This window comes from Dioscorea cayenensis, unplaced genomic scaffold (assembly GCF_009730915.1).
Source record: "Dioscorea cayenensis subsp. rotundata cultivar TDr96_F1 unplaced genomic scaffold, TDr96_F1_v2_PseudoChromosome.rev07_lg8_w22 25.fasta BLBR01001412.1, whole genome shotgun sequence".
In the NCBI taxonomy this organism is placed as follows: Eukaryota; Viridiplantae; Streptophyta; class Magnoliopsida; order Dioscoreales; family Dioscoreaceae; genus Dioscorea; species Dioscorea cayenensis.
The window spans coordinates 28338-97288 of NW_024087803.1; the positions used below are offsets into that span (position 1 = coordinate 28338).

At 34.3% G+C, this 68951-nt stretch overlaps 6 protein-coding genes across 6 annotated transcripts; all 6 read right to left on the bottom strand.

The window, feature by feature from the left end:
* Nucleotides 1-11256: 11256 nt before the first annotated feature.
* LOC120256371 (dirigent protein 22-like) lies at nucleotides 11257-12985 on the bottom strand. Its single transcript, XM_039264069.1, has 2 exons — nucleotides 12753-12985; nucleotides 11257-11758 (listed from the first exon to the last, which is right to left on the bottom strand). Exons 1-2 carry the CDS (start codon nucleotides 12983-12985, stop codon nucleotides 11287-11289), a joined length of 705 nt encoding a protein of 234 aa, XP_039120003.1. The 3' UTR covers nucleotides 11257-11286.
* Nucleotides 12986-19265: 6280 nt separating this feature from the next.
* On the bottom strand, nucleotides 19266-20246 carry LOC120256372. Its single transcript, XM_039264071.1, has 3 exons — nucleotides 20186-20246; nucleotides 19884-20077; nucleotides 19266-19796 (listed from the first exon to the last, which is right to left on the bottom strand). Exons 1-3 carry the CDS (start codon nucleotides 20244-20246, stop codon nucleotides 19266-19268), a joined length of 786 nt encoding a protein of 261 aa, XP_039120005.1.
* A 10335-nt stretch (nucleotides 20247-30581) lies between these two features.
* LOC120256366 lies at nucleotides 30582-38253 on the bottom strand. The gene is made up of 5 exons (XM_039264065.1): nucleotides 38119-38253; nucleotides 37610-37682; nucleotides 31438-31819; nucleotides 30734-31362; nucleotides 30582-30647 (listed from the first exon to the last, which is right to left on the bottom strand). Exons 3-4 carry the CDS (start codon nucleotides 31618-31620, stop codon nucleotides 30829-30831), a joined length of 717 nt encoding a protein of 238 aa, XP_039119999.1. The 5' UTR covers nucleotides 31621-31819; nucleotides 37610-37682; nucleotides 38119-38253; the 3' UTR covers nucleotides 30582-30647; nucleotides 30734-30828.
* Nucleotides 32113-33096, bottom strand: LOC120256373. The gene is made up of 4 exons (XM_039264072.1): nucleotides 32896-33096; nucleotides 32601-32826; nucleotides 32331-32505; nucleotides 32113-32221 (listed from the first exon to the last, which is right to left on the bottom strand). The coding sequence occupies exons 1-4, from the start codon at nucleotides 33094-33096 to the stop codon at nucleotides 32113-32115; spliced, it is 711 nt and encodes a 236-aa protein (XP_039120006.1).
* Nucleotides 38254-58911: 20658 nt separating the features above from the next.
* On the bottom strand, nucleotides 58912-59724 carry LOC120256375 (dirigent protein 20-like). The gene has a single exon (XM_039264074.1). The coding sequence runs from the start codon at nucleotides 59521-59523 to the stop codon at nucleotides 58951-58953; it is 573 nt and encodes a 190-aa protein (XP_039120008.1). The 5' UTR covers nucleotides 59524-59724; the 3' UTR covers nucleotides 58912-58950.
* Nucleotides 59725-67222: 7498 nt separating this feature from the next.
* On the bottom strand, nucleotides 67223-67830 carry LOC120256378 (dirigent protein 19-like). The gene has a single exon (XM_039264075.1). It carries the CDS (start codon nucleotides 67782-67784, stop codon nucleotides 67326-67328), a length of 459 nt encoding a protein of 152 aa, XP_039120009.1. The 5' UTR covers nucleotides 67785-67830; the 3' UTR covers nucleotides 67223-67325.
* Between the last annotated feature and the right edge of the window lie 1121 nt (nucleotides 67831-68951).

Genomic DNA, 68951 nt, shown 5'->3' on the forward strand with positions numbered 1-68951 from the left:
ACGATTATCCCTCATTTTCATCTTATCTTGTCCTTATCATCCTTAGCTTTTCTCTTTTTCTGGTAATGGCGTTCCTGAGAGGAGGAAATGAAAAACATGCATATGCTCTTGTTTATGTGCATGACTTAAAACAAAAATATGCACAGAGGGCCAGGTTCCACCAGAGACTAACATTATGAATGATTTATAACATGGGCATAGGGTGTACAACGAATACATCTTATATATTTTGCATAAGTTTCATCTACCTCATTAAGATGAAGATCTATGGCATTTTGCATGGATTAAACCAAACTAGAACATGTTTATATATATATATATATATATTTGTATGAGATTTATAAGATCATCTACCTCCTTGAAGTGGCGAACTTCTCGAAAGCATGCCCTCGAGATTCATGCCGGGGCTTATGAACATTTTGCTTGGCTTTGTGTGTAAGGGGTCATCACCATCGTCAGAGCATCTACGGCGAGTTCTTCTTCACCTTTATCTTCACAATAGGGCTTTCTCGTTTGGGGCCTTAGATGGAAGATGATGGCCAGCAGACGATTCTTGGTGAGGGATCCGCTACCTTGCAAGCCTTCAAAAGCATGGCAGAGGCTCTTGATGTTGTTGTAGTACATAGGAGCTAAGGTTGTTGATCATGTATAGAAGTCCGGCTCTTGTGACCGAGATTGCATCATGTGAGAAATGGCATGGCGTCGGCACGGAGCTTCACAAGGAGTTTTGCATCATCATCCGTCCACCATGCACATATAACATCGGATATATTACATTCTTGCCTTCTATCGTCTCTCTTTTTATTCCCCCACTGGGACTTTGATCCATACTCACTCTCTTCTTCCTCATACTTATACGATTATACATTGATGGAATATCAAAAGAATATATAAAGTCTAATTGTTTATATTTAGATTGCATATATACCCTCTAATCTTAGGAAACTTTTTATTAGACTATATATTGTGATTAAAAATTAATTTATAGATATATTTGGCACTTGTTTATGGGCACAAAAAGGTTTTTGTGGGAGAATATTCTTGTCCCACACTTCAACTCATGTAAAAATAAAACACAAATATATTGAGGATTAAGTTGTATACACTTGAACAATTTGTCTATTTAGTATATATATATATATATAAATAACAATTGGTTCTTAATTTTTGTTTTAAATTTCAAGGAGAGGGAGAGGCACAAGGTTTATAAAAAGAAATAAAAAATAATCGAGTGGAGTGATTATAAAAATAACAATTGGTTCTTAATTTTTGTTCTTAAATTTCAAGAGAGAGAAGAGAGAGAGAGAGAGAGAGAGAGAGGCACAAGGGTATATAAATATAATCAGTGGAGTGGCACTTGCCATATCTAGACAATGCAAGCAAAAGTGCCCACATTTTAATATTTTATGCCATGAGCAAAGAACATCAACCATTCGTTTGGATTAGGTGAGTGTTCACGAGGCATGGGGATCACTCTCACTTTTGGTGTATACCTATGTTTGGGTATGCACCAGAAGTGAGACCAGGTTTGTGGAGGGTTTCATCCCCACAACTGAACCGACAAACCCCCAATTTTTGGGAATGCTAAATCTTGATAACAAAATTACAAATATACCCTCATCATTACATCTTTTCATTATATATATATATTATTTATAGCCTTAATTGCTCCTTTCACCTCTTGCCCTCATCGATACCTACCGGTCGATCCAGATCAGTGGCTCGAAATCCGGAAATGCAGCCTACATTGTCGCATTAAAGACTAGTGGTGGAATTCTTTCTCCCGAGAGAAGCTAATATAAAGGCGAGATTTTGTTCTCTTTCTTTGATTTCATCATGGAATATCTATTTTATGCATGGTTCTTGATGAGTTGGATCTTGGACTCCCATCCTGAGTCACACTCACACAGAAACCCATCTACCACATACTCCTCCTTCTCTTTTTTCTTTTCATCTTCTAGTGTTTGACAATTAAGGGCCAAAAATTGGAATGGTTCAAAGTGGGAGGGAATCAGGAGGAGGGAGAAAAAGAAGAGGCGTGGATTGGAAAAGAAAGATGGGATTGAGAAGGAAGAAGAAATGAAGATGAAGAGAGATAGAGGAGCGGAAGATGAGGTTCTGGCCAAAAGATACCATATCTCATTTCATTATCATTTACTATATAGGGATTATCACATAGGTGTAACAAACTTATCGGAGAAAATAACAAACTACTCATTTGGCATTTCATGACTTCAATTAATTACAAACATCCATGAACTTGCATGATTATTAATTATCTTATTTTGGTCATAAAAGTACGCTAATGAATTTAATTGAGTGTGTGTATATAACTAAATAAATATTCATAACTATTTGGTTTTTTAATATTTACTTCCATCTTTCTTTGGAGTTTGCTCCTCATAAAAAAAATGAAAGGTTACAAACATAGTATGGTAAGGTTAGATGTCAGTACTAATTAATTTTGGCTTGTTAGTCAAATACATAAATGGTGCAATCATGATGAGGTTAAATTGCTTTAAAAAAACCGTATGCTACTTGTTTTCTCTTAATATTTGTGTGTATATTCAAGGAGAAAGTTTGGCGCATTACTGTTTGTTTATTAAATATAATTGGTAAATTGTCTTTATTTGTTTTGTTTTCTTTGGTTATTTTATATGGCACAATAATTTCTTGAAAAAAAAGAAGTATATTTGAATTATTATATTTCTATCTTCTAGTTGTTGTCATGGAGGAATAAAATGAAAATAGAAAAACAAAAGGCCTAAATACATGTTTACTAAGTCTGTTTAATAACTATAATAGAAATTACATATATATATAGAATATGACCCTTTTATGTAATAAAATTAACATACTTTTAATTCCTATTTGAGATGGACTTGACAATATGGATGAATTTGAAGAACTACATTCTGTCACATGCATGTGCTTCCTCTTAGTAGTAAACATCATAATCATTGCATGAGTAATAAAGCAACGCTCTTAGAAACAGCGGATTGAACAGGCGAGTCTCCATCATTAGGCGTCGCAAACAATATGACTACCTACATAAAGGTGGTTCTGATGATATTACGTCATTGATAATGCGCCTATGGATGGTCTTAGTTTTCATAGACTATGCCAACTACTAACCCGATGGTGGGCTACGAGGCATAAAAATGTTATGATTGAAGATAATTGCAATGTTCTTGAATATCATGCATAGCATGTGAAAAAGGATAATTAAATTTGATTTAAATGCAGTGCGGAGAAGCAGTTAGTAGACATTTTCATGCAGTTTTGAGGTTAGTTTTCTTTGTCATGGCGTCTCTCAAGAAAGCGAGACCAATCCCTAAAAATTCACCTGACTTTACATGGGAAGTAGTTTATGATAAATATTTCAATTTCCATATGGTTTTTATATTTTTGTTCTTTTTAATTTTATTTATTAAAGTTGTTTTCAAATAAGGTTCATCTTTATTTAATGTAGAATTGTCTTGGAGCATTAGATAGGACTCCTTACAAGAGTGAATGTTCCTAAAGTTGATCGACCAAGAATAGATTAAGAAATCTAAAAATCACTACTAATGTTCTTATTTAGCTAAATCAAGACATGCAATTTATATACGTCTTCTTGGTACGAGGAGGCTCATCTCATGATGGCGTTTCTTAGAGATCTTATAACAAAAGCTAGCAATAGATTAAAGGTTCCCAATGGTAAAATTAATTCTCCTGCAGTTGGTTTCAAAATCTCAACAGAAATCTACCCCAGACATCATTTAACACTAAGAAATCTTTAGTTGTTAGGTTTTCTACTACTTCAGTGGATGCTAGACATGCAAATTGCCCTACGGTTTTCCTTACACTCGAGGACAACTATACCACTTGAGTTCTTGGAATGATGGATGCAGCCACGTAAGACACCGAGGAAGTGACATGAAAACACGCTTAAAGCGCTAGATATAATCGAGACACATTCGGTCTCCTAAAAAGTCGTTGGGAGTACTCTATCAATTCAAGTTTTTATAATATTGTTACCAACGGTGAATCATTAATGCGTGTTGTTTGTTACACAACTTTTATTAGAAAAAGAGATGGCTGAAGATCCTATAGAAAGAAATAAACTTAAAAATTTAACTCTAGAAGAGACACATGCAAAATGAGGACCAACAACATTATGATCAAACTAATCCAATGGATAAGGGATCTCCGCTAGGCATGATATGGCTATAAATATGTTTTGACGTGTAGAAGTCAAAGTTAATTTTGTTATTTGATACTATGTAATGTGTGTTGCTTATCAAACTTCTTTATTTTATGTAACTTACGTGTGTTACTTTTTATTTGGATACTCACCGTACTCTTTTGTTTTTGTTTATGTAATCTTGTGGGTAATGTTTTACATTCTCGTGTCTTTTCATTGAGGTTTGCGTGTGTGTTTATCTAAAATTGGTACATATCTATTACATCAAATTAATTAAATAATTCAATGGAAAAAGTATGCTTTGGATGAATATTATGTTGACTCGTTTGAAGAAAATGATAGACTTTGACATGCAAAAATTATACATGGTTAGGAATGATTTGTTCACAGTAGCATTAACTTATTTAGTTCTATTTAAATATATGTATGTAGATTTGTTTACATGGTTAGTAAGGTATGTTTTCATGCTCTTATTATAGGAATGTATGAATTCAAATAATGTATTGTCTTTCTATCTTTGTTTAGCATGGATCTGATTCACAAAGTAGGACGGCTGGGGACAAAAATAAACACTCTGAGGACGGATGAAGACAAATCTCTCATTGAAGCCTTAGTGGAACTATCAACAAATTTATGTGTGAGCTAAGAATGGGTTTTCACGATGGTTATCTTGTTCAAATAGAGAGAATGATAAAAGATAAGCTTCCACAAAGCACTTTAAAAGCCTCGCCTAATATGGGCTGGTTCAAAAACTGGTCAATAATTATTCTAAAACCAGACCAGGCTATGGGCCGGTTCCCAGTTTTTTTTGTCCGAACGGCCGGTCCAGTATGGTTTTAAAAACATTGGTAAAGCATCAAATAAAGCAATGATTCGCAAAACCAAAAAGAACAAGGGAAAAAGACAAGATTCTTATGAATATTATAAATGGATGCTACTTTAACAATACCACTCCTGTATCATCAGCCAGTACTGTTACTATTCCAACTACTGTATTTTTGAACCGTCGAATCAGATCGATCCCTGACTCATTCATTCAACTCTCGTAGCCTTATAAATATCCCTACCTATTTGTATACTATTGTATAGAAGAGAAGAAGAAAAGAAGAGATAAGAGGAAGAAATAAGAAGTAAATTATCAAGGTGTTTTGGTAAATATTCTGGCTTTTATTCTTATTATTCTCTTTATATTCATAAAATATTCATAAATTATCAAGGTGTTTTGGTAAATATTTACAATATGGTTTTAATTTTCTTTGGCTCATCTAATGTATATCTTATATATGGAATCTATTTTTAACACTGAATGAAGGAAGGTTCAACAAGTAAGCGTAAGTAATATTGCTAGAAAACCATACATTTTATTTAATACATGATTTCAGTCAACCATACATAGGATTTTCTTAGAAGCATACATAAAAAACATGCAGTACAAAAGCCACTAAGCTAATAATACAAGTACATCTAAAATAAACATGAAAAACAATAATAATAATATTACAGCGAGTTTTTCCATCAAATCCAAATCATCTGGTATGATATTCCCCAAGTTTGCCATGGCGAACCTCCGATCTCGGCAATCGTTGACAAAATCAAGTAAAAGCTCCACCGGCAAACCTCCGATCTCTTTTTCTCTTCTCCGTCGGTCCTTTTCTCTTCTCCATCGGCCTTCTCTCCCTTATCTTTCCTTCCACTTCCCTCTATAACTCATCTCCTCATTTTCAAATAAAATTTCATTCCCGATGCTTCAATAATTGCAGCATATGAGCAATACTGTATATATGAACGGTACATATAAATGAACAGTATTTAGGATTTATATTTTATTTTGTAGAGTTTATTCTAATTACCTGCTATATTATTATTTTGAAGAAAATAAAAAATATCGCAAAAAGAGAATTCAAGGCTCATCAAATTTCAAGAAGCAATTATATATCCTGGAGCCTCGATATCAAGCTCCATTTGAAAGCAAGGAACCTAAGCAAAACTATTGAGGCTAATAACAATGAGCCTAATGATAATAAAGCGAAAGCCTTAATATTTATAAGGCATCATATTGATGATGGCTTAAAGAATGAATATTTGACCTTGAGGATCCACGGAATTGTGGTTATCAAAGAAAGAATGACGTTGAATATCTCGTAATGTTTTTACTTGCCCAAAGCACGAATGATCGATCGCTGCTTAGGTTTCAAGACTTTAAAAATGTGTAAGAATATAATTCTGAGCTATTTAAAATTGTTTCAGTGCTACGCCTCTATAGAGAAACAGTGATGGAAGGTAGCGATGCTCGAGAAAAACATTTACAATATTTCACTCGAAATGTTATATTACAACAACAATATAGATAAAAAGAATTTCACAAAATTTCTCTCGAATTAATTTCTTGTCTTCGTGGTAGAGCAAAACAATGAATTGTTGATGCTAAATCATCAATCTCGACCATCTGGACCAAGCACCACCGCTGAAATTAATTTTGAGGGCAAAGAAGCATGGCGTGAAGTTGCGATCATCGGCTTTGAAAAACCGCATGTGGATGAGTGGACATTATGATGGTCGAGACGACGAGGTCGTGATGGGGCCGAAATAATATCGGACCACGCGGATAGCAGAAATTGATGTGCATCAACAAAAGCAACAAAGCTACAAGACGGGGTCGTAGACAAAGAAAGATACACTACTATCATTGTGTCTTGGAAAAATCATTGGTCCAGAATTCTATGGACCCCTAAATATTTTTGTCCATCTTACCAGAGAATCATCGAAAAATAAGAAAGGTAAAAATATTGAGACAAATTTTGCTAACAACCCCATGGTTGATCCAATTGAGAATAATTCTACAAATAATTTTTAATGTAATCGAAAAATACATATTTAGATATGTCGATTTTATACACTCAATTTTGTAATATGTTTTTATGTTTTATTAAATTATCTTCTGCTTTTAGTTAGAATATGGTACGATGATGAATCGATTATTGATCATGGACAACGCACACTATTTTTGACAAGAAAACTATATTTTATATCCTTATCAATGAGAAAGGCATGTATAGTCACAATAAGCAGTCTATACCGACCTCGATTGAGGGTTCGGAGAAGCAGTGATTGATGTTGCCAAATGGGACATTCTTGCATATAAAAACTGCTCTCTATTCCCCCTAAGTCTAAGAGGAACCTTTCTAAGCTTTTGAAAGATATACGCCTCAAATGGATATCATTTAGAGACAATTTATAAGGAACCTTCTAAGCTTTAAAGATATCCTTGTATATCCTCGGGATTATAGTTCATAGCGTGACAGCGACTGGAATCAGCATATAGTATTAACTCCGGAAGGTTAATGAGCGCAGATATTTAAAATATGGCATGAAGACTAGGGACATCCCAGTGCTATTATGTTGCGCAAGATATTAGTTCTCATGGACACCCACTAAAGGATTATAAAATCCTAACACATAATAAATATGTACTGTTCAAGATGCTCATAGGAAAGCTAATAACCGCATCTTCTATAACTAAGTCGATTTAGTCGAATCTCCCTAAATTATTAGAAAGAATACAAAGAGACATATGTAGACCAATACATCCATTATGTGGACCATTTATGTATTTTATAGTTTTAATCGATGCATCTGACTAGATGGTCCCTATGTTTCACTTTTGTTTACAAGGAATGTAGCATTTATAGGTAGTTGCACAAATTATCGTGCTTAGAGCACAATTTTCAGATTATCCCATAAAGACAATCTGTCTTGATAATGCTGGTGAATTTTCATCAAAATCATGTTATGACTATTATATGGCAAGCTCAAATACATGTTGAGCATCCAAGAGCTCATGTACATACCAAAAATGGGTCAAGAGTCATTAATTAAAAGACTGTGTTATCGCTCATCCAATGTTATTAAGGATGAAACTGCCTACAAGTGCATAGGGTCATGCTATTTTGCATGTTGCAGCTTTAATAGGAATCCAACCTACTGCATGTAATTCATATTCACCACACCAACTTGCTATGGGTAAAGAGCCCTCGATATTTCATATATAAAAAAATATTTGGTTGTGCAAGATATGTGTCAATACCACTCACCAAATCATGCAAAAATGGGTCCACAACGTAGACTTGGTATATATATATTGGTTATTATTCCCCTTCAATTATACGATATTTAGAACCATTAATGAGAGGATGTATTTACTGCAAGATTTGCAGATTGTCATTTTGATGAATCTATCTTCCCTTTATTGGAGAGAGAAATGATTACTCAAAATGAGCCAAAAGAAATTGATTGAATGCATCACGATTACATACATATGATCCCTCGCACTCAATGAATGTGAACTTGAAGTTCAAAGGATCATTAAATTGCAAAATATTGCAAATGAAATACCTGATGCATTTGCTGATACTAAAATGATTTTAAATCATATATACTAGCTGCCAATGCTCCTGTAAGAATTGAGAATCCTGAGAATCCATTGAAAGAAAATCATGTACTAAAATAAACCACGACAGAAACATGGAAGACCAATTGGTGCCAAAGATTCAGCTCCTAGAAAGAGGAATCATAAAACTAAAGAGGAGGATCTCCCATGTAAAAAGGGAGAGGAAATTATAAAACCCTCAGAACAAATTAATGAAGAATTAATGGGGAATGATATTTCTGAATATATTGAAAATTGAATTTGCTATGTAGATAAGGGTCAAAGAATAAATCAACATGAGACCGAAATAAATGATATATTCATCTACAATGTGGCTACAGATGATGATCCAAAGCCACGATCTATTAATGAATGTCGACAAAGAAATGATTGGCCAAAATGGAAAGAACCTATCTAGGCTGAGCTAAATTCCTTATCAAAATGAGAGGTGTTTGGGCATCGTGCCAACACCAGAAGGGATAAAACCAGTCAGTTATAAATGGGTGTTCTTGAGAAAAAGAAATAAAAATATTGAAATTGTAAGGCACAAAGCAAGACTGGTTGCTCAAGGTTCCTCTCAAATGCCTAGTATTGATTATGAAGAAACATATTCACCTGTAATTGATGAAATTACTTTTTGATTTTTAATTAACATAGCAGCTAGATATGCAAATGATGGATGTTGTCACATCATATCTATATGGATTACTTGAAAATGACATATATATGAAAATCCCTAAAGTTTATAAGATAACATACATTACAAATCAACAACATTTATATTCTATTAAATTACAAAGACCTCTCTATGAATTAAAACAATTTGGACGGATATGGTATAACCGTCTCAGTGAATATCTTATAAAAGAAAGGTACCAAAATGATAGTATATGTCCATGTGTGTTTATTAAAAGTTATACTAACGGTTTTGTTGTGATAGTAGTATATGCAGATGATTTAAATCTTGTAGGCACTCCTTCTGAAATTACAATTGCAACATCATATCTGAGGAAAGAATTTGAAATGAAAGATTTGGGAAAGACCAAATTCTGTCTAGGTATACAAATTGAGCAATTATTCTCGGGAATATTTGTGCATCAACCAACCTATATAGAAAAGGTGCTGAAAGGATTCAATATATAGAAGATTTATCCACTGAGTACGCCAATGGTCATCCGAACTCTTGATGTTCAGAAAGATTCATTTTGTCTACCTGAAGAAGGTGAAATCATTCTTGTTCCAGAAACTCCATATCTAAGTGCAATTGGTGCATTAATGTATCTTGCAAATAATACAAGACCAGATATAACTTTTGCAGTAAATCTTCTAGCAAGATACAGCTCTACACCGACACAAAGATACTAGAAAGGAGTAAAAGATGTGCTACGTTATTTATGAAAAACTACAGATCTGGGCTTATTCTATTCATAAGAATCTTCATCCAACCTCACAAGCTTTGCTGATGCTGGGTATCTGTATGATACTCACAAAGGGTGATCTTAGACTGGATACATATTTTCTTATAATGGTACTGCTATCTCATGGCGTTCCGCAAAACAAAGTCTTGTAGCTACTTCATCAAATCATGCTGAAATTCTAGCTCTCCATGAAACAAGTCATGAATGCCAATGGTTACAATCTATGATTGGGCATATACAGTCATCATGCAAATTACCATCAGTAACAACAAATGCTACAGTAATTTATGAAGACAACAGTACTTGTATTTCTCAAATACAAGGAGGTTATATTAAAGGTGACAGAACGAAGCATATATCACCAAAATTTTTCTACACTCATGATCTCCAAAAAGAAGGCGTTATAGAAGTTCAGAAGATTTAATCCAATGAGTATCAAGCTAATCTATTCACAAAATCACTTCCTAAGTGCATTCACCAAAGACTTATATACAAAATCGGGATGAGAAGACTTAAGGATGTGAATACTTTTGATATAAGTTAAAGGTTATTTATTTGATGGGGAGACTGTACTCTTTTTCCCTTTGCCTCGCCAAGGATTTTGTCCCAATGGGTTTTTCCGAGGCAAGGTTATTAATAAGGCAATAACCCTCAAATATACCAAGGATAGTGTACTCTTTTTACTTAGCCAGGTTTTTATCCCACCGGGTTTTCTCTAGCAAGATTTTAACAAGGTATATCCTTTGGGTGTAGGCATCCAAGGGGAGTGTTATGAATATTATAAATGGATGCTACTGTAGCAATATTATTGTAACAGTCGGCATTAATGTAGCAACTTCTAGATGTCAATGTAGCAGCCGCCAGTCCTGTTACTATTCAAACTACCATGGTATTTTGAACCGTCAGATCAAATCAATTCTGACCGTTCATTCAACTCTTGTAACACTATAAATACCCCAACTCATTTGTATATTTTGTATATAGAAGAGAAGAAAAAAAAAGAGGTAAGAGGAATAAAGAATAAGTAAATTATTAAGGTGTTTCGATAAATATTCTGACTCTTTATTCTTATTGTTACTTTTTATATTCATAAAATATTTACAATAAAGATCATTATTTTATATATATGGCCCAAAGATATAATCAATGAGCCAAACACAAACCTACTCAAAAAGAAAAAAATATATATATACATAATAATTAAATAAATTAAAAAAAGGCCACAAATTAAGATGAAATTATTAAAATGAAGTAAATTAATAATGCATTACATGCACATCATACTTGACAACAACATCACCAGTAGTCATATTAGCCATGCTAGTCCTGGCCTGAGCATAACCCTGAGACCACCGGAAAAGGCCACTGCCGCCGATGACCGACATCTCACGGACGTCAGCTGAGACCTCATTCCTGCTAAGAATGGTGACAGTGCTGCCATTATACTTACCAGAAGTGAAAGCAAAGTTCATGACCATCATGAGCCCAACATACTCCAAAGAAGTGGAAGCATAAAAGCCCTGAGCACGGCCGACGAGGTCGGAGGACATGGTTGGGCCTTTGGTAAGAGGGTTGTCGATGATGCGGACGAGGCCGAATAAGGTGGTAGAGGTGTTGGTGATCGGAGCTCGGGCTACATCGGCACCGAATGGGTTGGGGCCGCTCACTATGTCATACCAGTACATTGTAAAGTGTGGTATCTTTTCTTTTTCATTCTTTTGAGTTTCTCTAATGAAGATGATGATGATGATGAGGTGGTGGTGGTGATGGTGAGGAAGAGGAGGAAGATAGGGTCATAGGGAGAGGTTTAGCCAATTAATGGAGAAGTTGAGGATGGCTTAGCTTTGTGTGGATGTATGTGTGTATATGAGCAAGGACATTAATGAAGGTGAAGGAAAGGAGTTTATATTTGAAGGAGGTGGTGGTGGGCTTGGTGGAGGAAGATGTAAAAGTAAGGGAAGGAGGAGGTTTTGGAAGTTTTTGTTGGTGTATATATGAAGACGCAAGAGGTGTAGACATGATTGATGTTATTGCATGTTGTTTGTGTGGTGGTGGTCCGTGGGTGGGTGGGGGAGGGGTGGTGATTTTTCAATATGGTATTATTATTATTATTAGTGGAAATTGCTAAAAACACCCTTAAAATTTGCAATATGCACAGATTCTCCCCCTAAATTTGACTATCCATAAAAACCCCTTCCTTTTCAATACAATGATTTTTTAAACCCCCCAAGCATCTAACAGTAATTGATAGAGTTAATTTAGAATTTTTTGGACGAAATTGTCCCTTGCGTGGGAAGTTGTGGCAAGTGTGACATGGTTTGACTATAATGCCCTTGGGTGCAATGAGTTTCTATTTAAAACATGAGGCTTCTATTTAAAATATCAATGTTTCTGTTTAAAAAATGAGTTTCCTATTTAAAAAAAATGAGTTTTCTGTTTAAGAAATGAGTTTTCTGTTTAAGAAATGATGTTTCTGTTTAAAAAAATGATGTCTCTGTTTAAGAAATGATGTCTCTGTTTAAAAAAATGAGGTCTCTGTTTAAGAAATGAGTTGTTCTGGTTGTATTTATCACCCCCAAAATCTTTTTATTGCAGTTGGGCTGGGCCAATGAGGCAAAGCATGCAGTCCACAATCACAGTCACATTGCATCTCGTTCATTCAGTTTCAATCAGAAAAGTTCCTATTTTTTCCGAATCTTAATATTCGGCACGAATTTTGAACCCTAGAATTTCGATCTCCACCTCGATCTCAATCTCGATCTTGTCGGAGAAAAAGGTGCTACCTTTCGATGAATTGGCTCGTCGAAGAGGAGCGTGCTTTCTTCCCCGAGGTAGACGACGAAGAAGATGAAAGCGATGTGGCCGATGACAGCGAAGACAATGAAGACCAAGACGAAGACGGTAAAGACCAAGATGAAGATGAGCGTGCGGTCTTCCTCCCTCCGTTCTCGTCATTGACTTAGGCACCATGGATCCAAACCCCGGAATGATCCCTAACCCTAACCCTATTGCTATCCATGTTGCGGTGTCCGCAGTCAAGAATGGATCCGTTCAAGTTCAGCTCATCTTATCTGACGTCGCCACCGAAGACCTCACCACTCCGACCACCGAGGAACGCCGTCTCGTCCCTTGTCAGATAGGAAGCTTTGGATGGACGAGGATGAACTGGTGATCCTCAAAGGGTTTCTCGAATTCATCTCTCAGTGCGGCACAATTGAAGCTTCCCATCAGCATAATACTGGTCCGTTCTATGAGAAGATCAAGACCCAACTCCAACTTGAATTCACAAAGAATCAGTTGATCGAGAAGCTTCAGCGGATGAAGAAGAAGTTCCGCAATGTCGTCAGCCAGATCGCCAACGCTGGCAAAGATTTCTCCTTTAAGACCCCACACGAGCAGGCCACCTTCCAGATCGCTCGCCAGATCTGGAGCTCAACGCTCAAACGTTCGCGCGAGATCAGCAACGATAAGATACTCAATGTCCCTACTCTATGAGGTTTCTGTTTAAAAAAATGAAATCTCTGTTGAAAAAATGAGGTCTCTATTTAAAAAATGAGCTCTCTGTTTAAGAAATGAGTTCTCTGTTTAAGAAATGAGTACATGCATTACTTTTCATGCTAACCTAAATTCTTTTGTTTGTAGTTATAAGTTTGTTTGTAGTTATAATGTAATCATGCTAACCTAAATTTTTTTCCCACAAACTTATTAAATTTTTAATGTAAATATCGTTATCTCCATATAATAAAGAACAACCGTCTTTATGATTGTTTGTCTTTGTTTAACTATCGATGTTTCTGTTTAATATATTGCGTTTATGTTTAAAAAAGTGCTTAAATATCGTTGTTTCTATTTAATATGTACGAGTGGCCAAAATTAATTGGTTTTTATATCCAGTATTAATTTGTCACTTAAATATTGGTTTTTCTGTTTAAATATTAATGTTTCTGTTTAAAAAATGAGTTTTCTGTTTAAAAAAAAAATGAGGTTTCTTTTTAAGAAATGAGTTTTCTGTTTAAGAAATGAGTTTTTTTGTTTAAGAAATGAGATTTCTGTTTAAAGAAATGAACTCTCTGTTTAAGAAATAAGTTCTCTGTTTAAAAAATGAGGTCTCTGTTTAAGAAATGAGTACATGCAAAAAAGAATGAAAAAAATTGTAAGCAAAAAAGTTTAATGGCAATGATGGAATTTCATAATTCAAGGGGCAAAAAAGAAGTGAAACAATAAAGGAATGGCTGTATGCAAAACTCACAGGGGTTGTTTGGGAAGTTTTGAAATTCTCGAGGGTTAACAGTAATTTTCCCTTATTATTATTATTATTATTATTATTATTATTATTATTATTATTTGATAATAATATGAATAAGTCACTCTATATATACATACCCAAAATTTTTAAGTTGGTTTTTGAAAAAGCAAAAAAAAATAAAACTAGTACTCCCAACTTCAGTATGTGAGTTAACCGCACTTCAACTCATGGCAATAGTTTATTTATTATTTTTTAAAAATGGTCATGCAAAAGTAGAAAAATAGGTATATAAACTCCTATAAAAATTATATATATGTTTAACAAAAAAATTAATTATAAAAAATTCATAAAAAAATAAACTATTTTTTTATTTTAGTATGTTGTTTTCATTTATTTTAGTTAAAAAATTAAAAGTAAAAATTAATTAATATTTTTAAAAAAATTTTGTAAGTTAATTTTTAACAAATCAAAATAAAAATTATAGGTTAATATTATTAATAAATAGTATATTTTAAAATATTTTTATAAGTTTTTCTAATGAAAATAATATAAATAAATAGTTGGTTATTGACCCATCATATATATATATATAATTATATATTATATATATAATTAAAATATTATTCATTATAATTCATTTGAAAATATTACTTTTATTTTTTAAAAAATTCTACCTCATATATTTTTAATAAATTAAATTAAAATAATAAAATTACTATATAGCCAAACATAAATTCTCAAATATTTTTGTTTTTAAGCTTTATATATAGATTTTTTTTATTGAACTTATCAATACATAATTATAAATATTTAGGATATTAATATAAAAATAAAAATAAAATGCTAAATATCGCAAAATCTCTAAAATAAAAAAACATTGCAGATTCTATGGATTTGTGAGTTTTTTCTCTTTAATCAATTATCTCTTTATGTTTTATTTTCATTATAGAGATTTTTCATTTTTTCTTGTTTGTTTTATATTTAATTTAACTTTTTTAATTTTTGTGTGATTATTTGTTGTGTAAAAATATTTATATTTGTTGAATTATTGTTAGATATTTGTTAAATATTTGTTTCATTATGAAAATTATTGTGAAAAAATGTAATATAATTGTTGTGATTAATTATTATGAAAATTTTAATTATTCATTAGATTATTTGTTAAATAATGTTGTATTTAATAATTGACTTATATATGTTTAAAGTTATTTTTTAATTGTTGTATTTGTTAATTTATTGTATAACTAGTTGAGTTAATATCTGATTATGCAGATATGATAGTGGTTTTACAGATAAACCAAATTTTTTTAGATAGATATATATTTTATATTTTTAAAATATTAATTATTATAATCTCAAGTTACAATTAATAGAATTATTTAATATTTAAAAAATTTTAAAATTTAAATTTAGCACCCGCTTAATTTTAGTTCTTCTTTCGCCCCTGCATCCGTCGGTGCTTTTCCTAAGAGATGGAAGCCAACACTATGGGTGTGTTTGGTTCGGAAGTGGAGTTCCGAAGTGATGGAAGTAGGAAGTGATTCCTTCAGTAGAAGTGGGGATTTCAGCTGGAGGTGTCTACTTCCATGTGTTTGGTTAGGAGGAAAATATCACATCAGTGACCACTTCAGGTGTTTGGATGGTAGAAGTGAAAATCTTGAAAATGTGACTTCACTAGTTCCTTGTGTTTGGTAACACCGAAGTGGGGTTATGATCACCACTTCGGTGAGGATGGGTGAGCTTACCCCATGTTTGTTAGGGATGTTATAAATTATTTGAAAATGTTAAAATACTAATTAAAAAAAATCACCCCTTCAATATTTATTTAAGTTTTTTTTAATCCATAAATTAAAAGTATGCTACGAATGGTTTATGAATACAACAAACATTTCATAAATTGGGTTAATTTAACTTTGCAATATTAATTTTTTTTTTCTTAAATTCTAAATTTAAGTTATTTTTTTTTAATCCAGAAATTAAAAGTATGCTACGAATGGTTTATGAATACAACAAACATTTCATAAATTGGGTTATTTTAACTTTGCAATATTAAATTTTTTTCTTAAACTCTAAATTTAAGTTTTTTTTTAATCCAGAAATTAAAAGTATGCTTCGAATGGTTTATGAATATAACAAACATTTCATAAATTGGGTTAATAACTTTCCAATATTTACAATTTTTTTTGGATTTTTCCTTGAACTCAAAATTAAAGTTATTGAAGTCGTTGAACTCTTTTATAACTTTAATCCGAAAATTAAAGTTTAACATGTGTTATCAATATAACAAATTTAAGTTACATAAATGGTTGTTATTTTATAGTGAAAATATTATTAACTGATTCTGATGATATTCCGGTTTATTATATTTTTTTAAAAAAGTTTTTCCTATTGATATAATTGAAGGACCAAGAATTGAAAAAACCATAAAGAGAACTTTTGAACATTGGTTGTTATGCTTGCATACAAGCAAACATCCACAAAACTTGTATTATTATAACCAAGTAACATAAGTTTATACAGAGAGCTACAAATATACACAGTTTGTACATCATTTAAACCCATGCCAACAATAGCACTTAGGATATGCAACTCCATCACCATGAAAATTAAAAAACAAACATTGAACTCATTCTCAGCACAGTCAGAGAAGAGCAACATCCAACTCCTTGTCAACATAAATACAGAATACCCATTTGATAACAATCATACAAGAACTGGAAATACAGAATACCCATTTGATAGGGAAGATAAAAGCAGATAGATATTATTCAGGCATGCGACCAGGGTTCCTTCTCAATAACTGGTCCAGTAATGCACAACATCATCATGAACAGTTATCTACCTACAGTCTACATAAATCCTTTCAGCCATCATAAACAATTTCCATCCCAAAGCCAAAAAGTCAGGTCAATCATAGCTCATTTTGCAGTCAACCCTCCAAGTCATTCTTTTGATGGATAGGGCTTGGAATCAAATTCCTGACACATTTTTCAAACTTTGCACATGAACTCCCAGGTACACCGTCTGTATGCCACTAATTTCAGAACTATAAGAAAGTCAATAATGAGTTTACTCAAGGTTTCAAATCTGCACATCAGACAACATAATCTACCGAAAGAATAGCTTGCTCCAATCATGTCCACTATCCATTGTCATCCATTTCCACTATCTATCTCTAGAGTAATTCACATTCAACCAAGGCAACATTACAAAGGATTACTGCATTGTTACACTCAGGAATACAGAAGGCATTACCCGGAAAGATGAGTTGAAAAAAATGTGGGTTTCCCAATAACTGGTGCTTCCTGTTACAAAGCCAAGTTAATGTTTTAATTAAAAGCAGTAGCACATATTTGAAAAGAATCCGAATTTACCAAATTGTTCTGCACAACATTGACAAAAGCTTTAGAGCCAGGACCATCTTTTTGTATAAATCCTGTTTGCTTGATTATATTGGTTTGCTTGATTTTCTGCATTTATTGAGCTTTTTTGGTTCTGTTGCACCTTTGGAAGGGCGCATCAAAGTATTTGCAATAGTTTTGATTACATTGTTTTGATTATTTGCATCTGACGGTGTTACAAAACTATTCCCATTACGGTTGGGCTGGTTTTCCTGTAAAATGCAAAAAATCAAGATGTATGTTTAAACAAGTTAGATTAATCACAGTCATTATATTACAAATAGGCACTGAGAGAAGCTTATCAGTCTCAAGAAGTACCTTTGACCAGTTCTTTGTGAGTAATGACATACTAATTAATCCTACTAAAACTAGTTCGGAATGTATAAATTATGCGAAGATGGATTCACCAACTTAATATTGAAGACTATATACATAAGGAGTTAGCAGACTTGGTACAGTCAGGAAGTAAAAACTTTATCAAAATCAAAATTTGATCTTTTACAGAAGTGCAAACAAACAAGAACAGATATGTGCTTAATGTAAAAGATGAAGACATAAAATCAAATTCAGATCAAAGAATCAATTCCAAACCGCCTCTTCATTTAATTATCAACCAACTGAAGCATCAACAAATCAATTATTAGAAAAAAACCACAACTTTGAGACAAAGTGGAAAATTGGACGCAGTTAAGGATATAAGAGAACAAGATTATTGATAAAAAAATAATTACGATCATATGCTGCATTTACAGGAAAAAATAATATGCTACCTTGTCATAAATTTGTACAGCGTGCCAATACATGCCCTTTCAGTTCCTCAATATTGACTTTTCTTGGAAGCAATTCGTGTTTGCTTGACATAGCTCAGGTGGTAGCAATAGCAACAATTAAGCACATTCATTGGCACATGTTCTTGAAAAAAAACAACCAAAGGGACCAAATCCTATACAAGGTGGCTGCAATGGTGGCACTTTGTCCCGCCTGATTGCCCCACCACGCTTGTATAAATCCGTTAAGAAAAAATAATCTCATGGAAAGGAGGTTTAAGTGAAAAAAATAAAATACCTACGAAACCCTAGAATTCAAATAATGCATAAAAACAACAATGTAACGCTACCTTGACACTCAAGCAAATTAGATGCGCAATGGCTGCAAAAGATTGGCATCGAAGTGCCCCTCAATTTTGCCCCGCTAGCGCTCCAATTTAAACTCTTGTGTCATATTAGAGAACAGTGCCTCAGTGCAATGTCACAAATTGCCTTTCATTATTGCCATCCTACATTACCTGAAACGAAATCCACAAACAAACAAAATAAGAACCAGAAAACCATGTTAGTGAGAGACAAACATATATCCCAACCATGCAGAGCAACATAAAGATAAGCATGTCCAGACAAAACATGAAAGAAAAAAAGACAAAACATGAAATGCATGAACAGATGCAACCACAGCAAGGTGTCCGATGCTATGTTCACCCATCACAAAACATGAGGCAGTCCTGATGCATGCAATGCACAACCATGCAATAAAATAACTAGTTACTAGAAGCAGGGATCAGTCAAGTAAGTCCGAAGCAGTAGGTGTTGAATCAAACCATCCTGGATAGAAAAGTTTCTATCCAATCCTTCCTCAGGTCCATGTCCTTCACTATGAAGCCTCTTGCCTCAATCTCATGGAATTGCAGAAAATCAAACACCTGAACCAGTTCCTTCTTTTCAAAACCATCAACCTCCATAACCTTAGCATACAAGCTTTCTGTCCAGTGTGTGGGGTTTTTAATAGCAGATGCCATTTCTCCGACCACGACAATTAGATCACCCATCATTGAAGGATTTTTTGAACCCCTGCTTGAGCGTTGTGACCTTGGTGTTGATGAGGTTGTAGGGCTGCTCACAACAAGTGGGGCAGAGTTCGCATCGGCATCATCATCACTTGGTTGTTCTACTAGTTCTTCATCAAAGTTGTTGTTATTGTTGCCTTCGTGTTCCGAGTTTTCTCCCAAATCAGCGAACACAGATGTCGCATACACGCCCGTTGCATTGTCCTCCCCGCATATAACCCGCAATGCCTCATAATGCTCAATTGGTTTGTTTATGAAAGCCTTTGCTGCCGGGTGTGCCTATATTACAGTGCCATACACGACAGGGTACAGATATAATCATGCTCCTATCATGCAAATAATACAAGTAAAGTCGGGTCATGTTACCTCGATGTAGGTTAAGGCAACCACGGGATCAAGGGTGATGGTCTTCGTGGCATCATCCCATTCGGCACCACTGAGTTCTCTCACTTTCTTTATCTCCACGTACCGTGATTTCAAAGTTCGATAATGATTTTCAACATTCTCCGCACTGAATTCAGTATTAAACCTAGCATTTACAGCAACAGCAAAGACAAATGCTGCTCGTTTGAATGATTTGTCACATTTCAACCCTTTTCGTACTTGTTCCTGCAGAAGTGGGATCAAGAAGCTATCATATTCAGCCTTCTATCGCTTGTTAGGGATACCGCGCTTGCTGCCAGAAGCCTTTGATGATGACTTCTCCATTGTATGCTCAATGCCCTCCATCGTAGCTGGAATTCTATTTGAAAATTATAACTACATAAGATTCTTAAATTTATCTGGTGTAAACTGCTGCTTGTGCAGAACCATACACATCCATATCTGATATCATGGTAACGAATGAATTATGTAACAAAATTACGAAACAAGAGATTCATGGGAAAACAAAAGAAACTGCGGCGTCATTATAAAGACAAATGAATCATGAAAAATGAAACCAAATTATGACACTGTTAAGCATGAACACAACAAAGGACAGAATGATATGAACATACAATGGAATTAGGAAGCCAGACAACAAGTGAACTAATGACAGAATACCATGAAAATAACAAGGGAAATATCAAGCGATAATACTATAAAGCTGTAAATGCATCAATAAATGGAAATAACAAGGGAAGCATGAAAATAATCGACAGGTGAAGATAAACACCTCAAGAACTGAAGATGAAAAGATGTACTCCAGACATCATAGTGTAACGAAGCAAACACATGCAGGAAAAAAATACAGGTAAAACAAACAGTTAACAAGGCAAACTGTTTATAATCAAACAAAACCACTATAAATCATCCACATATCATTTGCTATCTTGTCTCTAAGTTCAATCCATTGGCGATTCTCTTCCCGTTGTTCTCGCTGTGACCGGGGCTGTGTTGACATGATTTGCTCATCATTTTGTGTGATTTCTTCATGCATCAACATATCGTTTGGGTCAACACCTGCAATATAGTTATGCATTATGCAACATGCAAGAACTAATTTAACCTGTGTCCTGAAAGGGAAGAAAGGGTGTGATGTAAGAATCTTGAAACAATTTTTCAAGATTGCGAAAGCACGCTCTACACGAGACCGTAGCATTGAGTGTCGAAGGTTGAACAATTCCTTTGGATTTGTTGGTGCCCTTCCACTATGTTCTTTCAAGTGATACCTAGCACCTCGATACGGTGCTATGAACCCTTGCATAGTAGTATAACAGGCGTCTACAAGATAATACTTCCCTACAATAATGACACCTGTCAATTGTTCATTCGTGTTATATTTTAATTCACTAGTATTCGGTCTCCTACCTTCTATCAATTTTAATCCTTCAGGTTGTGGTCTTGCTAGTGCATCTTTTAAAATAGTAAAGTCATTTACTTACTTTGAAGAATGGATACCATTTGGGATTACATTCAATTTCCGGGTGACAATTGGAGCTAGGGGAATGAACAAAATCATCTCGAACAGCACAAACAGCTCTGAGCACGCAATTAAAATATCTACTAATCGTCTCCCCAGATCGGACAAACTCAATTCTCATAGTCCTATTTTTTGTGTTATGACCAACAACATGTAAGAAAATGGCTAACTGTTCCTCCACAGATATGTGCCACGTGTCCTGAAGGAGATGCTTGTCACGCATGATCGAGGCTAGATGCATAAAAGGACCTACATCCATCATAAGATAGATCACGCAATAATCACGACCACTCCTTAAAATACGCTCCATATGTTTTTTCCTAGTCAAGTCTCGAAACATGGACGGTTCCTTACTTCTCCCTGGCCTAGAGACATGCATATCCTCAATTAGGCAGGCAACAACCATAACAATGGTAGTAAACGCGGCAACCAATGGCCTTACACGGTCTTTAACAATCCAGCTATCCATCTACATAATTATGAACATCGTTATTGATATGAACATGCAACTACATACTGAATTCGGTATACACCAGTCGGTAAATTGTAAATTATAACAGGAAATAAGTCAGAAAATAATAAGAAACAAACCACAATGAAATAAACCAGCATGCTATCAATAGCAATAATGACAGGACACACTATGAAGATGATAATTAAAAAGGCAACAATAGCATGCTATGATAACACAATAGGTATGCAAAACAACAACAAAAGAACATGATATGAAGATGGATATGAAAAAGCAAACAATAACATAATAAATAGCATGTTATGGCAAAATATAAATCAGAAATAACTGAAACAAACTGGAGAATAAAATAGAAATGAAAACAATTGATTTAACATAAGAACTTAGGTTCGTGTTCTCCAAGTAAAAAGTGCAATGTTCTCTATACCAAAGGTATGAAGTAACTGGACCAGGCCAGGCCTCAAGACCAGTGGCAAGTCGAACCGGTGACTTTATATGAACTATAAACCCTCTTTCAAATTGTATAATCAAATACTATGATTAGGAATAAGAAACCAGAAATAACACAGAAGACTATCTACACAATAAAATGCCATGTTTAGGAATAAGAACAAGAAATAAACCAATATGATATAATTATTTATGAAACAAAGCAGTATAAAAAAAATAACATACAAACCACAAAGAAATAAACCGGTATGCTATGAATAACAACAACATAATAAGTAAACAATAAGAAGCTATGATAAGGAATAAGAAAGAGAAATACCAAACCAGAAATAAACCTGTATGAACAATACATGGATATAAAGCAACAAGCAATTAAATAAGTATGCTATGACCAGCACAACTTAATATGCAAAGAATAACATGGTATGATAAGGAACAAGAAATAAGGAATAACACAACACACATAAACCATTATGAACATGAATGACAAATAAGAACATGAAATAAACAACTTTGAAACAAGAATATGAAATAATTATTCATGAAGCGAAGCAGCGTAAAAAAGAATAAGAAACAAAACACAATGAAATAAACAAGCATGCTATCGATAACAACGATGACTGAACATGCTATGAAGATGGTAATTAAAAAGGCAACAATGAAATTAGAAACAACTGAAACAAACCGGATAACATAACAGGAATACAAAAGAACATGATATGAAGATGGATATAAAAAAGCAAACAATAACATAATAAATAGCATGTTATGGCAAAATATAAATCAGAAATAACTAAAACAAACTGGAGAATAAAACAGAAATGAAAACAATTGATTTGAGATAAGAACTTAGGTTCGTATTCTCAAAGTCAAAGTGCAATGTTCTCTGTACCAAAGGTATGAAGTAACTGGACCAGGCCAAGCCTTAAAACCAGTGGCAAGTCGAACCGGTGACTTTATATGAACTATAAACCCTCGTTCAAATTGTATAATCAAATGCTATGATTAGGAATAAGAACCAGAAATAACCCACAATGAAATAATTATTTATAAAGCAAAGCAGTGTAAAAAAGAATAAGAAACAACCCACAATGAAATAAACCAGTATGTTATCAATAAGACAGCCTAATAAGTAAACAATAACATGTTATGATAAAGAATAAGAAATGAGAAATAAACAAAACAGAAAGTAACCAATATGAATAAAAAATGGAAATAAAGCTGTAAGAAATAAACAAATATGCTATGAATAACACAGCATAATATGTAAACATGAACATGTAATCATAAGGAATAAGAAATAAGATACAAGATAATAGAAATGAACAAGTATGAATAAGAATGACGAAAAAAGTAGGCTACAAATAACACAACATAATATCTAAACATCACATGATATGATAATGAGTAAGAAATAAGGACTAACATAACGGAAATAAACAAGTATGAACAGGAATAACAAATAAACAAATATGCTATGAACAACACAACATGTGTAAACAAACATGCTATGATACGGTATAACAAATGAGAAATACAACAAAAGAAATAAACCAGTACAAATAAGAGTAACAATTAAACAAGTATGCTATGAATAACAAATATATCTAACCCAATAATATGCAGATTTGGAAATAAGAAATAAGACATGGCATCATACTGAATAAGAAATAACCAGTATGAACAAGAAATATACCACTTGAACAAATATAGCTAACATCTAAACCAGTATTAAAAAAATAAAACAAAGGGTTATCTTGCAGATCTCGAAGGAAACAATATCTGAAAGGAAAAAACTAGGCATGATCGTATATCAAAAATACCATGGTCTAAAAAAATAGAAAACAAAATTAGGTAAAAAGCAGAAAACCCATAAAGCATAAAAAAAGGGAAAAAGGGGGGAAATATATAAAAAATACCATGGTCTAAAAAAACCAGTTCTCACACATATACCTAACAAATAAACCAGTATGAAAAAATTAAACAAGAGGTTTTCTTGCAGATCTGAAAGGAAAACAAAATTTCAAGAGGAAAACCACTGAAAACAGAAAGGAACAACAACATCAAAAACAGGGTAAAAACAGACAAGATAGTAGCATAATGAAAATGGACAAAAGGGGAAATATATGAACAATAACAACAACTAACCAAAAAAATTAAAAAAAAATCTTGCAGCTATGCAAGAAACTCAAGATCCGGAGAGGGAAACCTGGAAAGTCAGAGACGAGCAGAAGACCATCTCAAAAACTTGAAGAAACAACACAATAAAAAAGGAAACACATTTGGAAATATAGAACGTCAAGAACGAAAAGGGAAAAAGAAATTAAAAAAAGAAAAAAAACAAATAGCATCGTTCGCATCCATTTCTCGGAGGGAAGATGTCTACCGAGTTAGATCTGAACGCTGGCGAACAAGGAAAACAGAATCACAGCCAAGAGAGGGATGGTGGTCACAGAGGTACAGTGATGTTCAGATGAAGATGACAGGGAGATCGGAAGTGGAGGAGGTGGACAACCCTAGAAGAGACTCGGAGACGAGAGGGAGAGGACGGGAGTGGAGGAGGCGGAGAAACCCTAGAAGAGAGACCAGGGAGAAGATAGATCTAGAGTGGAGGTGGAGAACCCTAGAAGGGAGACGAGAGGGGTGAGAGATCGGGAGAGGACGCGGAGAACCCTAGAAGAAAACCCCGGAAGTGGCCTGGGAATTGGAGAAAGGTGCGGGGAAGTCCAATGCATCACGTGACAACACGTGAGGGAAGTGAACGGCCGCAAATCCCACTTCGGGATTTTTTCTCCTGAAGTGGGTTGCTTTGGAAGTTGTCAAATCAATATTTCAAAGCTCACTTCGGCGAACCAAACAAGAAGAAGTGCTTCGGAAGTAACCGTTTCAGCCACTCGGGTTCAAATTCAGCGAACCAAACACGCCCTATATGTCTATGAAAAAAAAAGGAAAAGGTTTTCTTTTATTTTCCATGCTTGTCGGAAACCATTTAAAGCATATATAATAAATAAATAAATAAGTAAATAAAAGCCGAATAATCAATGATGCAGGCTGAGAATTGACCTGTGAGACTTTTTACGATAAAGAATAGCCTACTCTTCAAAGAAAATAAGAAAAAAAAAAAGAATGGGTCTTCCATTCCTGTGATGACACGTGTTCATTAAATGTACAAAAGTGTGATCGATGGGTCTAAAGTTAAATGAAAAAAGCTTCATATGTTAGAATTTTTAGTATTTCTTTTTCAAATGAGTCTCAAGCGATTTCGATGATTTTAACACTAGTTAATTAGAGTAGATTTTTTTTAATGGTTTTCAAATTAAGTAAAATCTGTTAGTTTATTATTTTGACTTATATATTAATTAATTAATATATAAGTTTGGTTTGAATATGTAAGTTCGGTTGTTTATGGGATTACACTTCTCATATCTATATTTGGGTTTAATAGACTCTTCACTCGAGTGAGTTGCTGGGATGCCTATCAATTGACGTTTAATCAATTAGTCTAATCATTTAAAAAAAAATAAATAAATCTCCAAAAATGAAGAAGTATAATTGGTTTCTTTCCCCATTTTACTTCCAAATATTGTGACCTTTATCTAATTCATGCCATTAGTATATTTTCACTTAAAAGACACACTCCTCATCAAACAAGATAGAAGGAAACACTCATATTCAATGAATTTTACAAAATTTAAATCAAATTTATTTATTTTTTTAAATAAAGTGGATAAACCACAAATTTAATAAAAAGGAAAGAGACTGGAGGAAACAAAGTACAACAGTGCACACAACAAACAAAACAAACTAAAGAAGTAAGAAATTGTTATCCTCACCAGGGATTAGGGGTGAGTAAAACCGGGTACCTGACCCGGTTTTTAAAACCGGATCGGGTACCCGGTTTTTCGGATCGGCAAAAGCTTGACCCGTATCCAACCCGGTTTAAATTGGGTACTAAAATCGGGTACCCAGTTTAAACCGGATCGGATATCGGATATCTGGATCCAAATTTAAACTTCATCTCCTCCATGGATTTCTTTTATATAACAACATCAACATTCATAAAAAAAAAAACAAATAAAAGAAACTTGTAACTTGTAAAGAGAATTAAAACCTTACATTATTCTCCCCACATAAAAAGTCAAAAACATAATAAAGAGTTTTACCAATCTTAGACATAAAGATTTGGAATTTTTTTCCTTTTACTTTTAATCCTAGAAGAGTTTAAATTTATTAATATGTATATATATAATATAACTATATATAAGTAACTCTTTAAGTATTTAAACGAGGGATTTTTATTTTTTTCTACTTACACCCTTGTAAAATTTTAAATTTATTAATATATATAATTAATTTAAAATTTATATGGTCTAAAAAGTAAAAAAGAAAAAAATTTATCTTCAAGGGTTTAAATGAGGGATTTGGATTTTTTTTTTCTTTTTTTCTTTTTTACTTTTTAAACCATATAAAATTTAAATTTATTATATATCTAATTATATATCTATATATAAATATATATATAAACGAATATATTAAAAACCGGATCGGATTCGGATACCCGGTTTTTAATTTCTCCCGACCCGTATCTGATCCGGTTTTCACCTTAAAAATTCGGACCGGGTACTCGACCCTTTTTTTCAGATCGGGTACCCAAAAAATTCGGGGAAAAAAACCGAATATCGGATCGGATCATCGGATCCGGATTTTTTTGCTCGCCCCTACCAGGGATGAGGAAGACATGAAACAATGAAAATAAAACGAAGGAAAAATAGGGGAATCTGAAGCCGGCGAAGTCAGCCATCTGGAGACACAGGCTTACTCAGAAACAAAGGAATTTGATTACTCCTTAGTCGAATTGGGCGTTATATCGCCTGCGAGGTCAGTGAATCTCGAGCTTAGGAAATTTAAGGAGCGCTTGTCTTCTGAACACCCACAGAAGCTTTCAGTTGGTGGGGGTTTGAATCTGCAGAAATCCAAGAGAGAGCCATATTAGCAGTTTTAAAAATGGTAGTAGAGAGTGGTGCACATATCTGGTTAAAAATACGATTGTTGTGTTCCAACCAAATATTCCAGAAGATGGCTTTGGAACAAAGATCCCAAATATTCCTAAGAATAGGATTTAAAGAGGGGATCCAATTGGTCCAAATATTTGAAACTGAGGAAGGTAGAGTTTTAGAGTTAAGCAAACATTTGAAAAAAGACCAAATGCGAACATAGATGTCGCGGTTTTAAAAAAAAAGTAATCCACTTACTTTGAGTTATTATGGCATAGAATACATGTGTCAATGGCGTAAGGATTGTAACCTTTTTTGAAAAGGTTCTCAAGTGTTAGGATTTTGTTATCCCGTGCAAGCTAACAGAATAAAGTGATTTTGCTAAGGGATTTAATTTTCCAGAATTTGGAATAGAGTTGGTTGCGAAGACCTCCATCGATTAAGAAATTGTAAAAAAGATTTGACATTGAAAGTTCCATTTTTTTTAAAAGACTAGGAGTAGGAATCTTCATGAGCATTGGAACAGACCGGCAAGGAATTAATTAAACTGGTAACATCATATGTAGTGGCAGATCTAAATGGATTACCCTGAAGATTAAGAATATGAATAAATTATTTTAAAGTAATCCAAGGATCATGACAATTCAGAAAAAGGGATTCCCAGCGGTATTTGGAGGATTGGCCCTCCAGCCATTTGTCATGCCAAAATAACGTATTTTTTCCATTACCACTTGATTTGGTTAAGCAGGACCGAAATGAATGAAGTATGGGATTAATTCCTGCCCAAAAGAATAATTTATTTCTTGGTGGTTGTGAGAATAGGAATCTTGGAGAATTTCTCTTAATATAATTAGCTTTGATTATTTTAGACCAACAAGAGTCAGATGTAGTAATAAAGTTCCACCACCATTTTCTAAGTAAAGCTTTATTGAATTCCTAAAGATCAAGGATGCCTAACCACCCATGCTTCGGGGACGACAAATTCTTTTCCAAGAGATTAATCTTATTCCTTTAGGACCCAAGTCAGGACCTTTCCAAAGAAAATCCCTCCTAATTTTGCCAATCTCGAGTATGACCCATGTGGGAAGTTTGAAAACTGATATCCATTAGACTGGGATAGAAGATAACACAGAGTTGATAAGTGTGGTACCCTTTCCCGATTTTGACCTCATGCTCTTTTTAGATTTTTGTGCATGCATTAGGGGCAAAATGGTCATTTTGCACTAGTGACATTTTTGCATGACTGTACAATAGGTTGTGTGTGAAACCAGTAGAAAATCAGGGGCAAAACGGTCTTTTCGACCCTTTTCATTTTCTTTTCTCTTGAGGGCATTATGGTCATTTCCTTGTTTTTCAAAAAAAAAACTGAAAAAAATCTGAATTTAAAGGATAAGAGAGCGACGTGACTCTCTTATCTTTCTCTCATTTCTTTCTCTCATTTGCTTCATCTCTTGTTTCCATTCATTCGGCCGAACCTTCGATTTTGAAAAAAAAATTCGTCGGCGAGCTTCTTCGGCGAATCAACGCTTCTATCATCTTCCTCTCATTCTCCTGAGCTTAGTAAGGCTTCAATTCAAGGTTTTCTCCTTATATTTTCTTCGTATTTAATTATTTTCGACAATTCTTGAAATCCTAGAAATCAATATTTGTTTAGGTTGTTTTTGGACTCAAATCGAAGCCCTCGATCTTGTGATTTATGTATGTATATGTTTGTGAATAAATTTTGCGATTTGGAGTTGTAAATCGTCGTTAAACCATTGATTTAATCATTAGAACTTGTTTTACTTTGATTTGAGGTCGTTTGGGTCCAAAATGATGTCGTTATCCCCTAAAACACTAGTGTTACATGTTCGACATGTAACTAGGCATTTGCATGCATTTTAGTTTCCATTCTTGTGTGCATGGGTTCTTAGATTCTTCGCTTGATTCTAGGTGGTGAGGCATCTTCCAAGGGGAAGGAAACTGCTAGCCAGTGAGCACGTCTCAAGGTGAGACGACGGGTTCAATGAGAGGTTTAAATGTTAGTTGCATAGATTTAATAAGAGTATGATAGTATTTCTTTATATGTTTTATATCATGAATTTGATACTAAACTAGATTTTATTTGCTATATATATCTACGAATATTTTGAGTATGGAGTTATTTGGCAAAATGATTCCAGTACACTTATGCGTATTTACTTTGGAAGAAACATGTTTACATGTAAATGTATTTTACTTGCAAATGGAATATGGATTGATGTATATTTTCATATTTACACATCATATGCTTGATTCCTCGAGTGGAAATCGGAAAGAATTGCATTGTGGTATTTGGATTTTTTTGATGGTGAGATGGACATTAGTCCGCCACTGCAGTGGATGGGTTCCACGGTCCGGCCTAATGGGAGGCGGCGTGGTTAACCCTGGTTTACCCTGGTCAAGAGGTGCACGGAGCAATTGACAGGGAGTCTTTTATGTAAGAAACCCGGGGTCACCACACGGGAATCTCAGGGGCCAACACCAAGGAAGGCAGTATTGTGAATTTTTAAAAGTATTAAAACACCTTCGTGGTCCCGTAGCTAGTCGCGGCCACGATTAGCTTGGGAATTATTTGAGGCCAGACTGTATTTTGAGCGGGGCTCAATGTATTGGAAAATGTTACTTATCTGTACCATTTATGAATTATTGTGTTAACTATTCACTTGTGGAATACTTGGAATTCCTTTTATATGTTAGGTGCTGTTTGGTTCAAGGGAATGAAATTTGATAGGAATAAGATAGGAATGACAATAAGGGGGAATGGATTAGGAATAAAAAAAACTGTGTTTGGTTGGATGGTATGGGAGAGTAATTCATTGGGAATGGAAAAAGTAAAAAAAAGAAATATGTGGGAAATGTATTTTATGCCCTTATTAAAAGAATATTAAATAAATAAATATATTAGTTAATAATATTATTTTATTTCCAATATGTTACCATTATTGCTATATTTTAAATCTTTTTTATTTTGTATAATTAATTTTACTATTAATCTTCATTATTATTATTATTTTGTTTTTAACAATTATATTATTTGTATTTTTATTATTTTATAATTAATTTGATTTTTTTATTATTATTGATTTTTTTAGAATATTATTTTATTTGTATTATATTATTATTATTGTAATATTGTTTTATTTGTAATATATTATCATTATTATTTTTTTATAATGGCATCAACATTTTTTTAAAATATAAATATACATAAATATGCATTTTGTTGGTCACTTATTTTCCTGCAAATCTTACAACATTCCAAACTGGTGCAGTGAGTTCCATTTAATAACCTGGCCAAACAACATTCAATTAATCAGTCATGATCAATTTATAAAATAGACATTGTGAGAAAAAAACTTAATATGAATAATGATACCAGGTGGGGAAAACGATGATCTTGCTAGAAATACTCGACAAAAACGCAGTTTCCTGCTATCCGGTAAGTTGAAAAAAATTTTCATTTGTGTCTCATTATCTAGGCAATTCTTGCAAGATGAACATTGCCTCATCGTCCGTCAACCCATCAATTTCAAATATAATTTCACCTAGCAATCTTATCTTTTCTTCAAGCTCTGTACGAGCAACTTTCTGTGCCTCATCGCGGGCTGCTTCATGAGCTTCTTCGCGATTTGCAGAATCAGCTATAGCTTGAAAGCCTGGACCAACCATTTCTGCAAAGTTATTCAAATTGTCATTTAGTTTATCAAATGATTGGTCCGTTGTTGGCACTTTCCGCTTACGACGTATTTTTGAGGTACTAGCATCAGATACCATGGGTGACTGAGTAGGAATAGGTTCTTCTATTGACATAAAAAAATCATTGGTGGCCATTTCAAAGAAAGCCCTGTCATCATTCAAATTAATGTTCTCATGTTGATAATGCTCTGCATCATCACCAATATCTCCTCCTGCAGTACCCTGTGCTCTATCTTTTGCAAATACTTGGGCAAGGTCATTGAAAAATGGAAAAGATTTTCCATAAAGACCCGCAGCTTCTTTATGAGCCTACGTTGCAATGAAAAGTACAATTAGTAATACAAAAAATATATATAAATTTACCGAATAAAAATTTTCATATACCTTGACATACTCATCATACGCACTTTTATCACATTCGATAGTGCACCGTTCGTGATTCCAAACAAACCCACTTATTCCTAGTATGTCGGCAATTACAGTGGTTTTGTTCCTAAATAATTTCACTCGAGACTCGATATTGGGGACTGTCTTTAGTGTTGTTTGGGGAATTTTCTCCTTCATCATCCTTTCTAATTGAATTTGGTACCCGTTCCTGAACCCATTTTCTGTCTTCCAATAAGGATTTGTAGATAACTTAACTGTTGAGTCAATAAGCGCTCTATCCTCATCTACAGTCCAGAAATGCTTGTTTTGTCCCCTGTCCCTTGATTGTGATTGTGATTGTGATTGTGGCTGTGATTGTGATTATGAATCCATACTAAACCTACCACCAAAAAAAAAAACAATCTCATATACAAGAAGACATATTGAGCAAGTAAATCATATTCAAGTGTCACACAAAACACAAATGACATAATTATGAAGTACCAACCAAATATGTTTCATGACACATGTTGCCAAAATCCACAATGAGTACAATCTCACAAAAAATAATAACTAGAGAGAAATAAAATACATAGAAGCACATATGGGCATTATGTAAATATGAAATAGTACCCGTCAACCTAAACGCCAACTATTATACATATCGATAGACATGTCAAGTCTAAATTGAGTCTATTCATCAGTTGGTACAACAGCTGTGATATTTTCCATATCATCTTCTTCTTGTTCCTCCAAGTTCAAATTATCAATTTCATCTTCGGCGAGGTCTTCTGCCATCTCCCTCATAATAAAATTATGTAATAGGCAACACGCGTTGATGATACGTCATTGAGTGATTATACTATAGAAACTTGGACTGGATAAAATTTTCCACCGATTTTTTAGAAGACCAAATGCCCTCTCGATCACATTTCTCGCACTTGCATGTTTCATATTTGAAAAATTCTTGAGGTGTGCGTGGTTGATGTCCATCAGCCCAGACACTTAAGTGATAACGTTGCCCTCGAAATGGAGCAAGAAAACCAGGACAATTTGCATATCCAGCGTCCACTAAATAGTAGAAACCTAACAAATGTAAAAAAAACACAATTCATTTTATGTACCATTGTGTTAGTAATATTAGATAGACAAAAAAAATTTTAGATGCACATCTTATTTACCATTAGGAACTCTCAACCCATTAGGCTTCGTTATGGCATTCCTAAGAACTCGACCATCATGAGCTGAACCTTCCCAACCAGATAATACATATGTAAATTGCATATCTTGATCATAAACACCGAGTATGTTAGTTGTTATTTCAGACTTTCTTGATCTATATCTTGGACGATCAACTTTAGGCACATTTATACGGATGTGTGTGCCATCCAACGCTCCTAGACAACACTATGATCGAAAAAAATGTCACTTACAAAATATAAATAAAACCAAAAAGGAAAAAGTTAAATTATTTACCTTAAACCACTTCCACCTAAAGTCAATTGAGTTTTCGGGTACAGGTTCTGGTTTTTTCAATAGAACACCGTGGCAAAGAATGACTGACTTCAACACAGCATGGAAATGTCGGCTAACTGTTTCTCCAGATCGGACGAAATCAAATTTAATTATCCTATTCTTAACATGATGTGCTATAATGTTAAGAAACATTGCAGTCATTTCTTAGACCCTGACATTTACAGTGCCTCGCAACCCACCAGTAGTAGTTAGTAATTGACACAAATTATGGAAACATCGTCGGTCCATACGTAACTTATCGACGCATTTTATATCGCTTTCATAAACCACGCGGTAAAGGTATTCTTGTTGTTTACGGCACTGTGTAGATGTTGATTCAATTTCCCACCGAATAATTTTATTTCTATGGTTTCGTTGCTTGATTGCACATGTGGCTATCATGAGGCTTAGTGCGTAGATGTAACACATAATCATTGCAGCATATCATTGAAGTTGTTAAATATTCTTCATATCTAAATAACAATCACATGCATAACAGTTTAGTTAGTCATTACCATTGTATTTGCGTGCATTTGTGTGGCAAGACTTCATTAAATACTAATTAAAATATTTTTCATATCTAGAATTTCATCTCAGAACAAAGCTGTTATTTGATTAGAGGAGTAATTAATTAATCACCATCATATCTCATGTACTTTCTAATTGATTATAATTAATTATATTCACATTAAATTGGTCGTATATGGATCCACGTGCAATGCTATTGATCCTGATTTAATGAGTAAGTGGAATCAATGAAACACATATGCAAACCATTATAATAAAGAAATGAAATTTGGTGATGACTCTTGTTAATCAGAATCCATCCAAAGGTAGAATAAATAAATTGATTATAATTAATTATATTCACATTAAATTGGTCTTATATGGATCCACGTGCAATGACATTGATCCTGATTTAATTCATGAGTAAGTGGAATCAAGGAAAGCAAAGAAATGAACATGCAATGTATTTTTGCTTGTTTTATAAAGCATAAGATTTTGATGTCAGTATACCATTTTCACCGGGTGTGAGATAACAAGATAAATCAAGATAAGTCTTACATAAAAATAATCAATTATCAATATACTAAATACATGACACCATAAACCATAACAAATAGGTGAAAGCCACAAAGAAATTAATAAAACTAGGATGAAGGAAGTTGGCATGCACAAGTAGCCATGGCACTAATTGAAACTTTAGTTTGACATCAAGTTAAACCTTGGATCATGCAGTAGTATTTTTATTGCTTTTTGGTAATTGAGAGGAACACAAAAAAGTCCCTCATGTCCTCAAAGAGAACTAGAGGACCAAGATTTCCTTCTCACTTCATGGTTGGATTTGCCTACCACACATTATAAACAAGTTGTACAAAAAATGAAATCTTCTTCCATCCCCAAACTCTAGATAAGACAAATATATATGCATAAAGCCTAGATAAGACAAATATATATTGCAATGTTTGGAAGCAAGCTAGTCATCACAAATGCTGGATATAGAAACATAGGAACAAGAACATTAGAAGAAATGGGGAAAGCAAACAAGTAAATTCAAAGCATTAATTCTATCGTTGCAAAATAAGTCAGGATGTAGTGCTGGCTATTCTAAAATAATTCTATAGTTGCAAAATAAGTCAGGATTAATTTCCTTAAAAGAATCACAAGACACAAAAAGAGGGATTCAAGAAGGGATACCAAGAGAGAGAGAGAGCAGGAGAAGAAGTTGATGGATCAGCAATGGAGGAGAAGCTATGCACACCTTAGCCGGGAGAGCACCGATCAAAGTGGTGGCTTTGAAGGAGGATGGCGAGTGAGGAAATCGGTGAGAGAGGAAAAGTAGGGCTAGATGGAGGCTGGTTCTCTCTGAGTTTGTCTCACAGACCAAAGAAAACTATTAAATTGGTTGAAAATACAATTAAAGTGAGGCGGTAAGATGGTCATTTTGTGTTCCCGATTAGCCATTCCTGATAAAAATGGATGAATCCCAATCAAGCATCTACCCTCATCTCATTCCTCACACAATCCTCCCTCATACCTATGCCTGCCAACCAAACAAAGGATTAAAGCCCATTCCCAATCCACTCCCACTCTATTCCTTTGAACCAAACAGCACCTTAGTATTATTCTGATTACTATTATGTGAAATACTTTGTTACTCTGTTATTTCTATGCTGTCACCACTCACTGAGTAACATCTGTTACTCAGTACTCTCTGTTCTTTTTCCTCAAGCTACGACGTTGGACTGGGTTGTGTTGGGCAAGCAGTAGGGTGACCTACCATTTTTCTCCTTGTTTAGGTTAGTGCATTATGCATTTAAATTTTATGGATCCACTAGACTGGAGTTTTGTGTACTATTTTGTTCTTGTATTTGTATCTTCTGGTTATGTTTGGAACCCTGGTTGGTTCTGTAGTGGAGGTTGTCTCCCTCTTTAGTTCGTTGTGGTAGCTGGATTGTTTGGAGCCTTACGATGACTAGGAGGTAGGATGCTGTAGGGTCCACTCCTTATTATCGTGGCGATTGCTACGTGCCCGACTAGGGTCGGGGCGTGACAATTTTAGTGGTATCAGAGCTAGAGGTTTAGGGTGATCTTAGTCCGAATCCTAAGTTTGAAATTTAGTAGATCCAATTACTGATTTGCATCTAACATAAGTGTCTGTAGGGGTTAAGTTTGGAATTTGTTTTTCCTTTTTCCTTTCAGCTAGAATGTCAGCACAACGTCCACGTGCGCATCGAGGAGTTGGTATTCCTTTTGAGGAACCTTCTCCTGTCCAACCTCCTTCTCCCTTTTGGCACGAGGTCAGTTCAGGATATGAGCCTGTTGTGGTAGCCTCAGTGCATATTCCATATATTCCAGACCCTGAGCCTAATATTGGAACTCCAAGAGTAGTACCACCACCGGAAGCTCTTCAAATCTTTAAGGCATATTGGGATGCCTAAGGTCGTCAGGCGACATACCAGGAATATCGTGATTTCCTTGGTTATTGGAGTCTGTTTGGGGGACAGCCCTGTACTGAGCCAGTATTTGTGCCACCACCATTCCTTCCAGTTCTTTCAGTTAAACCAGTATCGATAGAAAACGACAAGATTAGTCAAAGCTTAACTTTGCCCAAGTTATCGAAGGAAGTAGTTCAGTTTGTTTTGAGGGCTGAGAAATTGGTCATTGAAGGTAAATGCCTTTGTGAAAATCTAGCCAAGAGAAGAAACTCAGACTTCTCAAGGGCATCCTGGCGTAGTAAGAGTAAGGGCACATTTTCAGATTTTATTAGATCTAGCTCAGTTAAACTGCCGTCCGAGCAAGTGGCCAGTCGAAGAGGTACTACATCTGTGAGTGGCAATTTGAGAGGAAAGTCGACTGGAAATGTTCCCAGATGCCGGAACTGCAACAAATTTCATTTTGGTACATGTCGTGAGCCACGCAGATGCTATCAGTGTGGGCAGACATGCCACCTTAAGTCAGCATGTCCCCAGTTAGGCCGTGGAGTACCAGGGTCAATAACTCCCCCTGCAGGACGACAGAATCTGTCACGCCCCAACCCTAGCCAGGCACGTGGCAATCGCCACGACAACAAGGAGTAGACCCTACAGCGTCCCACTCCTAGTCACCGTAAGGCTCAAACAACCCTGCTAACAACACTACTAAAGAAAGATACAAGGTCCACAACAGGACTAGCCAGGGTTCCACATACAACCGAAAAGATATAACAACAAGGTACAGAAACAGTACACAAAACCCGAGTTTAGTGGATCCATAAAATTTACATGCACACTGCACTAACCTAAACAAAAAAAAGGGGTGGTCAGCCTACTGCCTGCCCAGCACAACCCAGTCTAACATCGCAGCCTGAGAAAGAAGAACAGAGAGTACTGAGTAACAGATGTTACCCAGTGAGTGGTGACAACATAGATATAATAGAGTAGAAGAGTATTCCAACTAGTAATTACCATAACAATAACAACATATAAGAGTAGATCAAGGTAGTCAACAGATTAACAATTCACACCATAATTCAAAAATTGTACAGGTAAATAATATTTTCAAATACATTAAGCACCGTTCAAAATACAGGCTGGCCTCAAACAATTCCCAAGCTAATCGTGGCCGCGACTAGCTACAGGACCACCAAGGTGTTTTAAGACTTTTAAAACTTAAAATACTGCGTTCCTTGGTGTTGGCCACTGAGATTCCCTTGTGGTGATCCCGGGTTTCTCACATAAAAGACCCCCTGTCAATGGCTCCGCGCACCTCTTGACCAGGGTAAACTCAGGGTTGACCACGCCACCTCCCATTAGGCTGGACCGTGGAACCCCACACTGCAGTGTCGGCCTAATGTCCGCCGTCACCATCAAAATCCAAATACGATAATGCAATACTTTCCGATTGTAACTCGAGGAATCAAGCATACGATGCTTAAATACGGAAATGTACATCAATCCATATTGCTTTTGCATGTAAAATACATATACATATATACGTAAACATGTATCTTTCAAAATATACATGTATAAGTATACTTGAATCGTTTTTGCCAAAATAACTCCATACTCAAAATATCCGAAGATATATATATATAGCAAATGAAATCTGGTTTAGCATCAAATTCATGATATAAAACATATAAAGAAATACTATCATACTCTAAATCTATGCAATTAACAATTAAACCACTCACTAAACCCGTCGTCTCGTCTTGAGACGCGCTCACAGGTCGGCAATTTTCTTCCCCTGAGAGGAAGCTTCGCCACCTAGAGTCAAACAAAGAATCCAACAACCAATGAACACAAGAATGAAAACTAAAATGCATGCAAATGCAAGGTTACATGTCGAACATGTAACTCTAAGTGTTAGGAGATAACGACGTCATTTTGGACACAAACGACCTCAGATCAAAGTAAAACAAGTTCCAATGGATTCCAAGGAAGAAGATCTTCGATTTGGACCAAAGAAATGCAAGAAAGGCCAAGTAAACCGGGTCTTAATCAATGGTTAAACGACGATTTACAACTCCAAATCGCGAAATTTCTTCACAAACATAAACATACATGAGTCACAAGATTGAGGGCTCCGATTTAAGTCTAAAAACAACTCAAACCAATAATGATTTCTAGGGTTTCGAGGATTTTCAAAAATAATTAAATACGAAGAAAATACAAGGAGAAAAACCTTGAATCAAAGTCTTACCAAGCTCAAGAGAATGAGAGGAAGAGCATAGAAACGTTAATTTGCCGAAATAGCTCATCGACGAATTTTTTTAAAAAATCTCTCTCGGCCGAATGAAGAAGAAATGGAATGAAAACAAGAAGGAAAGAAGGAGAAAGAGAAATGAGAGGGATGAGAGCCACGTTGCTCTCTTATCCCTTAAATTTTCAGTTTTCTTTTTTTTTTATAACAAAAAGCTGAAATTACCAAAATGCCCCTCAAGAGAAAAGAAAGAGGAATTAGTCCAAAAGACCATTTTGCCCCTGGTTTTTGGCTGGTTTTCACACACAACTTACTGTGCAGTCATGCAAATATGCCACTAGTGCAAAATGACCATTTCGCCCCTAATGCATGCACAAAAATCGAAAAAGAGCATGAGGTCAATATCGGGACAAGGTACCACAGAATCAGTCGAAGGGTGTACAGTCTACTAGATCTACACCAATTGCTCCAACCAGATCAGTTGATGCTATCAATATTACACAAGGTGAAACATAGACCCGTTCTCAAACCCGAGCTTACGCTAGGACCAATGAGAAAGCCGAGGACAGACCCAACGTGATTACAGGTACTGTATCAATTTTTTCAGTATAATGCATATGTTTTGATAGACCTAGGGTCAGAGAGATCTTTTGGGTAGCACTACATTTGCATGTCATGTCGACATGATAGCTTCTCCTTTATACTGTGGCCTAGTGATCCAAACGTCATTTGGGGACGAGATTGTCAGAGAGGTAGTTTTCCGAGGATGTCCTATCAAGGTGAAGGGTTTAGACTTTGAGGCAGATTTGATTCCACTGGAGAGGCGAGATTTTGATGCCATACTTGGGATGGATTGGCTGAACAGGCATAGAGCCGCCATTGACTGCTTCAGGAAAGAAGTGATCCTGCAGATCTCTCATGGATCTAGTATTGCACTTGAGGGTGAAAGAAAGGTTTTTTCGAGGTGTGTGATATCTTCTGTTAAAGCAAGGAAACTTTTGCGTAAAGGATGTGAAGCATATCTGGCCAATATAGTGGATACAAGAATTGTTAGACCAAACTTCAAGGATGTCCCCATTGTTCAAGAGTTTGAGGATATATTTTCTATTGAATTGCCTGGATTACTTCCGGATCGAGAGTTTGAGTTTGCTATTAACTTGCGACCTGATACTGCTCCAATCTTCATTTTTCCGTATCGCATGGCACCAACAGAGCTTAAGGAGTTAAAAGAGCACTTACAATATTTAGTAGACAAATGGTTTGTATGGCAGAGTGTATCATCTTGGGGTGCACCAGTTCTCTTTGTGAAGAAGAAAAATTATTCTTTTAGATTATGTATAGATTATCGGCAGCTGAACAAGGTGACCATTAAGAACAAGTATCATTTACCCAGAATAGATTTGTTTGATCCAGTTGTGTGGGGGTAAGAGTGTTTCCAAAGACTGACCTTCTATCAGGTTACCATAAGTTGAAGATCAAAGAAAGTGATGTGCCGAAGACAACGTTCTGTACGCGATATGGGCATTATGAATTTCTTGCCATTCCTTTCGAGTTGATTATTCTCCCAGCTGCTTTCATGGACTTGATGAACAGAGTCTTCAGACCATATTTCGATAAGTTTGTGATTGTTCTCATCGACGATATTTTGATCTACTCAGCAACTGAAGAAGAGCATGTGCAGCATTTGTGTACAGTATTACAGATCCTTTAAGAAAAGAGGTTATATGGGAAATTCTCCCAGTGTGAGTTTTGGTCACAGGAAATGGTCCTTCTTGGACATAAAAAAGGTTGAAGCAATCATTAGTTGGGGTGAGAAATGTGAGAAGAGTTCTCAAGAGTGGAAGAACTGTCAAACTTCAGTACCAATGCTTATTCTGCCTACCAGTGGTAAAGAGTTTGTAGTGTTCAGTGATGTTTCACGATAAAATCTCAGCTGTGTATTGATGAAAGATGAGAAAGTGATATCTTATGCTTCTTGACAGTTGAAGAAGTACGAGTTGAATTATTTTACCCATGATTTGAAGTTAGCGGTAGTGGATTTTGGCCGTAAAGAATTGCCTTCAAAGAGGTAAACAATTAATTTAATAATTTTAAGATCTTCATGACCACCAGCAGAGAAAATGATAAGAACATCAGCATATTATAAGTGGCAAATGCTATTAGATTGATCAAGTTGTACACCAATCAGAACTTTGGAATTAATAGCATGATAGAACATGGCACTAAGAGAATCAGCCGCTAAGGCAAAGAGAAGGGGTGAAAGAGTATCACCTTGTCTCAGACCTCTTTTGCAGCGAATATAACCCTGAGTAGTACCGTTAATGAGAATTTGAGTTTTAGTAGTTTTTAGAATGGTTTGTATCCATAAGATCCAGCGGTCGCCAAAACCCCTAGCTTCTAGAATCTCAAGAAGAAAATTTCAGTCTAAAAAATCAAAGGCTTTAGCAAAATCAACTTTAAGAACATAGCCAATAACTTTCTTTTTTTGAAGATTAAAAATCACTTCCTGGGTAACAATAATATTGTCTACGATACATCTACCCTTACTGAATCCGGATTGAGTATTATCAACTAATGAACCAATCTTTTGACTCAATCTAGAGGTGAGAACTTTGGAAATAATTTTACAAGTTGAATTGATGAGACTGATGGGTCTGAATTCAGTAATCCTCAAAGGGAGAATTAGTTTCAGCTATAAGAGCAATGTGAATCCAGTTGAGTCATTCAAAGTTGATGGAACCATCATAAAAATCACTACAGATTTTAAGAATATCACTTTGGAGAAGACTCCAATGTTTTTAAAAAAAGAACATTGGGAAGCTATCCGAACCTGGAGCCTTATTAGCGTTGAGTTCAAATACAGCGTTTTTTATTTCTTCAAAAGATAAGGGAAGTTCTAACGAGGTTAGATCAACCCTATCTTTGAAATTGAAGAGATGGTGCCAGTCTAAAAGAAATCAATGTGAGATCGGGGTACCAAGCAGTGTTTGGAAGTGATCAGTGAAGACTTTTCCAATTTCTTTATTACCTTAAATCCAAATCCCATTACTATGAATTTTTTAATAAAGTTTTTATTTTTCCTGCCATTAGCTAGTAGATGGAAAAATTTTGTGTTTGCATCACCCTCTTTAAGCCAAGTAATTCTAGAGCGCTGTTTCCAGTAGATCTCCTCTTGTTTTAGAAGAGAGAAAAGATCAGACTAAATGTGGGAAAAACGAATAGATTCATCTGCTGAAAGATTCCTTCTTTCTAGAAAGGTATCAAGCAAATTTAATTTAGCAAGCAAACATTTTTTGCGAACATTAGAAGCACCAAAATTTTCTTTTGCCCAAGTACGGAGTTTAGATTTCAAATAAGCGAATTTTTTGGATATGACATAGGCCCCACACCCAACAGGATTATGGTCCGACCACCAATCTTGAATTAAGTTCTCTAGTTGATCATTGGAATACCAAGATTTTTCAAATCTGAAAATTCTAGAGTGAGGATTATGATTGCCAAATTCCAGATAAATAGGGGACTGGTCAGAGCCAATTCTTGGAAGAGTATTTTGAATAGTTCTGGGAAATAACAGTAGCCAATCATGTGAGTATAAGAATCTGTCCAGTCTAACCCATAAAGGGTCGGATTGTTCATTAGTCCAAGTGAAGTTACGGCCGTGTAATGGAGGGTCAATGAGATTGAGATCACCTAATAGTTGTTGGGAATTATCAATTTCTCTAGGGTTAGGATCTCCTTTGTTTTTATCGTTCAAAGTGAAAGAAGTGTTGAAATCTCCACATATTAGCCAAGGTAATTCGTGTAAATTCCTAATGGTTCGGAGTTCATTCCAAAAATCAATTATAAAAGAGCTAGCGTTAGGGCCATAAACACTAGTGCAAGCCCATTTAGAGTCAAGGGAAAGGTTTGTGAATTCCAAAGTAATAGAGAAGGTTCCTTTGTGAATTAATGTGCCTTTAACTTGGGAACTGTCCCAAGCAACGATAATGCCACCAGCGCAACCAATGGCTGGATGATAATCAAAAGAGTTCAATTTCGAGCCATCAATCGATCTACAAATGGAACTATGAATTTCTAGAAGTTTGGATTCTTGTAAGCAAACAATATCAGGGAATTTTTTCTTTGAAGATCTGGGTGGAAGAGGGAGGAAACCAGCTTCTTCACTTCTTCTAATTTGCTGTTGAACCTGACTAGGAATGGTGACAACTGCAGGTTGCTTCACAGCAGGTAAATTTATATTATCTTTTTCTACTGGCATTACTATAGTAGAAACCTTCCCACTAGGAACAAAGTTGCCTGAAACAGGGACAAGATCAGAAATCAGGTAATCTGAATGAATATTAGATTCCAACTAGTGAAGATTCTCATCATTCAAAATAAGATCATCATCTGTAATCCCATAAGTAGGAATGTCATCATCATCCCCTAGTCTAGCAGCTCATCATTGGAATGATCCAGAGGACTGATTGGGGGAGTAGGATCTTGAGAAAATAATTTCCCTGAATTAATTGTAGGAACCAGTGTCCAACCTCCATGAACAAAGATCCAATTGTATCCATCAGGTATAGAGATATTCGGTGGCAAGGATTTAAGATGTGTAGGTAAAACATCTGATTTTGGAGAATCAATTTCCATAGGAGTAGATATTTCCTTGCTTTTGATTTTAATTAATGAATCAGCTAATGAAGTGGTTAGATTAAACACTGATTTAATCATCAGATTCGGGTCAATAATGGAATTAATCGAGTTCAGTTGAGTCTGAATTGATTGGATAGAATCAATTACAGGTTTCATGGAGTCAACCCTATCCCGAGGCAGGATCAGCTCAGCTGTGGAATCAGCTTTGAGATCAAATGAGACCAAATCTCGAAGATCCAAGGTCTCATGAGGGCTCAAGGATTGGATCTGATTGTTTAGAGATTTGATCAGATCTAAATTATTAAGGGAATCTGAAGAAGCATGATCCCGAGGTAAGCAGGCCACCAGCAAGGTTCCAAGATGATCCGATGGCAGTTGATTACGAGGCACTCGAACAGCCGTTGTGTGATCGTCTTCCACGTAACCGCTGTGCATGAACAGCATGTCCCCTTCCTCGTTTCTCACACGAGAGACCAGAGGAATCTAGGGGACCACCGTGGAGATGCCACCGGAGCTCCGACTTTCCTTGGCCAAGGACAAGCCGTTCGAGCTCACGATGGGGTTCTAAAGGTTTATAGAAGGGTCCGGCAGTCGAGATGGAGAAAAAGTAGTTGGATTCTTCGTAGGAGCTGATCCATGAGATATTTTCGACTGCATGACCAGAGAGCCGTCATCATCTAGACGGACTTTGAAACTTCATACCCCCACATCGACGATCATCACAATGGGGAAGAAAGTAGGGGATTTAAGCCTCACCAGGGCTCTCATGTGTTTGAGAGAGACGTATTCTTTTTTTTTGACGAAGATAAGGTTCCCCAAAGGTCTCAGAACCTAAACAATGGAATCCCAGTTCCAGCAGTGGAGAGGAAGATTGGATAATCTAATCCAGTTGTAGTTTCCGGTGGCGACCGCATGGGATCCAAATTCTGACCTCCAGTGGGAGAGACTAACGGTGCATGGGCCATGCTTGGTGGAAAGAGTGATCTAGTTTCTCTTGACGATGGCTATTGCTGCTCTAACTATAAAGAGAGTGAGAATGAAGAAGTCACAAAACGGAGTAAGGTTCTCGTATTGATCTGAGCATAACTGGGTTGGCAGTGCATCATGGAGAAATTGCACGCTAGTATCGCCGGAGATGACTTTACTTATCACCTGTCTCTTAAGGTCCTCTTTCGATTGAATGATGGCTTCGGAGATGGGGAGAGAAACTTTGGCTTTCATGCTTGTGAAGTTTTTTTTATAAATTGTGAACTCTCTAACGCTTTATCCTTGAGGTTGTTGAGCTGTTAAACTCATCTGTCGATTTATTTGAAACTTGGCACTTGGATATTTGAATTTACATTCTTTGATTTGATTTGGAACTTCATTTAACTTTTCATAAGCTTCGGCTCTCATGCTTATGAAGCTTTTTTACAACTTGTGAACTCTTCAACGCTTTAGCTTTGGGGTTGTTAAGCTCCTTAGTATCTTCGACATTTGATTTATATCTCAAGTTGTGGATTCTCTCTGAAGCTTAAATGATTTTTTTTTTACTTTTGAAAAGCTTTGGCTTTTATTCTTGTGAAACTTTTTGCAACTTTTGAACTCTTTATCACTTTAGTCTTGAGGTTGTTAAGCTCATTTGTTGATTTGTTTGAAACTTGGGTCTTGGACATTTTAAGTTTGCATCTTGGATTTGATTTTAGATTTCAAGTCATGGATACTCTAATGGAAAAAAAGCGTTGATTTTCTTTAATTTTCTTCCAGGTCTTGACTTATGAAACTCTTTAAGTCTTTGACTTCTGATGTCTTAAGACTATTGAGTTCAGTTGTCAATTACTTTGAGTTTCCTTTTTAGGGCTTAATTTGTGAAACTCTGTGCATCTTTGACTTCTGTAGTCTTGAGATTGCTAAATTCATTTGTTGATTCATTTTTTATTATTATTATTATTATTATTATTATTATTATTATTATTATTATTATTATTATTACACTTGGGTGTCACCGGACTTCAATGACACTTGGTTGATGTCTTGGACTCTGCCAGCGTGGCTACGGTGGCATAAGCCATATGTCATCACCACCAAGTTGTCCTCATTTTCATCCTTAGCCAGGGTAGTGACGGCAGCATAAGCAAAATATCGTCACCACTATACTATCCTTATCATCCTGAGTTTTTCTCCATTTTTTTTCTCTTTTTTTTTCTTTTTGGTAATGGCGTTCATAGAGGGAGGAAATGAATAATATGCATATGCTCTTGTTTATGTCCATGACTTAAAACAAAAATATGCAAAGGAACGGGTTCCAATAAGAGACTAACATTATGAATGAAAGATGGCATGGGCATAGGGGTGTACAACCCTGAATACATCTTATATATTTTGCATAAAGTTTCATCTACCTCATTAAGATGAAGATTTTTTTTTCTATGGCATTTTGCATGGATTAAACCAAACTAGAAAATGCTTATATATATATATATTTATATTTGTTTGAGATTTAATATGATCATCTACCTCATTGAAGTGACAAACTTCTCAAGCATGCCTCGAGATTCATGCTAGGCTAATGAACATTTTTCTTGCCATGTGTAAGGGGGACATCACCATCGTCAAGCATCTCTACGAAGTTCTTCTTCACCTTTATCTTCACAATAGGACTTTCTCATTAAGGCCTTAGATGGAAGATGATGACGATTAGACGATTAATATTGGCACGGGATCCACTACCTTGCAAGCCTTCAAAAGCATGACGAGGCTCATGATGTTGTTGTGCACGTAGGAGCTAAGGTTGTTAATCATGTACAGAAGTCCGGCTTGCATCATGTGAGAAATGGTATGACGTCGACGAGCTTCATAAGGAGTTTAGCATCATCATCATCCATCCCACCCATCTGTATAGCATTAGATCTATTCTGTTCTTGACCTTCTTCTTCTCCCTTTTTTTATTCCCCTTGGACCTGATCATACTCACTCTCTTCTTCCTCATACTTACTAATATACATTGATGGAATATCAAAGAATATATAAAGTCTAATTGTTTATATTTAGAAAAAAAAATTGCATGTATACCCTCTAATCTTAGGAAACTTTTTATTACCTTATATATTGTGATTAAAAATTAATTTATAAAATATATTTGGCACTTGTTTTATGGGCACAAAATTTTCTATGTAGAATATTCTTGTCCCACACCTCAACTCATGTAAAATAAAAACACTAATATATTGAGGGATTAAGTTATATACACTTGAACAATTTGTCTATTTAAAATATATATATAAATAACAATCGGTTCTTAATTTTTGTTCTTAAATTTTAAAGAGAGAGACACACACACAAGGGTATATAAATAAAAAAAACATAACCAATGGAGTGCATTAGCACTTGCCATATCTAGACAATGCAAGCAAAAGCGCCCACATTTTAATATTGTATGCCATGAGCAAAGAACATCAACCATTCGTTTGGATTGAGGGAGTGATCTCTCCAAGGCATGGGGATCACTCCCACTTTTGGTGCATACCCATGTTTGGGTATGCACCAAAGGAAGTGGGACCAAGTTTGTGGAGGGGTTTCATTCCCCCACAACTTGGAACCAACAAACCACCCCCCTCCCCCCCCAAAAATTTGGGGGCAATGCTAAATCCTGATAACAAAATTACAATATGCCCTCTAAAAATCAATGAATTGCACCTTTTCATATAAAAATCAAAAAAATTATTACAGCCCTAATTGCTCCTTTCCTCTTGCCTCATCCTCCACATAGCCGTCTAAATCGCTCGTTCGCCTGCCCTCGCTGCCGCATTAAAGACTAGTGGTGGAATTCTTCTTCAGAGAAGATCAACAAGGTGATATTTCATTCTCTTTCTTTGGTTCATCATGAATTATCTATTTTATTCATGGTTCTTGATGGTTGGATCTTCGGAGTCCTTCACCACAGCCACACTCTCACTTGAAACCCTTCTTCTCCCCCTTCTTTTTTCCTTCTCTTTTTTTTTCTTTTTATCTTCTCAGTGTTTAGAGAATTAGGGCCAGTGGTATTTGAAAGAGTGGGAATGGATTCAAAGTGGGAGGAAGAAGAGGAGGAGGGAAAAAGAAAGGGGTGGAGTTTAAGAAGAAAGATGGGATTGAGAGGGAAAAGAAGAAATGAAGATGAAAAGAGACAGAGGAACGGGAGAAGATGAGGTTCTGGCCAAAAGATACCATATCTCCATTCATTATCATTGCTATATAGGGATTGTTACATAGGTGTAACAAACTTATTAGAAAAATAACAAACTACATAGGTGTTACATAGGAGAAAGTCTAGCGCATGCTTGCTGTTTACTTCAATATAATTGATGTGAATTGTCTTTATTTGTTTTGTTTTGTTTGGTTATTTTATATGGCTTTAATAATTCTCTTGAAACAAAATTATATTTGAATTATTATATTTGCTATCTTCTAGTTGTTGTCATTGAAGAATAAAATGAAAATGAAAAACAAAAGGCCCAAATACATATGTTTGCTAAGTCTGTTTAATAACTATAATAGAAATTACATATATGTATATAGAATATGACCCTATTTATGTATGTCAAAATTAACATACTTTTTAGTTCCTATTTTAGAGATGGACATTGGCAATATGGATGAATTTGAAGAACTACAACTATATGCAATGCATATGTGCTTCCTCTTCGTAGTAAACATCATAATCATTGAATGAGCAATAAAGCAACGCACTCTTAGAAATAGCCGGATTGAACAAGAGCTTGAGTCATCATTCGTTATGCATCGCAAACAATATGACTACTTACATCAGGAGGTTTAAGATAGTGATGTTAAATGCATTGATAAACTGCCTATGGATCGACATAGTTTTCATAGACTATACCAACTACTAACTTCAACAAGTGGACTATGAGGCACAAAAAATGTTATGATGGAAGAATGATTGCGATGTTCTTGAATATTATAGCACATCATGTGAAAAATAGGATGATTAAATTTGATTTCGTCTCGTCTGGAGAAACAGTTAGTAGACATTTTAATGCAGTTTTGAGGTCAGTTATTCTTTGTCATGGCGTCCTACTAAAGAAAATCGAACCAATCCCTGAAAATTCAACTGACTTTACATGGAAGTGGTTTACGGTAAATATTTCAATTTCATATGGTTTTTTATATTTTTGTTTTTTTAATTTTTATTTATTGTGGTTGTTTTAAAAATAAGGATTCATCTTTTATTTAATGTAGAATTGTATTGGAGCATTAGATGGAACTTATATAAGAGTGAATGTTCCTTAAGCTGATCGACCAAGATATAGATCAAGGAAATCTTAAATCACTACTAATGTACTCATTGTATGTAGTCAACACATGCAATTTATATACGTCCTATCTGGTTGGGAAGGATCAGCTTATGATGGCAGAGTTCTTAGAGATTCTATAACAAAGCGCAATGGATTAATAAAGGTTCCCAATGGTAAATTGATTGTCCTCTAGTTGGTTTCAAAATCTCAACAAGAAAATAACCCCAAAGCCATTGGCTAATAAGAAATATTTACTTGTTTAGGGTTTTAGTACTTGGTGGCTGCTAGATATGCAAATTGCCCTGCTTTTCTTGCACCTTTCCGAGGACGGTGATACCACTTGAGTTCTTATAATGATGGATGTCAGCCACATACACCTGAGGAGTTTTTTTTAACATGAAACACACTAGCGTTAGGAGTGTAATCGAGATAACATTTGGTCTCCTAAAAATTCGTTGGAAAATTCTATCAAGTCCAAGTTTTTATAATATTGTTACCCAACGGCGAATCATTAATGCGTGTTATTTGTTACATAACTTTATTAGAAGAGAGATGGCTGAAGATCCTATAGAAAATAAATTAAAAAATTTAACTCTAGAAGAGGGCATGCAAAATGAGACCAACAACATTGCAATCATTAATCCAGCGAATGAGTGAACTCAGTTTAGGCATGACATGGCTATAAATATGTTTAACTTGTGGCAGTCAAGTTAATTTTGTTATTTGATACTATGTAATGTGTGTTGCTTATGGAACTTTCATTTTTATTTTTTTGTAACCGTGTGTTACTTTTATTTGATACTATGTAATTCTGTTTTTGTTTATGTAATCATGTGATAATTTTTTACATTACTGTTTTCATTGAGTTTGGTGTGGTTTATCTAAATTGGAATATCTAATACTTCTCAAATTAATTAAATAATTCAATGGAAAAGTATGTTTGGATGAATATTATGTTGACTGGATTTGAAGCCAATGATAGACATGACATGTAAAAATTATATATACATAGGAATGATTTGTTACATAGCATTAACTTATTGTTCTATTTAAATATATGTATATGTAGATTTGTTTACATGGTTAGTAAGGTATGTTTCATGCTTTTATTATAGGAATGTATGAATTCAAATAATGTATTATCTTCCTATCTTTGTTTAGCATGGATTAAGATTCACAAGTAGGACACTGGGGACAAAATAAACACTACTGGAGAACGGATGAAGACAAAGCTCTCATTAAAGCCTTAGTGGAACTATCAACAAATCCTATGTGGCGAGCCGAGAATGGGTTTCACAATGGTTATCTTGTTCAAATACAGAGAATGATAAAAAGATAAGCTTCCACAAAGCACTTTAAAAGACTCGCCTAATATCGAGTCACGTGTGAAGTTATTAAGGAAGAAAACTACCGCAATTACTGATATACTACAAATGAGTGGCTTCATTTGGAATTATGAAAAAGGCCACTATTGAGTGTGAGAAAAGCGTGTATGATGAATATGGTAAGGTATGTATTATTGCATTTGGTAATTTTTGAGAGATATGCTCGCAATATTATTAACTTAATTATTTTTCAGTTGGTACACAGAATCATAAAGAAGTAGCTGGCCTCTACGGAAAATCTTTCCCTTTTTTCAATGACTTAGTGCCAGTATTCACTAAAGATAGGGCACATGGCAATGCAAGAGGAGATATTGGCGATGATGCGGAGCAATATGCACATGAAAGTATTAATTTGGATGAAGACACTGGTTTTTCTCAAACTCCAGACAATCAATTTACCATACCCACAAAAGAACCCACGATCAATTTACCATTACGAAATCAAGAGAAAAAAAAAAGAGCCAATTCATGCACTAAGCCCTTTCTTAAAAAAGAACAAAAACAAAATCAAAAAAATCAAAAAACAAAATTGGAAAACCGGGTTCCATCCGATTTTGGTCCAACAGGCCGGTTCGCCGTGTTTGGCCAAGTTTGACCGGTTCAAAAACTGGTCAACAATTATTCTAAAATCGGACCAGGCTATTAGCCGGTTTAAATTTTTTCCGTTCCGTTTTTAAAAAGCATTAGTAAAGCATCAAATAAAGCAATGATTAGCAAACCAAAAGAACAAAAGAACAAAGAAAAAAAAGGACAAGATTGTTATGAATATTATAAATGGATGCCTACTGTAATAATACCACAGCAGCAGTCGGAATTACTGTAGCAACTTCTAAATGTTACTGTATTAGACGCAACACTATAGAAACAGCTATGTGGTACTGTAGCAACCGCAAGTACTGTTACTATTCCAACTACCAGGGTATTTTGGACCGTTAGATCACATCGATCCTGACCGTTCATTCAACTCTTGTAATCCTATAAATACCCCCACTTATTTGTATATTTTGTATATAGAAGAGAAGAAGAAAAGAAGAGATAAGAGGAAGAAATAAGAAGTAAATTATCAAGGTGTTTTGGTAAATATTCTGGCTATTTATTCTTATTATTCTCTTTATATTCATAAAATATTCATAAATTATCAAGATGGTTTGGTAAATATTTACAATATGGTTTTAATTTTCTTTGGCTCATCTAATATATATCTTATATATGGAATTTATTTTTAACACTGAATGAAGGGAGGTTCGACAGGTAAGCATAATACTGCTGCCAAACCATACATTTTATTTAATACATAATTTCAGTCAACCATACATAGGATTTTCTTAGAAGCATATATAAATAACATACAGTATAAAAGCCACTAAGGCTAATAATACAAGTATATCTAAAATATACATGAAAAACAATAATATTAATATTACAACGAGTTTCTCCATCAAATCCAAATCATCTGTTATGATTTTCCCCAAGTTTTCCATGGCGAACCTCTGAGCTCGACAATCATTGACAAAATCAGGTAAAAGCTCTACCGGCGAACCTCCGATCTCTTTTTCTCTTCTCCACCAGCCCTTTTCTCTTCTCCGTCGGTCCTTTCCTCTTATCCATCAGCCTTCTCTCCCTTATCTTTCCTTCCTCTTCCCTCTATAACTCATACTCCTCACTTTCAAACAAAATTTCATTCCCAATGCTGCAATAATTACAACATATGAACAGTACCATATATAAACAGTATCATATGTATATACGGTACCGTATATATAAACGGTACCATATATATATAAACAGTATATACGATTTATATTTTATTCTGTACACTCTATTCTAATTACCTGGTATATTATTATTTTGAATAAAATGACATCGCAAAAAGAGAATTCGAGGCTTTTCAAATTTCAGAAAGCAATTATATATCCTTGAGCCTCGATATCAAGCTCCATTTGAAAGCAAGGAACCTGAGCAAAACTATTGAGGCTAATAACAATGAGCCTAATGATAATAAGGCGAAAACTTTAATATTTATAAGGCATCATATTGATGATGCCCTAAAGAATGAATATTTGACCATTGAGGATCCACAAGAATTGTGGTTATCCTTGAAAGAACGATTTGAACATCTCAGAATGGTCTACTGGCCCAAAGCACGTAATGATTGGTCAAGCCTCAGGTTTCAAGACTTTAAAAATGTGCAAGAATATAATTCTGAGCTATTTAAAATTGTTTCAGTGCTACGCCTCTATGAGGAAACACTGACGGAAGTATGATGCTCAAGAAAACATTTACAACATTTCACGCGCGAAATGTTACATTACAACAACAATATAGATAAAAGAATTTCACAAAATTTTCTGAATTAATTTCTTGTCTTCTCGTGGCAGAGCAAAACAATGAATTATTGATGCAGAATCATCATTCTCGACCATCTGGATCAACATCACTGTTAGAAATTAATTTTGGGCAAAAAATATGGCATGGTTGCAATATTGGTTTTAAAAACCACGGTGGACGACGAAATTATGGTGGTCGAGGATGATGCGGTCGTGATGGGGGCCGAAATAATATTGGACCATGTGATAGCAAAATTGATGTACATCAACAAAAGCAACAAAGCCATAAGATGGGGTCAAAGACAAAGAAGGATACCTATTATCATTGTGTCCTGGAAAATCATTGGTCCAGAATTTGCAGGACCCCTAAACATTTTGTCCATCTTTACTAAGAATCACTCAAAAATAAGAAAGGTAAAAATATTGAGACAAATTTTGCTAATAACCCATGGTTGATCCAATTGAGAATAATTCTACAAATAATTTAAATATAACTGAAAATACATATTTAGATATGTCAGATTTCTTTATAGACTAATTTGTAATATGCCTTTATGTCACACCCACCCCTTCTACCGAGGTAAATGTGGCACCCATCAGTTAAAAATTTCTTTTTAACTGGAAACTGACGCCCTTCAAAAAACCAAATCAGACTTACAAATCACAATTTACAATTTTACACCGACTATAGGTTCAAATACATAAATACAATAAATATAATCACTCTAATTTGCGGGTACAACCGCTACAAGATCACGACACCAATAACAAGAAAGAAAAAGGGACCCACTATAGTCCTGGACTCAACCCTAACTAGCTCTAAACTCGATCAGGCAATTTAGGGTCCTGCTCCTGCAGCTACAGCACATTCAGTTGGTCGATAGTGGCTTAATAATTTTAAATACTTAAATACAGTGTATATAAAGTATATAAATAACAACTTCTCAAATAATTTTCCAACTTTACCAAATACCAGAATTTTAGCAAAATACATCTTTAAAGAACTCTTGAAACATAAATTCATCATAAATCAATGTCAAAATAACTGATAATATAAAACCATTCTCAAATCCACAGCTTGAAAACTCTCCCCGACTTAGCCGCCGTCGCGACTAGGCTGGGAGCCGTCAAGGTCTTCGCACCCTTGACGTTGGCCCATCGGTCCCATGTGGTGACTCTGGGATCCCAATGTATAATCCAATCAGGGCTCTACGCTCCCACCTAATCTGGACAAATCAACACTCAGGTCCACCACGCCACCTCTAAAGACTGGCCCGTGGGAACCTACTACTGCAGTAGTCGGGCCTTAGCCTATCGTCACCATCCAAGCCATCATGTAAATGCAGCAATAATACAAACTATATAAATTATATCACATGGTCCTTATCCAGGACAAACATTCACAGTACAATACATGCTTAATACCAGAAAAGCCCAAGATACCATTCCTATACCAGGAATGAAAACCAATTCCACAAATATTGTCGGTAAAACATTTTAATACGCGCACATGATTTCACAAATCATTTCAAATCAAAGCATATGTAACCATCCAAAAATGAATTCATGAATCGAATAATTAAATCACATATACTTTTCACTATTTATAAATATGTATAATTATACAAACCTGATGTATCAATACGATTGTCATGAACATCAATGGCAAATAAATATACTTATATTTCGACATTATACGCGATTAAACATGATAAAATGAAATACTTAAACATTTATTTCCAAAATACAAACCATTAAACAATTATTTCAAAATAATAATAATTAATCAATTATTTAAAATAATAGACACTACCAACTCACCTGGTGTCCTTGGGTTCCTTGCTAAACCTGGAACTCCCTCCTAAGACTAAACAACCCCTAACAAGATGACATAATAAAAATAAATACCACAATTAAACCCAAAAAAAAATACAATAAACAATACTTGACTCTCTATTGGGCTCACTCACTCCAATCAGTTAAAACCCGACCTTGCATAGCTAAACAGGTCTCCAATTGCATTTAAACCAACTCAATTTAGGGTAAACACTACTGAACCAATCTCAATTCCACTGAACCAGCTCAATTTCACTAAACCAACCTTGAACCAACTCAATTCTTATACAAAATATGTTGAACCAACTTGATTCAGCCCAAAACACTTAACCCAAATCAACTGAACCAAACCCAAACCATCTCAACTTGATTTGATCAAGCCCAACTCAACCAAATCAATTCAACTCAAACAATTCAATTCCAACTATCATCATTAACACCTTAATCATCATCATTATCAATTTAATTAACCAAACCAAACCCTAATCTCGGCGCTACAGTAGCGCTACATGCATACATACACATGCCAAAAACAAATACAAAGAAAGGTTCTTACCAAGCCAAGTCATCCCTCCGGCGAGCTCTCTCTGACGATCTCCAAGTTCCTCTCCTTAAAACCTCCAATTTCTTCCCATTTCTTCAATATATATATTTTTTTCTCTCGGGTTACTGTAACAGGATGATGGAGAAGAGGATGAACAACTCTCAAACTCTAAATTTTTCTCTCAATTAAATTTTCAGTCAAAATTCAATTTTAGTCCCTCAAAATATAATTTATTACAAAACAGTCCCCCGAAAACTCACCAATGGTCCCTGAATTATGAAATAGTATTCTCAAAAGGTCCTTTCATACTGTCCAATGGTCCCTCGATTATAAAACAACATTTCAAAAAGATCCCTTCCATCTTACCTTTCAGTCCTTGGTTTCCAGAAATATTTTATATCAATCCTTTTTCTATTACTCTTTAACCCAAAATCTTTTACAAACTTTCACACTTAATTCCTGGTTTTTTCCACTTGGGGTTTCTCAACAAGATTATTCTGTAGAAAAAACTTACTGCAACAGTAGTAATACCCTGAATATATTTTCCAGCAGGTATCCACAGGTTCAGGGTATTACACTTTATGTTTTATAAAATTATGTTTTTCTTCTGTTTTGTTAGAATATAGCTAATGATGAATGCATTTTTGATTGCAGGATAACACATACTATTTTGACAAGAAAACTATATTTTATATCCTTATTAATGAGAAAAGCATGTATAATCACAATAGCAGGGTCATCAGACATGATTGAATTTTCTGAAGAAGCAGCATTGATGTTGCCAAATGGGACATCCTTGCATATAAAAAATGCTCTCTATTCCCCTAAGTCTAGGAGGAACCTTCTAAGCTTTAAAGATATACATCTCAATGGATATCATTTAGAGACGGTTTATAAGGAAGGAAAAGAATATCTTTATATTACACAAGTTATTTCATGCCAAAAAATGTATTTGAAAGCTTTCCTTGTATATTCTCAGGATTATATTTTACACGTATTAAAGTGATGGAATCACATATAGTATTAACCCGGAAGGTTAATGAACAGAGATATTTAAAATATGGCATGAAAGACTTGGACATCCGGGTGTTATTATGTTGCACCGGATTATTACTAGTTCTCATGAACACCCACTGAAGGATTATAAAATCCTAACACATAATGAATATGCATGTTCAGTATGCTCAATGGGAAAGCTAATAACCAGACCTTCTATAACTAAGGTGACTGGTGAATCTCCTAAATTATTAGAAAGAATACAAAGAGACATATGTGGACCAATATATTCATCACGTGGGCCATTTATGTATTTTATGGTTTTAATCGATGCATCAACTAGATGGTCACATGTTTCACTTTTGTTTACAAGGAATGTAGCATTTGTATGGTTATTGGCACAAATTATCAGGCTTAGAGCACAATTTCCATATTATCCCATAAAGACAATATGTCTTGATAATGTTGGTGAATTTTCATCAAAATCATTTTATGATTATTGTATGGCAATTGGAATACATGTTGAGCATCCAGTAGCTCATGTACATACCAAAAATGGGTTGGTAGAGTCATTAATTAAAAAACTCCAGATTATTGCCCGTCTAATGTTATTAACGACGAAACTGCCTACAAGTGCGTGGGGTCATGCTATTTTGCATGCTACAGCTTTAATACGAATCCGACCCACTGCATGTAATTCATATTCACCACACCAACTTATTATGGGTAAAGAGCCTGATATTTCATATATAAGAATATTTGGTTGTGCAGTATATATATGTGCTAATACCACCACCAAATCGTACAAAAATGGGTCCACAACACAAACATGGTATATATTGGTTATGATTCCCTTAAATTATACGATATTTAGAACCATTAACAGAGGATGTATTTACTGCAAGATTTGCATATTGTCATTTTGATGAATTTGTCTTCCCTTCATTATGGGGAGAAATGATTACTCAAAATGAGCTAAAAGAAATTAATTGGAATGCATCATGATTATATACATATGATCCTCGCACCAATGAATGTGAACTTGAAGTTCAAAGGATCATTAAATTGTAAAATATTGCAAATGAAATACATGAAGCATTTACTGATACTAAAATGATAACCAAATCATATATACCGGCTGCTAATGCTCCTGTAAGAATTGAGATTCCTAAGAATCCATTGAAAGAAAATCATGTACAAAATAAACCAAGACAAAAAACGTGGAAGACCAATTGGCACCAAAGATTCAAACCCTAGAAAGTGGAAGCAGAAAAATAAAGAGAGGGATCTCCCATGTAAAAAAGGAGAGGAAATTATGAAACCCTCAGAACAAATTAATGAAGAATTAATAGGGAATGATATTTTTGAAAATATTGAAAATTCAATTTCCTATGTAGATAAAGGTCAAAGAATGAATCGGCATGAGACCGAAATAAATGATATATTCATCTACAATGTGGCTACAAATATAGAAATAAATACAGATGATGATCCAGAGCCACAATCTATTAATGAATGTCGACAAAGAAATGATTGGCCAAAATAGAAAGAACCTATCTAGGCTGAGCTAAATTTCCTATCAAAATGAGAGGTGTTTGGGCCGATAGTGCCAATACCAGAAGGGATAAAACTAGTCGGTTATAAATGGGTGTTCATGAGAAAAAGAAATGAAAATAATGAAATTGTAAGGCACAAAGCATGACTTTTTGCTCAAGGTTCCTCTCAAATACCTAGTATTGATTATGAAGAAACATATTCACCTGTAATTGATGGAATTACTTTTCAATTTTTAATTGCTATGGCAGCAAGTAATAAATTAGATATGCAGATGATGGATGTTGTCACATCATATCTATATGGATTACTTGAAAATGACATATATATGAAAATCTCTAAAGGATATAAGATAACAGACATTACAAATCAACAACATTTATATTCTATTAAATTACAAAGATCTCTCTATGGATTAAAACAATTTGGACGGATGTGGTATAACCGTCTTAGTGAATATCTTATAAAAGAAGGGTACCAAAATGATAGTATATGCCCATGTGTGTTTATTAAAAGTTATACTAACGGTTTTGTTGTGATAGCAGTATATGCGGATGATTTAAATCTTGTAGGCACTCCTTCTGAAATTACAATTGCAGCATCATATCTGAGTAAAGAATTTGAAATGAAAGATTTGGGAAAGACCAAATTCTATCTAGGTATGCAAATCAAGCAATTATCCTCGGGAATATTTGTGCATCAATCAATGTATATAGAAAAGGTGCTGAAGGGATTCAATATAGAGAAGGCTTATCCACTGAGTACACCAATGGTTATCCGGACTCTTGATGTTTAGAAAGATCCATTTCGTCCACCTGAAGAAGGAGAAATCATTCTTGGTCCAGAAACTCCATATCTAAGTGCAATTGGTGCATTAATGTATCTTGCAAATAATATAAGACCAGATATAGCTTTTGCAGTAAATCTTCTAGCAAGATACAACTCTGCACCGACACGAAGATACTGGAAAGGAGTAAAATATGTGCTACGTTATTTACGATGAACTACAGATCTTGGGTTATTCTATCCACAAGAATCTTCATCCAACCTCACAGACTTTGCTAATGCTGGGAATTTGTATGATACTCACAAAGGGCGATCTCAGACTGGATACATATTTTCTTACAATGGTACAGCTATCTCATGGCGTTCAACAAAACAAACTCCTGCAGCTACTTCATTAAATCATGCTGAAATTCTAGCTCTATATGAAGCAAGTCGTGAATGCCAATGGTTACGATCTATGATTAGGCATATACAGTCATCATGCAAATTACCATCAGTAACAACAAATGCTACAGTAATTTATGAAGACAGCAGTGCTTGTATTTCTCAAATACAATGAGGTTATATTAAAGGTGACAGGAAGCATATGTCACCAAAATTTTTCTACATTCATGATCTCCAAAAAGAATACGTTATAGAAGTTCAAAAGATTCAATCCAATGAGAATCAAGCTAATCTATTCACTAAATCACTTCCTAAGTGTATTCACCAAAGACTTATACACAAAATCGGGATGAGAAGACTTAAGGATGTAAGTACTTCTGATATAAGTTAAAGGTTATTTATTTGAGGGGGAGACTGTACTCTTTTTCCCTTCTCTAAGGATTTTGTCCCAATAGGTTTTCCGATGCAAGGTTTTTAATGAGGCAGTAACCCTAAAATATACCAAGGATAGTGTACTCTTTTTCCTTAGTTAGGTTAAAAATCCAAGTGAGTTTTTCTTAGTAAGATTTTAACGAGACATATCCTTTGGGTGTAGGCATCCAAGTGGAGTGTTATGAATATTATAAATGATGCTATTGTAGCAATATCATTGTACCAGGCAGCATTACTGTAGCAACTTCTAGATGTTACTATAGTAACCGCAACACTATAGCAGCCGTCAGTACTGTTACTATTCAAACTACCATGGTATTTTGGACCGTCAGATCAAATCGATCCTGACCGTTAATTCAACTTTTGTAGCCCTATAAATACTCCCCACTCATTTGTATATTTTGTATATAAAATAGAAGAAAAAAAATAATAGAAAAAAAAGAAAAAGTAAATTATCTAGTTGTTTTGATAAATATTCGAGCTCTTTTATTCATAAAATATTTACAATAAAGATCATTATTTACAATAAAGAACCCTAAAGACATTATTTGATATATATGGCCCAAAGACATAATCAATGAGCCAAACACAAAAGTACTCAAATAAAAAAATACATGATAATTAAATAAATTAAAAAAAAGCCACAAATTAAGATGAAATTATTAAAATGAAGTAAATTAATAATGCATTACATGCACATCATACTTGACAACAACATCATTAGTAGTCAAATTAGCCATGCTAGTCCTGGCCTGAGCATAACCCTGAGCCCACCGGAAAAGGCCACTGCCACCGATGACTGGCATCTCACGGACGTCAGCTGAGGCCTCATTCCGGCCAAGAATGGTGACAGTGCTGCCATTATACTTACCAGAAGTGAAAGCAAAGTTCATGGCCATCATGAACGCAACATACTCCAAAGAAGTGGAAGCATAAAAGCCCTGAGCACGGCCGACGAGGTCGGAGGACATGGTTGGGCCTTTGGTGAGAGGGTTGTCGATGATGCGGACGAGGCCGAATAAGGTGGTGGAGGTGTTGGTGATCGGAGCTCGGGCTACATCGGCACCGGATGGGTTGGGGCCGCTCACTATGTCATGCCAGTACACTGTAAAGTGTGTTATCTTTTTCTTTTTCATTTTTTTCAGTTTCTCTGATGAAGATGATGATGATGATGATGATGATGATGAGGTGGTGGTGGTGATGGTGAGGAAGAGGAGGAAGAGGAGGAGGAGTGGGAGAGGTTTAGCCATTAATGGAGAAGTTGAGGATGGCTTAGCTTTGTGTGGATGTATGTGTGTATGTGAGCAAGGACATTAATGAAGGTGAAGGAAGGGAGTTTATATTTGAAGAAGGTGGTGTTGGGGTTGGTGGAGGAAGATGTAAAAGTAGGGGAAGGAGGAGGTTTTGGAAGTTTCTGTTGGTGTGGGAAGCCTCAAGAGCTGTGGGACATGATTGATGTTATTCCATGTTGTTTGCGTGGTGGTGCTCAGTGGATGGGTTGGTGGGGGAGGGGGTGGTGATTTTTCAATGAATGGCATTCATGTAATAATAATAATAATTATTATTATTATTATTATTATGAACAAATCAGTCTATATACATACCCAAAATCCTTAAATCGGTTTTTTTGAAAAAAATCAAACCGGTACTCTCAATTTTGAGTATGGGAGTTAACCCCAGTACCACTCATGGCAATAGTTTATTTTTTTTTTTTAATAAATTTTCATACAAGAGTAGAAAAATAAGTATAAACTTCTATAAAAATTATATATAAATATATATAATAAAAAATTAATTATAAAAATTTTATAAAAAATAAACTATTTTTTACTTTAGTATGTTGTTTTCATTTATTTTAGTAAAAAAATTAAAAGTAAAAATTAATTCATATTTTTAATAAAATTTTGTAAGTTAATTTTTAACAAATCAAAATGAAAATTATAGGTTAATGTTATTAATAAATAGTCTATTTTTAAATATTTTTATAAGTATTTCTAATAAAAATAAAATAAGTAAATAGTTGGCTATTGATTCGGTCGTGGCCCTGTGGAAGAAGTTGCATACATCTCTGTCAGTGCTTTTCCAAAGATATGGAAGCCAACACTACAGATCCATGAAAAAGAAAGAAAAGGTATTCTTTTATTTTTCATGCTTTTCCTTGCAAGAAATCATTTAAAACATAAATAATAAATAAATCAATAAAAAGCAGAATAATCAATTATGTATGCTAAGAATTGACCTTTGAGACCGTTTACAATGGAGTGTAGCCTACTCTTCAAAGAAAATAAGGTAAAAAAATGAATGGATTTTCCATTCTTGTGATGACACATGTTCATTAAATGTTGTGTGAGGTCTAAAGTTAAATGAAAAAAAAAAAGCTTCATATGTTAGAAGTTTTAGTATTTCTTTTATTTTTTTAAACGAGTCTCAATCGATTTCGCTGATTCATATATTAATTAATTAAAATAGAATTTTTTAATGGTTTTCAAATTAAGTAAAATTATTTTTTTATATATTGACAGATAAATTAATTAATCAAGTAAAATTTGGTTTGAATATATAAGTTTGGTTGTTTATGGGATTACACTTCCCATATCTATATTTGAGTTTAATAGACTCTTGAGTGAGTTGCAGGGCACTGTCAATTGACGTTTAATCAATTAGTCTAATCATTTAAAAAAATTATAAATAAATCCCCAAAAATGAAGACTCATAATTGGTTTCTTTCCCCATTTTACTTGCAAATGTTGTGACCTTTATCTAATTCATGCCATTAGTAGATTTTTCACTTAAAAAGACACACTCCTCATCAAACAAGAAATTAAAGAATGAAACTCTCGTATTCAAATTTCAAAGTAATTTTAGAAAATTTAAACCAATTACAACACATATACATTATTATCATAATTTTTTTGAATTTATAATTTTTTAACTTTAAATAATATAGAAATTTTGCATATGTACACCTTGTGAAGTGCATATTAACATTGGAAAAAAAATACTATTTGGTTATGTTATATATCTTTGTGATAAAGAATCATTAAAAAAATTTAATAATAATAATAATAATAATAATAATAATAATACCATCATAGTATCACTAGTTTCTCCTTGTATTCCAACTCAGGTTATCGAGATTAAAAAAAAATAGTAAAATAGTATTTTTAAAAATAGAATTCGACTTTTAACCAGTAAGTAGAAATATATTTATAAATTTGAAATTTTTAAAGATGCATACAAATTATATATTATTTAGAAGGTCTATACAAAAATTTTCACAACCACTACTCTATGTAATATCAAATAAAGATGACAAGTCTCACCCCCACGCAGTTTCCTCATGTAATTTTTGCCCATAATTTTCAACCCGAAAATACCAAACAAATAGAGATGACAAATTTTACTTTACCCTACAATTTCCTCCCACAGTTTACTTTGATTTATCCAACACTTTTTAAGTAGGGGCGGTGCGGGTTTTTTTTCTTGCAAGATTGGGGGTGGAGAGCATTTAGCAAATATCTATTCTAAATTCATTGTGCCCTACTAAAAAATTACATTATTACTAGTAAATATTAGATAGATTTTATTAAATAGATTTTAGAGTTTCCATGATTTTATTATTAATGTTTTTATTTTTAAATTTTTTACTATCGTTACTAGTTATTATAATTATTACGATGACGTTGTTGCGATTTTATATGAGAGTTATGGTGGCATTTTCATGCAAAAATAAGATATTACTCATATACCTTTATAAAAATAATATTTGTTTGTATATTTTAATTTTATCAAAAATTAACTATAAAACTTTATAAAATATTAGCTATTGCTTTACTTTTATCTGTTTTTCATTTAATTTTGTAAAATAAAAAGTATTTTGGTTTAATTAAAAAAATCAACAGTTGTCATTGATTAAGCTGTAGAAGAAATCAGATACACCTGTCACTGTTATGGTTCTCTTTTCAAAGACATGGATGCCAAGTGCCAACAATACAAGTCTGTGGAAAAGAAAAGAAAAAAAGTATTTTTTTTATTTCCCATGCCTGTCCTTGAAAATCATTAAAAATATAAATAATAAATAAATAAAAGCCAAGTCGTGTATGCTTGGAAGTTTAGAATTGATAATGTGGGTCCGTGAAAGAGTTCATGATGGAGTCTAGTTTACTCTTCAAAGAAAATATTGCACCACTCATTTAAAAAACAAAAAAAGCATTGATCACTTGAGTTTACTCTTCAAAGAAAATAAAGTACCACTCACTTGCGAAAAAAACATTGATGACTTGAGTTACATGTCAAAACACACACCCACATATATATAAATAAAAAAACTTAGCTAAAAATGAAAGTAAAAAACTTATTTAAAAAAAACTTAGTTACCAAATGAAATGACTATATTCATTATTATCCTGTTTATATGAACTTATATAGTGATAATAATAATAATGATGAATATAGCCTCCATCATATTTTTAAAATTGATGGAGGCTATGGCTTCATAATTTATAAAATATATTTAGTTTTTATTTAGTGCTCTCACCATTATATAATATATATATATAATTATAATGGTGGGAACACTAAATGCATTTGACGTTCTCATATAATTATAATATAAATTATGAACTTATAGTCATTCATATTGAAAAAAAAATTATCAATATGAATGACTATATTCATTATTATCATGCTTCCCATGGGATATATGAAATGGTTTTTTTTATATACATACAAGATGAGTTTCATCTTATAGACTCAAATGAACCATTTTTTGAAGAATAAATTATTTTTGAATATAACAAAAAAAAACTTATGCTTTATCAAATCAATTAAAATATATATATTAGAAAAGTATAGATATTCTAGGCCACGGGCTACACTGATGTATTAGGAAAGTTCCTTCAAAGTTATTATACTTCCATTTTTATTAATATTTTATGATGTTAGTTGGCCTTATAATAACTTCTTTTCCTTTTCAAAAATAATAAATTCTTTGCTTTAAAACTACGAACAAGTAATCAATATAAACACCCAAACCTAAAAGATCAACCAACTACCTCTGATCGAACACCTTACAAACACTTAGAACAAAACATCAAATGAAATAATCACACGATATATAAACCTTTATCATTTTTTTCCATGTGTTCAAGTTTGAATATATACCTTTTTTTAAAAAGAAAGTCAATATTAATGTTTCCATTTTTATTTGTCTCTTGTCATGTTACTTAGTTGGCCATACCGTGACTTCATTACATTTAAATCATTTCAATTTATCTTTGTATTTGTTTTTCCAGAGTTTGGATTAATATCAATGGTTAATTTGTATATCAGATATGTGAGTGTAAAACTCTTATTTTAAGATCAAGATTAGCACAAGGTTGTGATAGATGTTTATGTTTTGAATTATCCCCTTTTGTTAATGGTTAATTGCTTTTGATTTTGTTTTAAGAGTTCAATACTTGTGAAATGTGTAGACCTCTCATTTATATGATCCTAGATATCAGGGAAAAGACTAAAAGATGAACTTTGATGTTGAAAACCCTATAGCCAAACCTAAGATCTTAAATTAGAATTTTTGAAGGTTCATTGAATTGTCACAAAACTCAAGGGGTATAGTAATTAGGTTTAATTACAAATTGGAAGTAGGAGTTAGCCTAATTAGATACCCTATTACATCCCGAAAGGAATTAATAAGTACTTTAGGATGATTCATCTTCAAAAGTGATTAAAACATAATAAGAGAAGATGGCTAGGAACATAATTTTCTAGCCTTCCTTGTGGTGAACCTTGATCCTAGAACAACTTGAATCTGAATAGACATTACCCTCAATTACCTTTGGTTCTCGCTAAATGTAGCTTCTTTGCTTTAATTTCTTTTCTCGATATTGACTTGTTTGTTTAAAGAACCTTTAATTTCAACTTATTGGTAATAAAAAACATAGACCTTGTGGGAATGATTATTTTATTAGATAAACTACCTAGATAGTTTCTAAACTATGGGGTTATTATTGTTTTAGTCACTAAAGTTCAAAAAATTTCAATTACATCCATAAACTATGTATTTCCTTCCAATCAAGTCTTTCTGGCGAACGGCGTTAACGGCAAGCTGGCGTGGCTTGGGACAACAAAAAAAAAAAAGGAAGGTAATGGTCATCTCCAAATTTAATTTCATGAGACAAAAATCAACATTGAAATCACCTTGTTCTTCAGGTTTTCAAAGCAATTTGACAGAAATCAACACCAAAAATCAAACACCAAATTCTAGGACAGGGAAAGAGATGAGGATGGGCTTCGGGAAAGGGTGTCTACCTTAATATTATTCTCCTTCATGACACCACTCCAGTGATTGCTAAATCTATTTCCCAGCGCCATGCTCATCAAGTCCTTTCTTCCTGGATGAATGAAAGGGAAAATGAGAAGTTTAGGAAAGTTAAAATTTTCACTGTTGAGGTAAAAGAAATGAAGCCATGTGGGATAAGGGAATTGGCAAGTAAGCTGACGTGGAAAGTTGCCAATGATGTGGCAAGCCACATCAGCTTGCTGTTACCGAAGTTCACCAGAAGGACTTGATTGGAAGGAAATACATAGTTTAGGGATGAAAATTAAATTTTTTCAACTTCAATGACTAAAATAGGAACAACCCCATAGTTTAGGGACTATTTGGGTAGTTTACCCTATTTTATTTGCTACTTAACAAAATGTGTGCTTGAAGTATACATCATTTATTTAATAGTCCCATTCAGCTCATGGGTATAGGGGTAAATGAAATGACTCTATGATAAATATCTTATTCCTAAAAAAATAATAATAATTGTACAAAGTTCTTGCCACACCCTATCTCTACTACTGTGGTGGATGTAACACCTTGGGCCAACAAGGTCGTCTTGAGTGACAACTACACAATTGATCTAAAAAACTAAGAATTTGCTAAAAAAATAAAACATGATCCTATTAAGAATATATATATATATATAACGAGACTATACTTGCGGATACAAACCACTGCAGGATTAAGCCCAAACTAAAATAAATAAATACTACATCCCAAGGTTAGCTAGGTACTTTTAACACTGCCTACTCTTTTCACTGGCTGGCTGCTGGACCTCTTGCTCCCGTAGCTCAGCGAAACTCATTTAGTTGGTAGTGGTTATTTTATAAAAAAATATAAATAAAATAAAGAACTTGAAATTCAACGTTTAGTAATTTTTACATTTAGTTGGTATTGTTCATTCACTATTTTTGAGTCCCCTATGAGAGAATATAATTTCCTTCCTCTCCAGCGTTGCATAACAGAGAGCATTTGTTAATTCAATCAATTTAGTTCCTGTAAAATCTTCTGGGTGTGAAAATAATAAGACTCTAATCGCCCCATGTGACGTATAACCAAGTTAGTAAAATCTCTAGGGGTCATTAAGCTACCATAACTTGTGTACTACCATACTTATCCCTTGACACTCTTTTATGAACGGTGCTTATCGCCTTTGTAAAAAAAAAAAGCCAGACACCACCTTGTAACTGCTTGGTTTTTTTTATTTTTTTTATTTTTAATCAACAAGCCATAGTGTTCTATGTGACCATGAGGAGATAATTATCTTAGGCAAGAAGGCGAACTTGTCAAGCCAGATGTGAGCCCTCACCTTGTGCCGATGGGGATTCAACATTGTCCTTAGATTCAAAGACAATAATACAATCACATACAATTAAGAATTCTTTTTGACTTTAAAGACACGATTCAATGAGATTATTTGAAAGACTAATCTGTATAATTGCAGAAAAAAGGCAATCTGCAACAAGAAGAAGCTGAGAATGTAAATTAGTAAACAAGACTGATCAAACTCCATTGGGACGTGTTCATAATGAAAGATGACTATACAACCAATGTTAGAAACTTCCCACCACCTACAAAGTGTGAAAACAAAGTTTTGCCAAATTAATTAAATGAGATAATTATTTCAAAGACTACTGTATATAATGCAGAAAAATAGCAATCTTGAAATAAGAGGAAGATGTCAATGTAAATTAGTAAACAAGATTGTTAAAATCCACTAAGACGTGTGCCAAAAGGAAGATGACTATAAACAATGTTAGAAATTTCCCCCAGCTACAGAGTGTGGAAACAAAGGTCTGTCAAATTAATTGTTTAATGAAACATGTAGACTCAATCCAAGATGACTCTGAACAAGGGAAATTTCCTCTCAAGTGCTCATGAATGCTCAGTTAGTTAGAGAACAGAGTATTTATAATATAGCAAATGTTCCAAACCTTGAAGCAAGACAAGAAATGGCATCTGCAAGTAAGATCTTGGTGTTCATCATAGTCATCACAGTGTTCTTATCAACAGCATATACAGGTACTCAAGGTAATACACTCTCTGTTCAATCAACATCAAGAGACGTATCACATATGCATGCCAATCTTTTGTTGATAAATTTAATTTTGTAAGCAAAAGCATAAAAACAAGCATTGGTTTCTGCTCGTAGGTGGATCCCAGATTTATGCATACAGGCGTTCTTTGGAGGAAACGCTTAGACCTTACAGCCCCCCACCACCTCCTCCTTCACCAGGACCAATTACTGGTCCCTAAGCTGCTTATTTATACTCATAAATCTCTGCTTTTTTTTTACAGTATGGCTGTAAACAGGACTGCAAACCAATAAATCTCTCTCTCTCTCTCTCTCTCTCTCTCTCTCTCTATATATATATATATATATATATATCTGTGTGTGTGTGTGTGTGTGTTTGTATATATATGGATTGCACTGGTCTTTTGGTATTCATTAATTAATGAGTGGCATTAGAACAATATGCAAAAATAATATTAAGAGGGAAATAATTCGTATTGTAAATGAAGGAAGCCGGCCCCTTCACTTCCATGAAGAATATATGTTCCTTGATGTATGACTCCGAACAATATGGAGGATAAATTTTATTTTCTTTTATTCAATAAAAAATAAAGTTTTAATTAGCATAATAAGGATTTGGTTTGAGATTCTAGCAGAGAAATATATATGCCTATAAATAAAAAAGAAATTGATAAAGATGAAGTAATTAATTAGTAATGCATTACATGCACATCATACTTAACAACAGCATCATGAGTAGTCATATTGACTACGCTAGTCCTGGCCTGAGCATACCCCTGAGCCCACCGGAAAAGAACACTGCCGCCGATGACCGGCAACTCTCGGACGTCAGTGAAGATCTCATCCCGGCCAAGAATGGTGACAGTGCTACCATTATACTTGCCGGAAGTGAAGACAAAGTTCATGGCCATGAAAAGGCCAACAGACTCCAAAGAAGTGAAAGCGTAGAGGCCCTGAGCATGGCCGAGGAGGTCGGAGGACATGGTTGGGCCTTTGGTGAGAGGGTTGTCAATGATGCGAACGAGGCCGAAGGAGGTGGTGGAGGTGTTGGTGGATGGAGCTTGAGCCACCATGGCACCGGATGGGTTGGGGCCGCTCACTATGTCATGCCAGTACACTGTGAAGTGTGTTCGCTTTTTCTTTTTCATTCTTTTGAGTTTCTCTAATGAAGATGATGATGATGATGATGATGAAGTGGTGGTGTTGATGGTGAGGAGGAGGAGGAGGAGGAGGAGGAGGAGAGAGAGAGGTTTAACCATTAATGGAGAAGTTGAGGGAGATGGAAAAGTGAGGGAGGTGGAGGTGTTTGGCAGTTTTTAGTTGATGTTATTGCATGTTGTTTTGCGTGGTGGTGGTGAGAAAGTCGGTGGGGGAAGCGCTAGTCTGCTGATTTTCATTGAATAACAATATAACATTGCATATATGTTTATTTGTGTGGTTATTATTATTATTATTATTATTATTATTATTATTATTATTATTAGAAGTTTGCAATTTTATTTGAGGGTTTTAAAAAAAAAATAAATCACTCATTTATTAAAAAATAAAAGTAAGAAAAGCAAACAATGATAAGATAAAAAAAGCTATCAAAAAAATTTATTTGAGGGGTTTGCTTGTGTTTTCATGCAAAAATAAAAAATTATTTATATATCTTTATACTAATATATATATATATATATGAATAAGTCATCGTTTAGACATATTAAATTTTCAATTATATTTTTAGTAGCCAATATGAGAATTAATAATATTATTGTTAATATAATGATGTACATTTGATAAAAAAAAAATCAAGTAAACAATTATAAAATTAACAAAGTATTATTTCTTTTTTCTTTCCATTTATTTTTTTAAATTAATATTTTCATAAATTTTGTAGATTAATTTTCAGTGGAAATGAAAAGTAGAAATTAATTAATGTTGTCAATGGACAATGGTTAATTATAATGTTTTAACGGTTTTGTAAGGTTTTTTTTTTCTTAAATAAGGAAAATCAACTTATGGTTATTGATTGTGCTGCAGAAGAAATTGCATACACCTGTTTTTTTAAAATAAATGGAAGCCAACTAGATAATGAAATTTTATTTTTATTTTTATTTTATTTTTTTACATATGCATTCAAGGAATTTGTTAAGCATGGAAATATCCTTACCTCTTTGGTTGGGGGATTTTGGATGAGCAGCAAAAAGTAGATAACAGTGATAGTTGTTTGATGGAATAAGATAGAGAAGGAGGAGTTTGGATGAGTGCTTCACCCCTCCAAATCTCTCACATTTGACCCTTTTAAATCAGGGTTTTTAGAGAAATGAAAATAT

What these genes read in the sequence shown, in the direction of transcription:
- LOC120256371 (XM_039264069.1), bottom strand. Translation starts at nt 12,985, where the DNA reads ATGACGAGAACGGAGGGAGGAAGACCGCACGCTCATCTTCATCTTGGT. An exon ending in GTGGAGATCGAAATTCTAGG is followed by an intron (nt 11,759 to 12,752) that starts GTTCAAAATTCG and finishes CATCTTCATTAG; the next exon opens with AGAAACTCAAAAGAATGAAA.
- LOC120256378 (XM_039264075.1), bottom strand. Translation starts at nt 67,784, where the DNA reads ATGAAAAAGAAAAAGCGAACACACTTCACAGTGTACTGGCATGACATA.
- LOC120256366 (XM_039264065.1), bottom strand. Translation starts at nt 31,620, where the DNA reads ATGATGAAGGAGAAAATTCCCCAAACAACACTAAAGACAGTCCCCAAT. An exon ending in CGTATGATGAGTATGTCAAG is followed by an intron (nt 31,363 to 31,437) that starts GTATATGAAAAT and finishes ATTGCAACGTAG; the next exon opens with GCTCATAAAGAAGCTGCGGG.
- LOC120256375 (XM_039264074.1), bottom strand. Translation starts at nt 59,523, where the DNA reads ATGGCTAAACCTCTCCCACTCCTCCTCCTCTTCCTCCTCTTCCTCACC.
- LOC120256373 (XM_039264072.1), bottom strand. Translation starts at nt 33,096, where the DNA reads ATGACTGCAATGTTTCTTAACATTATAGCACATCATGTTAAGAATAGG. An exon ending in TGGGTTGAGAGTTCCTAATG is followed by an intron (nt 32,506 to 32,600) that starts GTAAATAAGATG and finishes TACATTTGTTAG; the next exon opens with GTTTCTACTATTTAGTGGAC. An exon ending in TGTGATCGAGAGGGCATTTG is followed by an intron (nt 32,222 to 32,330) that starts GTCTTCTAAAAA and finishes TTTTATTATGAG; the next exon opens with GGAGATGGCAGAAGACCTCG.
- LOC120256372 (XM_039264071.1), bottom strand. Translation starts at nt 20,246, where the DNA reads ATGGAGGGCATTGAGCATACAATGGAGAAGTCATCATCAAAGGCTTCT. An exon ending in GGCTTCTGGCAGCAAGCGCG is followed by an intron (nt 20,078 to 20,185) that starts GTATCCCTAACA and finishes TCAAACGAGCAG; the next exon opens with CATTTGTCTTTGCTGTTGCT. An exon ending in TTGCCTTAACCTACATCGAG is followed by an intron (nt 19,797 to 19,883) that starts GTAACATGACCC and finishes ACTGTAATATAG; the next exon opens with GCACACCCGGCAGCAAAGGC.